The 72,089-nt window shown below is 33.3% G+C and overlaps 3 protein-coding genes and 1 long non-coding RNA gene across 4 annotated transcripts; all 4 read left to right on the top strand.

Annotated features, from left to right (window-relative positions):
• Positions 1–18,379: 18,379 nt before the first annotated feature.
• On the top strand, positions 18,380–23,323 carry LOC114386310 (polygalacturonase-like). Its single transcript, XM_028346276.1, has 9 exons — positions 18,380–18,693; positions 18,793–18,918; positions 19,026–19,193; positions 19,589–19,609; positions 19,940–20,147; positions 20,235–20,316; positions 20,554–20,662; positions 22,362–22,478; positions 22,862–23,323. The coding sequence occupies exons 1-9, from the start codon at positions 18,439–18,441 to the stop codon at positions 23,093–23,095; spliced, it is 1,320 nt and encodes a 439-aa protein (XP_028202077.1). The 5' UTR covers positions 18,380–18,438; the 3' UTR covers positions 23,096–23,323.
• An 18,483-nt stretch (positions 23,324–41,806) lies between these two features.
• On the top strand, positions 41,807–42,858 carry LOC114386605. The gene is made up of 2 exons (XR_003661122.1): positions 41,807–42,059; positions 42,141–42,858. It is a non-coding gene; the product is annotated as an uncharacterized LOC114386605 (long non-coding RNA).
• Positions 42,859–53,728: 10,870 nt separating this feature from the next.
• Positions 53,729–55,476, top strand: LOC114388745 (xylulose 5-phosphate/phosphate translocator, chloroplastic-like). The gene has a single exon (XM_028349400.1). The coding sequence runs from the start codon at positions 53,951–53,953 to the stop codon at positions 55,205–55,207; it is 1,257 nt and encodes a 418-aa protein (XP_028205201.1). The 5' UTR covers positions 53,729–53,950; the 3' UTR covers positions 55,208–55,476.
• A 1,552-nt stretch (positions 55,477–57,028) lies between these two features.
• LOC114386285 (thaumatin-like protein 1) lies at positions 57,029–62,503 on the top strand (the record flags this gene model as incomplete). The annotated part of the gene is made up of 2 exons (XM_028346241.1): positions 57,029–57,063; positions 61,948–62,503. Coding segments are annotated over exons 1-2 (591 nt in total), but the record flags the coding sequence as incomplete, so codon positions are not given.
• Positions 62,504–72,089: the final 9,586 nt, after the last annotated feature.

The following is a 72,089-nucleotide window of genomic DNA, read 5'->3' as shown; positions in this document are numbered from 1 at the left end:
AAACTCCACTAAGTATTTCTTAAGTCTTATTATTAGCACAACTTTACACAGAAGTTTCATATTGAACTACTCTTTAAATTATTGTTTTGTTAATCACTAGACGACAATCCATAACTCTTTTGTGAAAACCTAAGTTCTGTCACTAGAGGACAGTTCTTTGAGAACACGTTTTGATTGTAAAATCACTTCCATTGCAAAAAGATTTCTAAGTTTATCTAACATACTATTCAACCTCCCTTCTAGTGTGATTTATTGTATTTCAGTTAGCATTAGAGCTTGACCTCTTGGGTTGAGTATTCTAACTAATACAGAGGAAGATCTTGATAAACAAAATATATGAAAGAAGGGTACTCCACCAACAAGCCTCCATTATTAAGCGGAAAAAAGTATGACTACTAGAAGGAACATATGATAGTTCATTTTGAGTCTATTCATATTGACCTCTAGGATGTGGTGGAGAATAGAAACTACATTCCACTCAATGAACAACTAAATGAAGTGCCCAAATGCTCATGGATAGATGCTTAAAAGCAAAGATTCCTTATAAACTCCAAAGCCCGTAATGCTTTGTTATGTGTCATCTCAAAAAAGGAGTATACCAGAGTCCATAACTTCAGAAGTGAAAAACAGATGTGGGACACATTAGTCATAACATATGAATGGTCAAAATAAGTAAAACGTAACAAGCTTAGCTTGTTAACATGTAATATGAACTGTTGACTATGGGGAAGATAAGAACATACAAGGTATGTTTGGATGCTTCCAAACCATACTAAACAAATTGCGATCTCTTAGTAGAACTTATGATAACATTGACAAAATGTTGAGAAGTATATCTAGAAAATGGAGATCGTAGGTCACAGCTCTGAGAGCAGCAAAAAATCTTGATTCAATGTCCATAGAAGAATTGGTTGGAACATTGAAAGTTTATGAACAACAACTACAACAAGATGAGAGAATCAAAAAGGGGAAATCTCTGGCCCTAAGTGCACAAAAGACCAAAAAGTCATCAACATCCAAGGATTTCTCTTCTAGGTCAATGTCCAAGAAAGCCTTCAATGCATATACATCCTCTGACAATGCATCTAATAAACAAGAATTAAATGAAGATGATCAACTAGCCTTCATATCCAAAATGATAAGGAAGATGTGGAGAAAAAGGGCGAATCCAACTGGAAGGGCCCATCCAAGAGTCATTTAGAGATAGAAAGGACAGAGAAAAACTTTATCATCTGTTACGAGTGTAAGAAACTAGGACATTTCAAGTTTGAATGTCCAGACCTAGATAAGACAAATGACAACAAGAACTACTTCAAGACGAAAGACAAGAAGGTGCTTATAAGCACATGGGAAAACCTAGACAACACATTGTATGATGAAGAAATTGAAGAAGAAGAAAACTTCTGCCTGATGGCTGATACAACATTAGAAGAATTTAAGTCAAATTTAAATAAGGAAAAATATCTCGATGTCCTAAAAACTCTAAAAATAACTTACTGTGAACTTCTTTCCAACTCGTCCATTTTATCTAAAGCTTACAAAAAATCGAGGAAGGATTTAAGAAACCTTTCCAAAGATCATATCGAGCTTAAAAAAGCTCATCGAGATATCAGTCTCTCAACTAAACTTGATCAAAATAGTAAAATTTATTATACCTTGAAGGAAAAGGAATCACAAATTCTACTAGAAAATGATAAGGTCTCAAATGAGCATGATACATTGATAAGGAACTTTAAGATCTTAGAAGACAAAATTCAGTCTCTACAAATTTAGCTGAAACAATTAAATGAGTTTCATGATTATCTTAAAGAGGAAAGGTATGACATCTGGAAGGAATGTTAACAAGCACACCGTGATTATGATAACTTGGAGAAACGTAAACCTAACCTATGGGTCAAATGCAAAAATGAAAATAAAACCTTGAAGTTTTTAAATGATAAGCTTGGGAAGAATGATGGTCTCAAGGAACAATCTCAAGATGTAGCAACACTTCATCAAGAGATTGAATCCTTAAGAGAGTTCTTTTCCAAATTTGTTGGAAGCACTAAAAATCTTGACAAACTATTAAGATACAGTAGATGCCCTTCTGATAGATCTGGACATGGATATGAGGGAAATGTTTATATTTATGATAAGGAAACTACTATATGTTATTTATGTGAAAAATCGGACACATAACATCCAAGTGCTGAAATTCACCTAAGACTGGGTTGTCCACTGCTTTCAAAAACTAACAAAATGGGACCCAAAAAGATTTAGGTACCTGGCGATAAAATAATTCCTATTGTAAATATCTTCAACCAAAAACAAGGATACACTAGTCATGGGATCTGGACAATGGCTGCTTACGTCACATGACTGGAGAAAAGTGTATCTTCCAATGTCTGACCCCTATGCATGGTGGAACAATCGCTTTTGGTAGAAATAAAAAGGTAAAATAATAGAAGTAGGTAAGATGATCATGTCTCGATTGTTAGCAATACAAAGACAAAAAATTGAGACCTATGTCTCGGGCTTTGACAAGTTTCCAAGTCGAGACCCATGTTTTCGTTGTATGGAAAATTGTTAGCAATTAAAAACAAAAATTGTTAGCAATAAAAACAAAAAGTATGGAAACAATAATAATGCAGGAGCTGGTATTTATAGCGTGGGATAAGAGCTTCAGATCCTTGACTGTAGGAGCTATTACAGTGGTGTAACAACTCTTGTAGATAATTCCTAGTAGATAATAGCTAGTAGATAAATCATAACTTATAGATAATAGCTAGTAGATAATTCATCACTTATAGATAAATAAGTACCTGTAACTTGATAAACGAATCATAACATTATCATTAAGATTTAAATATATAGATATTTGTTAATAACCTGTCGGTCTAATGGCCTGGTTGCTAAGGGTGTTACATCCTCATTCCTATGCTAGAGCTGACAGGGAGGGTTGACGTGCATATTCTAGTGCCGCATCACTTGCCACGTTAATTTTGTGAACCTCGGGCAGTACATAAACTCCTCAAGCTTTGAGTCCTGCTTGATGGCAAAAGAGGTTTGTTCAGTGTCGAGGGTGATGGCCCTAACAAGTTCGAGGGTAGCAAGTTTGTCAAGCCCCCCAGCCTAGACAAGTGTTGTCCAGGTTGCTTTGTTTGGGGTGCTCATGCTTGTTGTTCTGTAGGTAAAATTAGGTGTGTCATATAAGAGGTTCCTATATTTGACAACTCTACCTTTTATGACCATTAAAGGGCACATTAAAGAGAGGCGTTTCTTTTTTCTTCATAGTAGGCGTGTCTTGTACACACACGTTGCTTTTACACATGTGTTACTCTGTGAGTAAGCACATCTTTGAGACACGTTATGTGGGTTGGTCGGATCGCATTAGGGCACGGATTCTTAAGGCATCATTTCAACTCCTGCCAGTTACTGAGGGGTCACATCCTCACTTAAATGGGGTGTACGTTAGGTTTTGATCATCGTTATTCTTGAGATTTTGTTCATCTTCTGTAATCTCTCTACATTTTGTACGTGGCTCTTGCGATTTCCTTCTCTTCTTTGATTGTCTTCCTCACTTCAAGGTAGATCCTGCTTTCATCATGTCTTTTGTTTTTGATTCCTCTATGGGTATGGGTGGAAGTGATTTTAGGGGTTCTATTCAGTAACCCCTTGTGGATCATGAAGTTATTCCAATCGGCGACTTCTGTTCGAAGGAGATACACTATGAAACTTTTGACGACGATTCCTCTTCCTCCGAGAGGTTGGTGGACCCACGTCATGTCGGCTGGGGTACCTCTCATCCTCGTATGAGGGTAAAACCTTATGGTGCTCCTTTAGACAAAGAGCATGTCCTTGTTACCACGATCCTTCCTTGTTACCAAGGACGAGGTGCTTAGATGCTGTAGAGACTTGTTAAAAAAGAGGAATGCTTTGGCAAGTAGGGTGGAAAGCATTGTTGTAGAGAAGGAAGAGCTTGTTGCGATGGTGGCTGAGTCTGCTAAGGTGATTGCTGACCTCCAGGCCCAGTTGAAGGAGTCAAAGTCCAAGCTGGAGAAGTCTAAGCTCAAGGCATTGAAAGAAAGAGAGACCAGTAAAGAGCTTGAAGAAGAGTTGCTGGCGTTCAAGAAGGAAGCAATGGAGCAACATGAGAAGGGATTTTATAAGGCCATCATGTAGGTCGGGTTCTTCACCAAAGGTCTTGACTTAGTCTTTTTGATCCATTTAAGGACGTGAAAGACCATGAACTGCTTGATGAGGAAGAAATAGCTACCACCGAGGAAGGCGTTGGCGAGGAGCAAGATGTTGGGGCCAACGTTTAGGTCACCCTTTCTTTATTTTTTCTTTATTGGATTTTGGGTCGTAATGGCTTTGTAACCTTAACAATATTTCTTCTTGTTATAATGCACTTGCTTTACTTTTCTGTTGGAGATTTTCCTTGTCTTGCATGTTGTTGCACCTTGTTTATACAATGCTTTGTTGCGTGTGGTAGTGAGGATAGGCCGTCTATGAGGTCTTGGCGGAATCAAGAGTGAGTCCTTAACGGGTTTGTAGAAAACTCAATGGTAGGCAATCATCTTGGGTTTGATTTCAACCTAGTTGAAGGTCTTGCTAACTAGTCTAGTGGTATCTCTTTTTTCCTTGTGGAACCTCTTATCGGAGGACAAATGCTTTAATCTGGACCTTTGGTTTTGCTTGTTGTAGTTCCAAATGAGTAAGCTTACCAAGGGCACTTGGGGTTTTTTAAGAGTGCTTACTAAAAGCGGACCTTGGGTTTCTTATGTTCCTGCAAAGATAAAATTTAATAATACAGAAGCTCACTAGGGGTGAATCTTTCATACCTTAGGTTCCCATGAAGATGAAACTTGACAACAAAGAGACTCACCAAGGGTAGACCTTGGGTTCGACGAACCTTTGGAGATTTGTTTAGGCTTACGAAGGCCAGACCTTGGGTTTGACAAACCTTTGGAGATTCGTCGAGGCCCACCAAGGGTAGACCTTGGGTTTCACAAGTCTTTGGAAATTCATCGAGGCTCACCAAGGACGGACCTTGGGTTTGAAAAGCCTTTGGAGATTCGTCGAGGCTTACCAAGGGTGGACCTTGGGTTTGACAAGCCTTTGGAGATTCGTCGAGGCTCATCAAGGGGAAAACCTTGGGTTTTACAAGCCTTTGGAGATTCGTCTAGGGACGTGCCGTCATTGGTGTAGAGATTAGCCAAGGTGAGGAATGTGTCAAGATTTGTAGTTCCATCGTAGAGCTCTAGGTTGAGAGGTTTCCAACCTAGAGGCAACTCGACCTCCATGATACGGTTGACAAAAGGGTGTTGACGAGTTATTCGCCCTTCATGGTGGTGTATGTGCGAGAGGTTGGGATTGTCTTGGGTGTTTATGGTTTATCGGGGGTGTGATTCCCCTTGATTACATTCATGAATTGTGTGGGCAGAGTGTTCATCGCCCTGGAGGTGTCTCACACGAGCCTCTAATTGGTCATGGTCAGCCTTCAACTTTCTGAGTTCCTCCTCATGGCATTGCTCCATCTCTGCAATACGTGTTTGGAGTTGTTGGAGAGTGTCGTTGTTTGTCATGGTTGTTGGGAGAGGGTTGGAGCTTCCTAGGGGTGGCTCATGTATGAGGTTAGACTATGTGCTAACCATTAGTGAAAAGAGGCCACAGTGAAAGTTTTACCGTGACCCCACGGTGGGTGCCAAATGTACTTACCAAAATCTGGAGTTGACTGACGTCAGAAGAGACATAACCTGGATGGGCTCTACGATTTCACACGTCGGACTATATGTAACTTTTGTTAGGTGAACATGAGGGGGGGACCTGCAAAATAAAGGATTCCGACACTCAAGTAAGTACGTGAGTGAGTTGAGAATGGAATGAAAAGGGTGAGATAAAATCTGATATTTATAGCGTAGGATAGGAGTTGTTACAGTGGTGTTGTAACTCTTGTAAATAATTCCTAGCTTGTAGATAATAACTAGTATATAGATAAATCGTAACTATAGATAATAACTAGTAGATAATTCATAGTTAGTAGGTAATTCATCATTTACAAATAAATAAGAGTACCTATAACTTGTTGGTCTAATGACCTGGCTGCTAAAGGTATTGCGTTCGCACTCTTGTGCCAGAGTTGACAAGGAGGTCTGGCGTGCATATTCTAGTACCACATCACTTGTCATGTTATTTTCGTAGACCCCAGACAGTACAATAACCAATTGAAACCCTAAACCAAGATCTACATCTCAGTCATGGAAGAAACTATTCAAGTTTTTAAACAAATAAAAGTTTAGATCCTTGTCTCAGTTGCGGGTCAATTATCAAGGAAAGGAACCAAGTCCTATGTCCCGACTTTATGAAAAGCTCCGGCCTCTATGAAATTAGAACCAAAATCTAAGACTAGGTTTCGAAATATGTCTCAAATTTTGGTGGAACATCAACGAAAAAAATGAAGACTTATGTTTCGACCTCATGACAATTTGGTGTTGATGGATTGAAGACTTGAACTGACACTTATGTCTCGATCTTATATGACATTGTCAAAAAATCAATTGAAAACCACGACCTATATCCCAATATTTTAACCACCTCTTGAATCCACACGTTAAATTGGGAACTTAGTCTATGAATAAAATACTTACATGTTCGAGACCTCACTCCTCAGACTCATTCTCAAGTCTAAAGAAAAATTTATTGGTGATACTAGCTTAATATAAAGATCATTCAAATAGAAAAGAAAACATTTCATTACGAAAAGGTCAAAGTCATTACATAAGATGCAGCTCACAGTCAATTCAAAACAGTAGTAGAAGCATTAAAATAGAACAAAAAACGAAGCCCTAATCACCAAACAACTTAAGAAGCATCATACACTTCATCATCACCAATAACTTGATCTTCTTCTCGATCTCCCTCACTTGTTTCTTTTCACACCACCGCACCGGTCATAGTTGGAGTAGAAGGCACTTGGGATCGTTCGACTTCAGCTCCTACGACCTGAACGAGGATGGTAGCAGCAACAAGGGTATCATAGCCCTTAATCTCAGCAAAGGGCTTAAGTTCCCCATTATAAACATCTTTATCAATATCAAGCTGAAAAGTCTTAGAAAAGCCAAAAAATGTATGTAACTTGTCGAATGGCCTTCTCAAAGCCCTTAATATGTTGCTTGGCAACACACCTTATCCAAAGCAACAAGTGGGCGCAGAATCTTCGACCTCCTTCACTTTTCTCTCCCAGCTAAGTTTTTATCTTCAAGGGCTTTCACCCTATGATGGGCCAGGCTACAAGTTTCTGAAGAAACTGCTACAGCTGAAAAAGGTAGTGGCAGACATGCAATTAGTTTGCATCTAAGTTGAAGGACTACATCGAGAACCAATGTAAGAGCTTAAAAAGCTTTAAATTTCTTAGCCTAATAGAATCAAGCAAGGTGCAATCATTATTATATTATTAGGCTTAATTATATTTTTGATTGGTGAAATTTTTTTGCAATTGTTTCCTAAAATTTTTTGCCTTCCTGGTCACTCCCTACAATTTAAATTTTTTATATCTACTCCCTACTTATGGTTCCATCAAATGGTTGTTGATGTCTCTCTTAAAATAAAATATTCACGTGTGAAAAAAATTAGATTTTTTTAACATTTTAAATCAGTTATATTTATAATCAATATAAAAAAGGTTAATTTTTCAAAGTAAGGAGGGTGACTAAAGGAATTTTTACATCAATTGTAATAATGATTTTTACATTGATTATAAATATGACTGGTTTAAAAAGTTGAAAAACCTAATGCATTTTACATCAACATACACATTGGTAGGTGATGTGTGTCTTTAATGGACACACATGTCAACAACCATTTGACACAATCTAATGAAAGGGAATTGAGAGAAAAAAATTTAAATTATAGGGAACTACCAGGGACAAAAAAAATTTAGGAAACAATAAAAAAATTTGGGTATTTTTCAGGGATTAAAAATATATTTATTAAGCCTTATTGTTATTATTATATGTTGGTGTTCGGCATGTATCGTTATATTTGGTGGAAAGCACATCTTTTTAGTTTTTTTTTTCATCATGTAAACATAACTGCAGATTTGAGTAAGTTATTATGGGGATGGACTTGCAGCTGGAAGTTTGAACAACTGAGGATGATTCTGAATGGTTGCACATAGCAATGGAACAGGATCACAAGTTGGTTTGAGTGAATCCATAACATTATTCACATCAAAGAAAGGGTTGCTCTACTGCATGGTATATAATTTTATTAGATGCTAAACTAAAAAATTGTATATGTAGTAGATGATTATGTCATAAACTGAAGGCCTTAGAATAGAAAGCAGTGTGAGGTTTAATTTCCACTCAACACATAAATTTTTATCTTGATATATTTCCATTCTACCCGAATGAATTTGTGCACCATTTTTACTCATCTCTTAATTTTAAATACATTGTTTTTTCTCCAAAGTTTCTCATATATTTGTTACTTTGAGTTTAACGTTTAAAGTTTATACTTCATTTTTCAGCTCACAATCTAGCTAAATTTATTAACACCAAGTTATATTTATTCCCCTTTTAATCTATATATGTACTTGGTTTTCATTTGTTAAAAAAGTTGTTGTAAATTAAAAAAAATGGCCAGTGGCCACTCACATAGGAGGATTATCGAATTATATTTACTAGACGTGCATCAACTATCTTTTTTAAAAAAAAAAATCAATCTCATTGTATTGCTTCCTACATTGATTCCTCTGTAGTCTTTCTTGAGCATGCAGCTGTATGAAAATGCAAATATCAACAAGGATTAATTTAGATTGCAAGGGTTATGATAATTGCCCAACTGAACAATTTTATTTTAATTCAGTTAGGTCGTGATTTGTGACGCTATGTATGTGGTGTTTTTTACCATGTCCTTTGAGTTACATCAAAATTAAAAGGGGTGGGTTTTGTACGTTATTTGTGAGGTAAAAGAGAATTTGACAATTAGAATTCTACTTTAATAAAAGAAACTGGATAGTTATTTTGTGATAAAGAGTGTATGTTAAATTGTAATTTTTTAATTGATATATATTGGAAAATATATATACTTGTACGAGTTAGAAGGTTACACTTAATTGCATGAATATAGGAAATTTCATTTCTAATTTGATAGAATAAAAATAAATTTAATTGGATATTATTTTAAATATTTTAGTCAGTATAATTTGGGAAGTAAAATAAGAGGACAAATTGTACAACATTTTCTGGAGTATTCTATGTGTTCAGAGTTAAAAGGAATGTTGAAGGAACGAGTTTAGAGCCTTTTACAGTTTACACGTGACTTATTTACTTTTTTCGGATCCTACTCAACATAAAATGCAAGTTTGTTATATTTTTAACTGATTTTTCAATTTGAGTACTTCATCGATTTTTTCATTAAATAATTGTTACACGTGTTATTTTATTTTAATTTTTTTATTCTTTATTGTGAGGTTTTAATTATTTTTTAGATTATTTATTCATACAGTTAAAAAGTATTAATTTAATTTAATTTTTCTTTTTAATTTTCACGACATGAAATTAAAATGATGTAAATAAATTAATGATATAGTAAAACAAATTTTTATTTTATAAAATTTATATTTTTTATTTAAATATAATTAGGATTTAATTTGTTTAAAATAATAGTAAAACCATGATTGATGCACCTATTTTTCGAAATTGACAGGAGATGTATTTTGCATAATACATTATACTTAATTTGGTCATATGGATAACTTTTATATATATATATATATATATATATATATATATAAGTATATTTATATTGTATATAGAAATATCTCCATGAATCATAGGTGCATAACAAAATGCTTATCTCTTAAGTAAATATATCTATAAAGTTATCTTTTATAGGTCATTTTTTCTATCGGTATGTTTCTGATTTTTAAAAGGTTTGTTTATAATGATAAATCGATATTTATCATACTTGAATTTGACTATAAATTATCATATAAAAATATGTGATTACTCTAATAATTCTGTACTCGTACGGGTCATCCAATTAGTTCTATCAAAAGAGAAAAAGAGAATTAAGAAGTAAGAAGTAAGAGAAACACAAACAAAGACGTTATTCTTTCACAATATTGTACGTCACGAAGCATATTCAACTTGCTGTGGGTGGATAGGTGCCAATTCCACATTTGTCAAATGAAAAATATTGATCGAGTATTACATGTGTCGCCTAACGCACCATAAATAGAAACTTATTGTAATCACTTTTCACAACTTTTTCTTCAACACTTTACCGTATCGTAATAAGATTACCAAATATATGTTGTGCTCAATACGTTTCGTATATGTTCTGTTCTTTAAAGCCTGTCACGGTTTCGACTATAAAAGAACAAAACAATCATGCTTAGCCAAACATATTTTAAAACAATAACTAAAAATAAATAAATAGTTGTAACCAATAAGGTAACATACGCAAAACAAAAACAAGAGGCATTTTTTACGCATGATTTTTTCTAGATCATATTATTCGTTCAACTGTAGCAGTACTAGATTTAGCAAAAATATTTGAGAGAAAAAAAAATGTTAATTTATTTCTTTCAATTTAGAGCCACGTGTACATTAATTCTGACCGATAATTCTCAAACTTTTTCTACCCAAAAATAAAAGATAAAATAACTCTCAAACAACTCAAACATGAAAGTTTAAGTTAAATTAGAACTGCCCTCCCAGCTTATATACCTGTTCAATAATGGTAGTGTGATTCTTCTGTTGAACAGGTTATAGTGTGATTTTTTGTGTTTGAGGTATAGTTATAGTGTTTCTTTTATGTGTATCAATCGAAGATAAAAATCATAAAATTTATAATACTAATACATATTACTCAATCAACTTAAATTGTTATGAAAGCTCGTTGGATGGCGTTCTTCTAAACTTTTTTCTATTATAGAGTGAATAAAAATAATACAAATTCATTCCACATTAATAAAAATTAATATTTAACATTGTTTTACCAAAAGAAAATGATAAGATATTAAATGAAATAATTTTGTTTTACAATTCAATAAATAGTGATAAACTGTGCCTTTTGTATTTTGGATATTTTAAGAATAAATTATTTCATATGAAATTTTACAGACGGTTTATTTCTTCTTCTTTTTTTTAGAATTGAATTGCTAGACTCTTATTAAAATTTCTCAATGTTTATAAAAGAGAAATAAACATAATAGTTTACATAAATTTCATTATGTGAAATTCTCATACATGTATTAGACTAGAACAATGAATGTAGCTCAGTTAATAGATCAAAGTGGATGAACTATTATAAATCCTCAGTACCTATTTTTTATTCATACAGATAAAAAATAAATTCATTAGGATTTGTTTGACCGAACTTAATTTTAGTTTAAAAGTTGCTTTTAAATGTTTAAGTTTAAAATAAGAACTTAAAAAATAAGTAAAAATTGTTTGTCTACTTTCATTCATTAAGATTAAAAGTTCCTTTCGAACAAAATATTGAATGGTAATTTTTTTAAAAAAAGACGTGATTTTATTTAAAACTAATTATCTCATCCAATGCAAAACATATTTATAAAATAAAAATAATATTGTGAAAAAATTGTATAAAATTATTTTAAAGATAATAAAGTATTACATAAAAGTATTTAAAAATTATTTTTTGAAATATTAAAAATTTCCCTGATTAACTAGTAATTATTGTGTTTCTTTTTTTTTTTAGTTTAGTCTATTTTAGGTAATTCATTAGTTATATTTTCTTTTCCTAATTTAGGATAATCACTTAATGTAATTCTCCTTTATAAGAAGGAGGAATTCATGTATAGTCGATAATAATATTCTATATTTTCTACTTGGTATTAGAGTTCAATCTATGTAATATTACAATTTTTATAAAATAAATTAAAAATGATTTTATTTAAAAGTAAATAGAACTTTAGGAAAATAATGAGATTTTTATAATTAAATAAATAAGAAGAAATAGTTTTATTAATTAATATAATGGTTTTAAGATAAATAAAATACATATATGTTCTTAGGAAATAAAAAAGAAATTTTATTTATTCATTTGATAGAGAGTAAAATAATTTTTTTTATGAAATAATAAAATAGAATAAATAATAGGCTGAGAATACCTAGTTATAAATAGAGACATATTAACTTAGTTTTATATTTATTCTCTACATTCTCTCTTCCTTTCAACTTCATTTTTTTTTATCTTCTTCCAAAATTCTCTCTTTTTTTTGCATACGCTCAAACTTTTCCTAATAAAACTACACTCCTGAACTTGTCAACCGTTGGATCATTGTAAAGTTTGAACACAAGGCTCAAAATTCATTTTCGCACATCTCCACTATTGGGCTTTGCGAAATATTGTTTGTGGTGAGAGAAATACTCCTCGCATGTAGCTTTCTTTTTCCCGCATACACCCAAACTTGTCTCAGCAAAACTGTGATCTTGGACTCACTAACCGTTAGATCATTGTGAAATTGAAAATCCGGTTAGAAACTCATTTATGTACATCTCCACCATTGGGATTTTCTAAACAATGCTTGTGGTGAGAGAAATGTCCCTCTCATAGAGACAATGAAATGGAGACTCCTATCCTTCTCATTCTCTCTAATGCTTGGTAACCCCAGCAAAGCAATTAGAGGAAAAACTTGAAAAATCTTAGGGAACCTCTAGAAATGTTGCTAGCACTACCAGACTACACATGTGAGCTCGCTTAGAGATAAGAAATGAGTTTATCACAATTGATGTTAGAATGAATATGTGTAAATGAATATGTGTAAGGATCCTTAAAGGATCAAATTTAGATTTATTTTAGGATGTTTACTGTATTGTGATTCTTTCTTTATGATTTTAATTACGAGATTTTTTTGTTTGACAGGCCAATTGATGCTATGGTGCGAATTGATTGATAAAATTGAGTGTTCTTTGTGTTTTCCTATTTTTGACCTATGATTTTGATTCCTTTGATTTTGATATGATTATGTGAAGTTTTTTTAGAGGTTTAATCATATGAACATAACATATTAATATTATTATTGTGTGACATGTATATAATGCATGAGGTGTGATAACGTGTTGTCTTGGGATTATGGAAGTGTGATGAACTATGTGTAGTTAAGTATGTGTTAAATTGTGAGATCACACATGTGTATTAAGATGTTTTGTGCATTGAGTTGTGAACTATGAACCGTACAATTACACGACTATAAGATCTTTTAAAGGCAACGAGTTAATGTGCAACGAGTATTATGATGGGATCCACTATGGGAACTTGACGAGTTTAATAACTTTGAGACGCGAAGAGTTAAAATTATTTTGAAAACAATTGAGGAGTCGTGTGTTTTGTACAGTTTATAAATAAAGTCTGAGTACTAAAATGCTTTCTGGGTTGGACCTGAGTCAGGAGGGAGAGACCCTGACGAAAATGCCACAATCAAAAAAGGAGTTTCATATTTATGCTTGAAAGTATCATAAAAGGACCAAAAATCAATCCATCATTTTCTGCATCAAGCCAACCATAAATCCTAGAAGATGGCCCAATAGAAATACCTTAAGAACTTTCAGGTAACATTGAAATTCCCACTTCTAATACTGATTTCCAACAGCCCTTAGAAAAGGAACTAGAGCCTGCACCCCAAAACCAGCACAAACCATCCCATTTCGAAATATATTTCCTACCAAAACCTTTCACACTATCACTAAGCCTTCACCTCTAAAATTACAAATTTGTTTGAGCCTAGAAACATTGAGGAAGCACTAGATGATCCCAACTAGAAATTAGTAGTCTTAAAGGATTTGGGTGCACTTAAGAAGAATGGTATTTGGGAGATTGTAAACCTGCCACATGATAATAATAAAAAAAACAAGTTGGGTGTAAGTGGATTTTTACCATTAAGTGCAACACGGATGGAAGTGTAGAAAGGTATAATGCAAGATTGGTAGCAAAGGGATTTACCCAGACATATCGAGTAGATTATCGGGATACTTTTGCTCCGGTTGCTAAACTTAACTCTATACGGATTCTTCTATCCATTGCTTCCAATCTCAATTGGCCTTTACATCAATTGGGTATAAAAAAAAATGTTTTTTTGAATGGGGAACTTGAGGAAGAAGTGTTTATGAGTCTTCTCCCAAAATTTGAGGAAGAACTTGAAAGAATAAGGTGTGTAGATTAAAGAAGTCACTATATGGGCAAAAGCAATCTCCAAGAGCATGGTTTGAGCGGTTTGGAACTATGGTAAAAGGACTTGGTTATACCCAAAGTCAAACTGATCACACACTGTTCTTAGTCGGAGAAGCAAGAAACAAAGTGTTGTAGCAAGAAGCAGTGCAGAAGTTGAGTTTAGAGCTAGTGGCTCATGGTGTTGTGGGTGGAAAAAATTCTACAAGAATTTAAGGTTTTCAATTCCTCACCAATAAAGTTGTACGATGATAACAAGTTTGTAATATCTATTGCACACACACCCCAATCCTGGATGATAGGACCATGCATGTAGAAGTTGGCAAACACTTTATCAAAGAGAAAATAGAAAGGTGACATATCTATATTACTTATGTTTCCAATGCAGATCAATCAGCGGACATCTTGATGAAAGGATTACCCAAGAAAATCTTCAACAACATAACTAACAAGTTGTCCATGAAAGATATCTTCAAGCCAACTTGAGAGGGAAATGTTGACAGGGTGTCAAAAGAGGATAAAATCTCTATTTGTTTCCCTGTTTAACTAGTAATTATTGCGGTCCTTTTTTTTGTTTAGCCTATTTTAGGTCATTCCTTATTGTTATATTTTCTTTCTCTAAATTAGAATTTAGTTTTCATATTTTAAGAAATCTATCTAATGTAATTCTTCTTTATAAAAAGGAGGAATCCTTGTATAGTTGATAATGAGTAATATTTCGTATTTTTTATATAAAGATTTCATGAAATCCAAAGGATTGACGTGTAAAGTCCTAATATGTTTAAATGTGAGAGAATCATTTATCTAATGGGATAATTTATGTTTGGTTTTCTTGGTGTAAAATTCTTTTAGACTAATGATAACCACAAACTATAAACTAGAATAGTGTCTCACCCAATAAATAAAGAAAATCTGTTGATACCTTAAAAAACAAAAAAAGTATTCCTTTCGGATCCATTAGGGTAACTTTTAAAATTATAAGTACCGAACGTCCAAATCAAAGTGGAAAAAAAATTCTAAAAGTATTAAAGATGGAAATTTTAATATAAAAAATTCTAAAGGTAATTAAATTTGATATTTCATAGATTTTTTTAACATAAACAAAAGTCTTAAAAAAATTAATACTTTCATAATTTTGAAAATATAAATAGTATGAAGTAATGGTGTAATAAGAGATATATTAGGTTTCATAAGAAGAAAAGAGATATATTAGGTCGGGCTCAAACTTATAATTAGGGATGGGTAAATGGGCCCAAGTCCATGAACTAGCCCGCGGTCCGGGCGGGTTACAGACCAATTTTTTTAAATGGTCCATGGTTATGTCATATTTTTGCGCCCACCCCGCTTAACCCGCGGACTATGCGGGTTTGGCCCGCGGGGTCCGCGGGTTGCCCGCAGCCCGCATTAGGTTTGATTTTCTTTTTTTCACTTTAAACTTTTCTTTTAAAATAACAGATAAAGAAATATAATATATTAGATAAGATAAAGATTTAAAGATAAAAATGAAAGATTTAAATTAAAAGATGATACAGATAAAAAATGATAAGATAAAAAAATAAAAGATAACAGAAAATAAAAGATTAAGATAAGAAAAGATAAGTGATAACATGCTAAAAATCTTCCTTTTTGATATTTTCTCGATCTTTTTTTTCTTTATTTAGCAGTTATGATTGTAACAGGCTAAGAACACTTTTTCTCCTCACGGTTTTTCTCCACCACGCAGTCACGCACGCGCGTAAGTCTTACGACTTTTTCCCTTATAAGGAAAACAAAACACGACTCACACTCACACAGTCACGCAACACACCACAACGGCACAGCCTCGGTCCACCACCGCGCTACCATACAAAGTACATCTCTTCTCTTTCTAGAATTTGTTTTCATCCTATTTTTGTTTGGGTTAATTCATTGTTGTTGTACTCTTAAATGTGGAGATGGAGAAGACTCAAACTATTTCAAATATGGAATCATTTGTTGTTGAACATGTTTAAATTTCATATTTTAGATTTATTGTTTGGATTTTCTTTTGTTAAGACAATATTTATTTTATTGATATAATTGACTAATTATTGAGATTTTATTTACATTTGTATTGAACTTAATTTGATTATATTGTATTTTTATTAAAATTAAAATTCTTTTAAAATTAGGTCCACGGACCGGCTTGTTTGACCCGCAGGACGGGGGCGGACCAATTTATTTGATCCGTATAAGAAGCAGGGCTGATTGGCCCGGTCCACTGCCAATGCGGACGGGCCTTACACGGGGTGGGTCGGTCCGCTTACCCACTCCAACTTATAACTTATAACATAGGAGTTGATTTGAATTCTTATTCTTAGAAGGGAAATAATTGCTATACATATTTCCTCGCTTATGCAGGCACATACATGTCTGTGTTTCTTTGTTAAATATGTCTGATAAACCTTTATATTTAATAAAAATCATACCTTTTTTTCTTTTTGGTTAAAAGATATTTAGGTTTATTTAATAATTTTAATTAATTTTAAAATTCCAATTAACATTTATTATAGTGAGTTTTACAACTCATCACTAAAATAATATTATATTAATTAAACCAATTTTATTTTTTTAAAATAGAACTTTGAATATTTATTTTTCATTAAATATTTTCAATTTCTTGTATTTTATTTGTATTTTTAACATGTACACAATGCAGAATATTTTTTTAAAGACAAAATAGGGAAACTTGCAGTTAGAAAGCTATTGACATTAGTATATTTAAATTCCCGGATTAGGAAATTCAAAAAAGAAAAAAAAAATCGGATTAGGGTCTTTTTTTTAGTTCGACTCAGGAAATAGTTTGAATTCACCCTTCTTGAGTTCCAATCTCGGATTAGAGTCTTTTAATTTCTTGTGTTTTATTTTTAATTATTTATATCTGTACAATGTAAAAAATATTTGTTAGTATATTTAAATTCTTGGATTAAATAATCTACGGGCTGAGTTAACATAGTCATATAAGATTTTATTATTTATTATGTTTACACCTAAAATAATAAAAAAGTTTGTGTTCGATTTTTTTTGGACCAATGTCAACTATCTATGATACAAGACAACAAAAATCTAAGATTACGCAGTCCAAAAAATATAATAAAAAATCTTGGATTATGGTCTCTCTCTCTCTTTTTTTCCAGTTCCACTCAATAAATAGTTTGAACTCACCCTTCTTGAGTTGCTATCTTTTTTGTCTCAGTACTTGAGTTCCTATTTAATATTTGATATCATTTCCAAAATATTTTTTTCATATCATCATCCAATAGTATATTGATAAATGATTAAAATATCAAATTTTATAATACTTGTAATAGTTTAAACTAAACTTTATGTCACTTATATTTTTGTTTTCGGTTATATAGCCAGAGGCATAAGATTTTAAAAACATTACTATATCATATTTTATTTTTTAAGCTTAGAAAGTGATAAAAAAAATTCGTTACAAATAAAAGTGATAATTTTTTAAAATATAAAAAGGAAAGCAAGTACAATAAGAGATTTGGAATTTTTTTTGTCAAAAAAACAGAGATCTGGAATTTATAATATGAATGTTGTTGAATACTGAATAGGAAAAAAATACTAAACAAATCTCTTGAATTTATTTATTATTTTCTTAATCTCCACCATTTTTTGGTCAATTTTCGATCTGAATAAATGAATGACTGAATTGGATGTTATCCAATTTGACCCTTTTTCTTTTGTTTTGTGGGAAAAAAAAAAAAACAAGAAAAAAATCAGATTTTCCGGGGGAGCAAGCAGGGTATCCTGTACATCTTTTTTTTTTTCTTACCATATTATAGATGCGGAATATTCAATAACTTACTAATTTTTTCGTATTTGACAACAATAAATTTAATATTGCTTGCTAATCTGGTCTTAGCAGCCAATCTGAACATACTTGATGAATAGCAATGTGCAGCACAAAATGTTTGATTGTTGGTAAACAAGCATAAAGCACCCGAAAAATAACTAACTAAGATTTGATTTTTCTTTAAGAAAAATGCATTCAATCCAAATTCTGGTAACACCCCAGTATTGGTTTCGTCTCAGTCTCTAGCATCCTCTAAGGACACATTGCTTCTATCTTACAATAAATTTTTCTCTCTCTAGAAAATCAGTTCTAACTTCCCTATAAATACATAACTCTTCCTTTGGCATTTACCACATATCTTTCTACCATCCTTACAACTTTTTCTCCCTTTCATTCAGTTTGTTTTATTGCCGGCCGTAAAGTGAAAACATATGAGAATGTCTCCACAAAGTGTAGCTCTTCCATTTTTCATCACCATGTTTGTCTCATTTGGGGTTTGTTTTGGCTCTTTCCTAGAGGACACATATCATCTTACTAATTATCAACGTTACTCCATGAAGCCAAATAATGAACATTTTGGTATCATGACAAGGGCTTATGGATCTACCCCATCTACAAGATCTCAAAGAAGGATTAATATTGATGACTATGGAGCCAAAGCTAGTGATGGAAGAGATGACACTGAGGTAATTAACGTACAGTTTAACATGATTATTAATGATATTTAATTCTATTCAGTTATAATTTATAAATCTCTCACTTAATTTTCCTTTTCTTTTTGTTAGGCATTTGAGAAGGCATGGGATGAGGCATGTTCTACAGGGGGAATTCTTGTAGTTCCTGAAGAAAAGATATATCACTTAAAGCCAATAACTTTTTCAGGACCTTGCCTAACCAATACTGCCTTCAGGGTGAGATCAACATTTTCAACCAATGACTAGTTAGAAATTGGTTAGAAATTAGTCAGAGATTAGCTGATTTTATTTTACCCACAATTTGCTTTCATCATGTTAATTAGGTCTATGGAACAATCAAAGCATGGCCTAAAATGTCAACATACCAAAATGATAGACTACACTGGATTAAGTTTGAAAATGTCACAAATCTCAGAGTTGATGGGGGTGGCACTATCAATGGCAATGGGAGAAAATGGTGGGAAAACTCTTGCAAAAGGAATGAAAACCTTGTAAGTTATTCAATTTGACTCTAATTGACTCAAATTCCTGCTCCATTCACATTGTCGTTTACATTATTTTTTATAACCACCACAATTATAGGTTTTAGCTCTCCAATGCTATAAACTTTCGTCAATTGAGCCTAGATTGTCCCAAATAATTCATCTTGTACTATTGTCAACCGAGTCACATTCATTAGATTTATATTCTCATATAAATCAATGAATATTAGATATTTGGATAACCATTTATTATTATTATTCAATTCAGAAGTTTGAATTTTAATGAACCAATATTTAATTATTCTATATCTATATTTTTGTTCTCATTTTTTTTTATTCCAACTTTTTGTTTTTGTGATTTTCGATACTGACCATGATTTCTTTACTCTCCTTTTGTTTCACAGCCATGCAAACCTGCGCCAACTGTAAGTTAATTTTCTTCTTCATAACATGATGTTTCATTGTAGTACAATAACAATCTTACACGTTGATGCACAGTGCTCTATTTTTATTTATGAAGCACCGACACTGACACGGACATCGGACATCGGACACGACACGGACACAGACACGTGAACACCTGTCAAATACATCAAATTCAACCCGGACACAAGCGTCGGTATCGTGTCGGTGTCGGTGTCAGTGTCGTGTCGACACCGGACACGACAAGAGACTGAGGTGTCCCTACTTCATAGAATTTTCTATACTGACTATTTTTTTTCTTTAATTTCTGGAAAAAAAAAATTGTTGCATAGGCTGTGACTTTCTATCAATGCAACAACTTGAGAGTGACAAACCTGAGGTTCAAAAATGCACAGCAAATGCATATAAGGTTTCAAAAATGCAACAATGTTACAGCTTCGAATTTGATCGTGAGAGCACCGGGGAACAGCCCCAACACTGATGGAATTCACGTCACAGAGACACGAAATATTCTCATAAGCAATAGTATCATTGGGACAGGTGAAAACCAAAAACAACACAAAATTAGAAAAAAATCACTTGAATTTTAAATTTTCTAATTTGCTTTTCTCACTGTTTTTAATGAAGGTGATGACTGTATTTCCATAGTAAGTGGGTCCCAAAATGTACGAGCCATAGATGTCAAGTGTGGACCAGGGCATGGAATCAGGTTTGTAATTATACCGCAAACATGTTAAAATAAAAAAATTAGATTGGCACAAGTAAAATAAAAAGTATGTTGGTGAATAGGTAAAGCGTATATGCAACGACAAATGTCATATAATTATATATTGTTATGAATGTTAAGTTTGATGTTTTTTTATAATAGTTACATTAACATTATATTAATATAGAAATTAAATTTAGTCAATTTTACATTGATTGTTGATGTTTTATTATGTTGCAGCATTGGAAGTTTAGGAGCTGGTGACTCTAAAGCTCAAGTGTCCAACGTGTTAGTGAACAGAGCCACCTTTACAGGAACGACTAATGGAGTTAGAATAAAGACTTGGCAGGTAATTAATTGTGTTTGACTTTGCTTCTAAACAGCACAATTGGTGTTACTAAGTTCTATTAATTTTGAAGTTACAAAGTTCAAACAAGACCTTCAAGAAAAAATTGATAAATCTTGACGTCAATTAAGAGCTAATGAGTAATGATCACACATTGCCAAATTTTAGGCTCAATAAGACTAGTGCGTTAGGAAGTTGACCAATGTTATTGGTAATTGGATACATGGAGCAATAGTGCACCCAAGGTTTGCAAATTCCATTACTTTTTTTTTCTAACCACCTTAATTATGACATTTAGGTTTTTTGGTGGAATTCAAGATATTCTCATTAGTTTTCGATTATAAAGCCGATCATATATGAAATTAATCTTTTGATTTAAAATTTAGTCACAAATTTAAATTTTTTCTCACAAACTCAATATATGTTAACAATTGAGTTACATCCATTTCATAAATTCCACCACTTAGTTAGCTTACTTTTCTGCTACCAGGGGATGTTTCATGTTTTTCTTTTTTTTTTTATGGTTGGTTATTATCAGCTCTAAGTTCTAACTGACCAAACATTGACCTGCAATATTTTCAACTAACTGGGTTCGGCAACTTTATACAGTCCACCAATTCCTAACCTTCTTCCCACAAGTCAACAGCTTTTTATTTGAAAATTTTTGTACTTCAACTTTCTTATATCCTTCCTCTTAACTAATTCCAACCAACCGTTTTTTTTTTTTTTTCATTTGTGTTTTGTGGAATGGGATGACAATTACTGTGGGAAAGTTCTTTATGGTCTATAATGCCAGAAAAGAGAAACATTTTATATGGTGTAATGCTTAAATTAAAGCATTGAATATAATTTATGATTTTATGCTTCATATAAGCGGTTCTTTCTTACATTGATGGTGCGTAAGGTTATTTTGCATGACGGTTTTATATAATTTCATTGAATTCTTCATCCTTATATGGTTTAAAAGTTTTTTTTTTTCAATTTATATATCATTCCTCACTTTTTTCTAAAAGGCTAAAGTATAATTTTTATTAACAATCAATAACTTGAGTAAAACCACAAAAGTGGCCTACCAAGCAAACAATTTTATAGTTAATACATCAAAATCTCATATTCTTGGTAAACAATTTGACCAGAGCATATAACACCATTCTCTGAACCAATTAATGACCCTTTTGCTGATCAAATTCGTGAAAATATCTGCATAAATATCACAGAATCCTTCCGAGGAATATGACGAACTGCATATATATAGCCATCAATTGCATTCCATATCCAAATAAATAGTTCCTTACTTTGTTTTGAGGAGGAAAATCACTCCTTGTTAACGGGTGATTAACGTTATACTATAAGGACTTTCTTGAAAACTTATTGTAGTATATGGATTTATTGACCAATTGTGATCTGTCAAATAGATCATCAGTTTATCTTAAATTTCAAATAGCTCCATCTAGTTTAACAGAATTTTAATAATCACTGGCTAATGAGGAAGGACAAATTAAAAAATAGTAAATTAAAAATATCAAATTATATTGACTTATATATAAAAAAAATTAAAGGGACTTTCAAAGTAATATAACAAAACAATTGAGAGATTCTTCATAATATACAACAAAATAATAATTAGTTACAATGAAAAATGTTTTTCTTTTAATTTAATTTTGGTGTCTTACATATTTTTCTTTCTATCACAACACTGCAGGGAGGTTCTGGCTATGCGAAAAATGTAAAATTTGTGAATATAACAATGCGAAATGTGACGAATCCCATAATTGTTGATCAAAACTACTGTGACCAGGACAAGCCATGCCATGAGAAGGTGACTTCTAAAGCTCTCAATCTACAAAGATAGAAATTGTTTATATTGTTATAAGGCACAAACACTTTTTTATTTCTTACAATTTAAACTTTTTTTTATTTTTATCCTTGAAAAAAATTAGTTTTAATCCTTGCAAATTATATTTATTTTATTTTTTTATTCTTAAAATGGTTCAGATAATACTTTTAACAATGAAAAAAATACTAATTATTTTAAGGACAAAAAATAAAATTAACATAATTTGACAAAAATAAAAAAAAATTATAAGGAGGAAAAATAAAAAAGATGTTAAATTTTAAGAACTAAAAAGTATTTAAATCGGATTATAATTTATAGTACTGAATAAAATTGTCGTGATGACAACCATTTTGGTCAAATGTCAGGACTCAGCAGTGAAATTGAGCAACATTGTATACCAAAACATCAGAGGAACAAGTGCTTCAGAAGTGGCAATCAAGTTTGACTGCAGCAAAACTGTTCCATGCAAAGGAATATACTTGCAAGATGTGATTTTAACACCAGAAGACCATGGTGGTGGTGGTAGTAGCACCATTGCTACATGTGAAAATGTTAGATATGTCCATCGGGGAAAGTTTTTTCCTCCATGCTCTACTTGATCAAAAAAGGAAAAAATATATATAAATGTTATTACGATATGTCAGTAGGGTAAAGTTATTAGAATTGTAAATAATAATAATATATACCAAATCAGTTTTTTTTTTTTTTTCGGAACTAGCTAGCTAGGCACAAAGGCATTTACATGGCAGTCCAAAAGTAATTGAAAGCATCATTGTAATATTTAATATTTCGTTTTAGTGAATTTTAAACATTTCGTGTTGCTTTTAGTTCCCATGTTTGCTTTGCAGTTAATGGAGGGCCCGAGGGGGAAAGAAGTAAAATGCTGTGGAAAAGTAGGCATAAAACAGAGATGAAAGCGATGCTCAAAATACAGTAATAATTTTCTTGGGTATTGCCGAAACATAAACCAAATCATAATCACTAAATCAAGGAATTTGTGATGATCTCTGACGAGTTTTTTTGTCAGAACTATAAATTCATTGATGCGCACAAGAAGTGCAAAAAATGAAATTACAAAGTCAGCAAAAACCCCACTTTCCTAAAAGCAAGAATATTTTTTTATTTAGCAAAAAGGGGTTGAGCTGAGACAAAGAAGTTGCAATCATCCCAACTACATTGGCAGTACTACAACAACCCACAAACAGCACCACCCGATTCCATTAAAATAACGAAAAATAGATAAGAGGCCATGGGGGCAGAACCAAACCCAGGCAAACAAAAGGAGGACTAGCTAAATCTGTAACAGGAAAGATCCTGCTTGAAGGAGGACTTGTTGTCTATGAAAACTTTCACTAGTAGGGATCATCATGATTTGGAACAATCGATATGTTTGTGTCTTTTTCGTCAAAATTCTATGGTAGAGGTTTTCTTTTAACCGACTCATAATTTCTTCCATCATGTGTGGCGGTTAAGATTTTCTTGCATGTCTTTTTCGAGCATTGTTTGAAGGACTCTTGCCGGTGAACCCTCTTGCTATGACATATATCACCTCGTGCTTTTGTTGAGGAGAATTTGGCCTTCTCTCTAGAGAATTCAACTTGTGCCTCAACTCGGATCCATCACAATGTACAGTTTGCACATGATTTTCCACTACTCTCTCTGGTGTCCTATGCCAAAACCTTAGAGATTGTTCTCTAGAACATCCTCTTCTTTGGTGCCAATAAGGATTTTTTGACCTTTCGCGTTGCTCATCGTGAGGTGACCGATCATATCAAGGTCTGAAGTTACCTCCCCATCCTTGCACATATCTATCCAATATTCCCTGGGCAAATGAGGATTTTGAAAACATTTTTAAACTAAAAGTAATCATCAGTGTCATGTCTAGTTGCTCAATGATAGCAGCAATATTTTGACTAATCTTTTCCGCCATTTCCAGCCTTCAATGGTTCAAGAACATTAAGACCAACATCAATGCCTCATTCATGATTTCATTCAATATTCTTCCTTGAGACACATCCAAGAAAGTGTACTCGTTGTATTTCGACCTGACTTTGTAAGTCGATTTGTCATCCAACTTAAACAGTTTGTCACTTTTTGCCTGCGTCGTGCCTATTTTTGCATTATGATTTTTGGCCATTTTTAATTTTTCAGTCTCTAGGACATTTTCATACTTGATGTACTTTTTCGCTTTTATCAAGAGCTCCTCCAAGGTTTTAAGTGGTGTTTTTGAAATGGATATGAAGAAAGGAGATCCTTCCCTCACACTGTCCTTAGACAACATCAGTACAACTCCTGGCGGTAGGTTGTCCACAGCTCTTGCTTCTTTATTAAATCATGAGATGTATCCTCTGAGCGGTTCCTCTGGCCTTTCAAATTAGTTTTAGGTTGACCTTTGTCTTTGGACTTTCTTTACTAAAGTTGCAAAGGTAGACCTAAATTTCCCCCTAAAAGCTAGTCATGAATCGATGGATCTCTACGAAAGAGATTGAAACCACTTTAGCATTGTAGATTTTAGCGGCAGCAGGAATGTGCATCACATTATTGAGGTTGGAGCTACTTTGTACGACAATGCCGACTTGAATGCCAACAAGTGATCGTTCGGATCGAACTATCTGTCATACAATTCCATAGCCGAAGGTTGTATAAATTGTTTTGGGATCTAGAGCTCCACTAAGTGTTTTGAAAACGGTATGTTGAAAGGGATAACTTCAACATAATCCACCTCTTCCTCCACATTTGTGGCAATAGTGATTGGAGATTCTCTCTTTCTAGACTTCGATGGAATTTGTGATTTTGATATGCTCAACTCGTTTTTTGTATGTTTTATCTTCACCAACGAGTTTCCTTCATCTTGTACTACCTTCAAATGTTCATTTTGTTCAACATCCTTTTTTGTTCGTTGATCTGCGACCAGTTTTTTGAACGCTATGTTCTCCTCCATCCTTGGAGAGGTTGTGGTTTTTGTCACAGGTGAAGAGTGTGTTACTGCTACTAAAGCTTTTCTGTTTCCCATGCTCATCATAACAAAGATCCACAAACTATTGATCCTTTCATACTAGAGAATCAACATTTCGCACAAACAATGTCATTGTTATGATGTAAGGCACAGAGTGTGATTTGGCTTGTGCAATGTGAAGTAGGTTGAGAGAAAAGGAGAGAACCAGAGAGAGAAGTTAGAGAGAGTTTAGAGAAAGAGATCTTTGACGTCTCGTAGTATTGAGTTATGTTGTGTCTCTTTTTTGTGATTACATAATGTCTAATTATAGTGTTTACCTTCGTAGTGTTATCAGTCACGTGACTTATCATAAGTATTTGAATCAAATATCTTATTCTAAAGGTTACATCAAGCTTGCCCAAAGTCGATTGGCCACTAGGGTGCCTCTTGCTTCAGTTGGTTGCTTGAATTTATACAGATTTATAATCTTTAAGTCGTTTGTGTTAGACCAGTGACTTCAATAACTTAAGAGGGATAGACTTAGAATGCAGAAGAAACAACAATCAATTTAATAATGTTATTTAAACATGCAAGACAAAATTGATTGCAACAAAATAAATGAGATAAGGAAAGAGAGAATGTAAACACAGTTTTATACTGGTTCGGTAAAGTCTGTGCCTACGTTTAGTACTCAAGCAACCCACTTGAGATTTTTCACTCCCTTTGTAAAAATCCGTTTACAAAGTCTAAACCATATAGGGACAACCTATCCCTTGTGTTCAAGAATCCTTGATCCTCATTCCCTTACAATTGAAGTTCATGGAGAAACTCTTAATGGATTTGCAAGTGTTTGCCCAAAAGTTTCTTTTGAGAGAGCATTTGGCAATGAAGTTCTCTTGGAATATCTCTCTCTTACATTTTGTGTCCCAAGTCACTTATTTATAGGCCTTTGATGACCATTCAAAAATCTCTTGAACAGATGTGACTCTCAGGAGTTATTTTCTGAAGAGTTGTGACTTTTGGGAGTTATTTTCTGAATTTTTGAATTCTTGACTTGAATCAAACTTGAGAAGCGCTTATCTTTGGCATCATCAAAATCATGTATACATGCATTCACATTCTCCCCCTTTTTGATGATGACAATCAAGTGATTTCTTTTTGACATCATCAAAACAATGCATGATCCACATTCTCTCCCTTTTTGATGATGACGCTCATTATCCAAGGCTTGATCTTTTTTACATCATCAAAATCTTCATGATTTATAGTTTGTCATGTGTTAGGTTGCATGTCGCATGTTCATAATGTGTAAGGTTTATATTTACCTAGAACAGTTAGTCAATAAAACGTCAGTAATTGACATAGTATATGAGAACATATACTTTCCAAAATTAAAGAGAACAGCAAAAATTGATACATTCTTGATGTACAAAACAAAAACAAAAAGCGTTTTCTTAGTTATTGTTTCAGCACGATAGGAGTGAACCATATGCCTGCGTCCATGAAAAGAAGGGATGAGATTGGTAGAATAAAATGGGGAAGTTGGCGGCAATAATTTTGGTTGAGGCAGAGGCGTTTCTGAAAAGCGATGAAACAAGGTAAGAAGATAGATTGTTTTGGACCTAAGGGAATGGGATTTGCGTGTGCTATTGGGGGTTGAAAATAGAAGTAACATACTAACATATTAGCCGTGACCTACAAAACTTGCCGTAATGTGCTTCTGAAATAGGAAACTAAGCGTATACAGGAATGGGCCTTAGCTTTCTTCCCAGTTTCAATTATCTCTCACAAGAAAGCTACCACGTTTATATCCTTAATTAACCTCAAACTCAACTGAACCATTCATTTGCAATTAATGTTAACTGGTATTGTTGTTGGGGCTTGAAAAATGTTCTATGGCATTTTCTTGTGTTAAAAAAGATTCAAGCAATTTTTGGAGGTCACATCCAATTTTCCATTCTCAAGTTAATAAACTCTATGTACGGTATTAGTTTAGCTTTCATATATAATATAAAAGAATTTTTCATTCTTAAGTTAATAGACTCTAACGCACGTATATTTTATATTTTGATTACTACCTAAACTCAATGTGTCATTCTCTCCTCATTTTTAATTTAAATTAAAAATGTTAATTTATTTATATATATATATTATAATCTAATTGTTTTCATATTTTTTGTTTTTTTATATATTATAATCTGAATTTTCATAAATTAATTAAACTTGTTTTGCAATTGATTCTTAAGTTATCAAACATAATATTATGTAAATTTCAAATATTTTTCATTAAATTAATAATGAATGAAAAGCTGAAAGAAAAATATCTTGTTTTCTACCCTTTAAATAAAGGGATCAATATGTTAAAATGTGAACTTTTAATTTATTGTTGCTCCCTGGATCGTGCTATTTAAGTTTCTCTTGGTCATTATTGTCAAATATGCATATTTTTCTTTATGTTATTTAAAATAAAAAATTCTAAACTAGTGTAATACAAGAAATTTTCTGGAATTTAATCACTAGTTCGTAATTTGATTTATGGGCCTTTTCATCAATATTTGCAAAATTTGGCTTCAAAGGATCTCTCAAGAATGGCTGAGCCAATAAAGGAGCTAGATAATTTGTTGAGTCGAGTTCATTTCATTAGCTTGGTTCTTATATTTTCGTTCTTATTTTTCTAAATAATTTGCTTAACTTTTACTTGCTTTTCAGATAGCTGCTGGTTTGCCTTTAGATTTTGTGCAAATCCTCATTATTTTGAGCTTGATAATGTTAGGTAAGTAGTAATGAGTTTCACTTTAGGCATTTCATGTTGTTTTTCTCCCTTCCATTATATAATGAAGCAATTTTTAAAAGTTCAATTAAAAGAAAACACATCCAAAAATTATGTTTTTATTCTTTTGTTTAAGTCTTCTATACATAAAGGGTTCTCTTAGGATATAAATATAGAAAATAAAGGTTAGGTTAAATATGTTTTTACTCCCTATAAATATAGAAATTTTTAGTTTTATCCTTTAATTTTCTTTTTGGAGAATGATAAAAAGAAATATTAATGAAGTGATAATACTATTTGTATTTTTAATGAAGATAAGTTAGTCAAATGTGTATTGTTATTGATACTATTTTATAATTTTTTTTATCCTTATGAGTGAATAACCTTGAACAATGTATATTTTGAATGAAAGAGAATAGTTGTTATGTCTCATAGGTTATTTGTCAATTTTCAATTTTGAGGTCTTTCTAATATGTTATACCTTACAGTTTGATAATTATCATTTAAATTTGTTTCTAGATTAATATTATGAGAGTGTAACTAATGTGATATTGTAATGAAAATAATATTTTTAAATATTTTAATTTAAAATTAATATATTTTTTATAAATTAATTCTAGTTGGTTTATTGTAAAACAGATAAAATATTTAAAAAATTTACATAAAACAATATCGGTTGGTTTAAAATCGATGTAGAAAGTGTCCTTACAATATTGATTTTGCCAAAAATTGATGTCGTAAATGCACTTTCTACATCAGTTTTTTCAAACCTGATGTAAAAAGCGTTTCAGAATATCCAATTTAACATCGGGTTTTTTAGAACGGATATTGTTATACACCATAAAACATCGGTTTTGATCAAAACTGTTTTACAGTTTTTGCTTTTTTTTTATATATATTTCTTACTATATGACATCAGTTTTGGTAATAAACGATTTCATGTAGTATATGTTAACATCAGTTTTTTTTTTTAAAAATGATTTGATAATGTTAACGTCGATAGTTTCAACATCAGTCAAAAACTGATGCTAAAAGTTGAAAACAACCGATGTTGAAAGCCTATTTTTTAGTAGTGCCAATAACTATAATTCAGTTGAAAATACACTCAAAGTTTGTGAGAAAGAACTTGTGTTTGATCCTCTAAAATACATCCTTGGAGAGGGATCAAAAACTTTAAATATGATTAAATTCCAAACCAAAGATTAGTATCATTGTCAGGTCAAAGGGCTAGAGCTTGTTGGGAACCTCGGGGTCCCACTAAGGAGGCAAAAATCCTAATTAAAGTGATTATAAAAAAAAGTGATCTTTTGTGTACAATTCTTACATCTATGTGGGGTTTGAGACTCACAAATTTAAGATAAGTAATCTATTTAAACAAAAATGCATTGTAGATACTCTTATATGCTTTATTGATTGATCTTGATGAACATATTTTGAGTTTTATATTGAATTAAGCTTAATTACATTTTCCAGCATAAAATAAATTCGATTTTTTATTTTATTTTAGACCTAACTTGAGTTCATGATCAACCAACAAGTTGATTCGAATAAAACTAGATTCAGATTATTTAAGTAAGATTTCAAGTTTAACCCTTGTGCATGAAAAAATATAATTATAAAAAGAAATCTCACTAAAGTGGTTAAATATATTTTTTAACAAAAATTAATCATCAATAAAATTAATAAATACTTTACTTCAATAACAAATAAATAAAAACTAAACTAAAAGTTCAGTTCTAGACACTAATGAATGTGAATTTCACCTTGTAAGAAAGATTAAAGGGAGCTAAAAAGAACTATCATGTAGTCTCCCAAAGCTGGATTGGACAATAGGCTTAGACATTGACCCATATTTAGACTCACGTGCCGAGACTGTTTTGGATATAAAATATATATTTCTCGACTTAATCCAAGTTAAATGAATTAAGTGACCGTTTATTTACGGATAAAAAAAAAATTTAGTCCTGGGATTACATTAGTAAATAAATTAATATCACGATTGTTATGAAATAATAAAATAATTAATTTTGAGTATATTTTATTGTTGTAAAAGACATAATCTTATGTTTAACAAATATTTAATCTCATGTTCAACAAATATTCTTGGAGAGAATAAAAAAAAAATATTTTCATGTGACGAAAGTTTCTTTTCGGGAGTAAAAATTCAGATAAACCCTCCTTGTTATTACACTACCCTCTCAATGCTCCTTCATGTTAAGCAATATAATTTTTTTTCTTTTTCACAAATTTTATTCCTGCATGCTGTGCCAATTTCATTCACCTTATCGCCAATTTAATTCCCTCTCAATGCTCCTTGGTGAGTATCTTTCCATGTTATATGTGGTTGGGGAATTACTGAATTGTTCCTGTCATTGGGAATGTATTTTGGAATTGCCTGTGTTATGCAAAGAGCGGAACATATGTGTACCCTTCCTACATGTTTTTCCAATTTTTGGCATCTCTTGTGCATATCATGTGTTGTTTATAAATAAAAGTTTTTTGCCTAAAATAAGGATATGAACTATCTTCTGTTGGGAGTGGATGAACTTAATATACCCAAATGTTTTGGAAAAAATTGGTACAGGACAAACTCTAGTGGCTTATAGCTCAGGGGATAAATGCCAACAAGTTTGTTTTAACGGGTTGATTTGTGTAGCTATGAAAAGTTTTATTTCTTTGGTGGACGTTATTAAAAAAAGAAAAAAAAATAAGGGGGGTAGTGGTGACCTTATGCGCGTATATGTTTTTTGTAGTAAAGTTGCACTATTTTTTGGTACTTTAACGTGGGTTGTTACGTCCTACTTCAGACACCTTGTAACTTTTTAACAAACTTTAACAAGAAAGATATTTAAGTAATTATAATATATATTTCTAAAAAAATAATATCAACCAAAAATATATTAAAAAATATTTCCACGAACAATATTTTTTTATAAAATATTTAGGAATAACATTCCCATTACAAGAATAATATTCCCGGAATTAAAAAAAAATCATGAAACCCTAAGCATCAAATTAAAGTAGAAAGACATAAGATTAGTTTCGTATAATTAATATTCTTTTATTCTTGCATTCGGTGGAAGTTGTATGGTTGAAAATAAAAAGAACAAAAACACCTCAAACAATATTTCTAAAGCCTTTGTTACACACTTCATTATTATATGACTCTCTTTTTTAATTTTATAATTTTCAATATATTTAAACTAATAAAAAAGAATATATATATATATATATATATATATATATATATATATAAAAGAGTATATTAAAAACTAAAATAAATATATGAAAGAGTATATTAAAAACTAAAAAATGTTACTAACACTTCTCATTTAAAAATAAACTGTCATTGCACGTTTACGTAGCCCTTTCATGCGTCTACAGGGGACTTTCCTTCTCGAGATTTCATTTGAATCAGGAAAATGCACAGATCATCTATTTTATGAACTATTTAATTTTAGGTTTTGGTTATGCACTTCCGCTAAACTTGCCGCGTAACTTGTAAACATGGTAGGTCAAAACACTGATGAGAAATCAGCTTCTTTTATTGTCTTTGTAATCCTACAGAGAAACAATATTTTTTCCTTTCAATCTATTTGCTAGTTCTGTTCAATAAAGTTTGTTAACTAGGTTGTTTGCTTTGTCTTTTTTAGTTGCAATATTGCAATAATTTTAAAATATTTTCCTACTCATTTAATTTACAGGAAAGATTGAGTATATTGAATATAGTACGTGCTCTAAACAATTTCACATCACAAATGACTAACTAGTATAGCAAATTTAGAAGTTTCATTATGAGGTGTTTGAGTTGCAAAGGGCTTTAGTTAAAGGAGTGGAGGATACATACAATTGTCATGAAATCAAACATGCTTGCAGAGATATGCTTTGAACAAAATTTCACACTTTAGAAGTAGGACAGTCAATTCGAGACTAATGTAAGGGTGATGGAGAGCTAGGTTATATCTTCCTTTTACTTACTCTTTTGTGTGTCCTCCCTGGACAGCATTGTCTCCCCCAACCATAGAGGTGCAACAAAAGTTTCAGCAAAAAATTGAGAGCATATGGATTGTGTTGTTTGAGAAGGGGCTCAAGAGTAAACCCCAGGGCACTCATTAATGCCAAATGTTATGAAGTTCAAATTACTTAGCCATTCAATATTCAGAATTTGTACCCCCTTTCTCTCCCCCTCCCATTAATTTGGCATTTAAAGGAAGAACAGGTATACAATTGAATTATTAATTCTAAAAATTCACGGTTTGCATATGAAAAAAAAAAGTATAAGTAAACTATACAGCAAATGTCAAGATGAAATTGACCAGTCTCAACAGCTGAAGACAATGTGCAAGTTTAGCCAGTGAACCTTGTATGTACATGGGATAATGAATTTAAGGATCTTAGCAATCAATGAATATGCAATAGAAGCCACTTATTGACCTCAACAAAATGTAAGTCGACCACTTCCAAGAATCGTAGCCTTTATTCAATTTACACTGGAGTATTCATGCATGTGGCTTTACCAAGGTTAGTTCATAAAAATTTCGGTTTTTCTTATGGATCCTGCCTGCATTGATCATATAAGTCATTTTAGCAACAGCATCCTATTCCAATGTTAGATTATTCTCAAAGTCAAATACTATACAACAATTTACAGAAGTCGATCGCCTAACTCGGGGCAATGTTAGAATAAAAATTTGTCATCGAGAATGAATAAACAAATAAGATCCACAAATTAAGAGTGTTTACTTTCATTTTTTTAGCAGTAATAATATATGCAAATCCTTTTATAATGTACTTTTCTAAAGGTCCTTCATAAACATCTAAGTGAACAGGGAAAATACAATCCAAGTAATTAAGTATGGACACTCAATGGCCCTAGTGACGAGATGTACTATTGATAACCTTACACCAAAAACCATATTAAAGCAGTTAGCCAACAATATCTCGTTTTGGAAGAAAGCAACATGAAGGCATGAAGCTGATTGCAAGGTGCTCCCCAATGTTGCTCCACTTTTCAGCTACTACAAGAAAAATAACCTATGCTTACAGACGCTTTTTTGCTACAGACATAAACTAGTGTAGGTAAATCTCAAAAATACTTTTACCTATAACTGACTAATGTAGGTAAAACTCAACCACTTGTACCAACCATTATTTGGTGTAAGCAAATTCATTAAAACTAAAAAAATACTTCTACCTACAACTATGTTGTGTATGTAAAACTCCAAAAAACTTGTGCCTATGGTTGATTAGTGTAGATAAAACTCAAAAGAATTACTACCTACAAAAGCACAGTGTGGCAAAATTTTAAAAAACTTATACCTACAACTACGTGATGTAGATAAAACTTCACAAAATCTGTGCCTATAATTGGTTGGTGTAGGTATAACCTCAAAAGTCTTATACCTACGATTTTTGGTGTAGGTAAAACTCTTTAAGACTATTTGAATTTGAATACTAGTCTCTTGTTTTTTTTAGTAAATACCCAATCTCAAAAAATAATCATTCAATTTAAATTAACTTTTAGTTAATAATTGTTCAAAATTTTAAAGATAAAATATATTAATTAGTAGTATTAAATTTTAATTTAGATTAACATTATTTTTATGGATTAATTTAGATTATTTGTGTTGCAGCGTAAGAAGACAATCCTAGCGTAATTAATGCTTCCCCCACGCGTACGCCTAAAGCATCTTGCTTTCTGCACTCTCGAATTACTTCCTGCAATTCTCATATTGTATATTATTATTTTGTTTTTTGAAAAGGTATTTTTCTTAGTAAAACTATTTTTTAATTTGAAAGTTGAAATCAGAATTTCAAAACCCTGAACCAGACTCGCTACCCTTTTATCGCAGTCTCGCACCTTTTGTTCTCTGCTCGCCGCCACCTCCGTCTTCTGTTTGCTCACCGTTCCGATTCTGCGTCAGCCTTTCACATACAAGACTCCAAAGATACAACAACATACGTAACTCGCCCTAATTCTTTATCACTTGCTACAATTCCTGATGCAGCAAATTGAATTTTGTTCCTTACTAAGGAAAAATGACTTTATTCATATAGATCACTCTTGTCCTCTGCTAGGGTTCACAATTGTTTGGTATCTTTCTTTGCAAGGGTCTCTCTCTTCCTCATTGCTTTTCACATTCTCTGCCAGGTATCTATCTCTGCAATTTCAACGTTCAACACTTGTTTGATTCAATTCATTGTTCCTAAGTTAGACTTTTATGTCCCTTTAGATTAACATTTGTTTATTTATTTTGGCGAATTCAGGTTTGGAGGAAGTAGTTTAGTGTGAATCAGATTTTGATGCAGAATTGTGTTTAGTGTGATACAAATAGACAATCATACAAGCATCAGGATAATTCGCTCTAAAGAAAAATTGTTTCCTCCCCAGGTTAGTAACTCATGTTCTGGATCTTTCAATTAGAAGAAGAAAATGATTTGTGTGAAGTATAATAATTGCGAATTTGAGTTTGGTGAAGGAAGAAGATATCGTAATTTTGACTTGTGCCATGACTTGGTTAACCCTAGGTTATGATAGTGATAAGTGATACTATTTGTTTGATGTTTTCTTGTTGCTATTTGAAATGTCAAGGAATGAGGAATGATTATGTTGTTAATGTCAATTTGAAAACAATAGTTCATTGTGATAGTCAAAAGGCCTGCCTACGGGGATCAAGTAACAGAGCCTCTCTAGTTGCTTGAGATGCTTCGCGTGACTTTCTTATTGATACTAGTACCTATGAAAAATCCAAAAAGGTTCCGCAATTTACTCACTGTGATATTGGATATGGTAAAGTAGTCAAAAGCTTTAAAAGTGTCTGTTATTGGGACTGTTCTCAGTCGATATTTTAGGGTTTTGTAAATTGAAAATTTTGGTATTTTTTTTTTACCATGGATTGATGCTTGAGTTGTTAATCAATGTGACAGATTAGTTCAAAATATATAGTCCAACACTAGTGTTTTGGTTTTCTACTTTTCCTACTCCTAATGCCTTTTTTGGGTGAAGCATAGCCTGAACTTTCGTGCCTCTTTCTAGGCTTGTTGTTCCCACTAATGTAGCATGTCTTCATAGTTGGGTTATTGTGAATATTCTAAATTTAGCTTGAAAATAATTGCCAGCTTATGCGAATATACTTTATGTGAGGATGATACTAACTTTCCCTTTTCCATAATGCTTGAAATGGTTACCCTTGGGACAGCTACAACTTTAAATCTACAGGCAGTTATGTGCCAGTTTTATATAATTACTGAGTCTTTTTAATATATTTTTAATTACAGGCATTGGCAGAGGAGATCAAGGCAAGATATGATAAAGCAGCTGTCAAAGTTGTTGACCTGGTAAGTTGGATCCAAATGAAATTTTGGTCATTCCTACATTCTGGTCGTCATAGATATGTGGGTCAAACATTTTCTTTGAAATGTTAGATTCCTCACTAAGAGAGCTCTAGAAGACTTTTGGTATCATTGTACAGGAAGTCAGGAACTTCAATATAAAATTTAGGTTTAGCTTAGTGTCTGACTGACGTATATTTAATTTGAACTAAAGATATGAGAGAAGGTTAAGAATTTAAAGAAAGTTAAGAACTAAAGATATTTAATTAGTACTCTCAATTTGGTTCTTCAAAATTACTTGTCATCATGTTAGGTTTTTTTTAATTGTCATTAAATTAATCTTGTTAGGTTTTTTTAATTGTCATTAAATTAATCTTGTTAACATATATATGTTATGCTTGTATTCTTGTGTTTTTTTTTTCATATTTTGTTTCCAGGTATTCAATTAAAATAATTTGTCCTTTTCACTGCTAACATTATTAATTTTATAGTTGCTAACACGGTTTTGATTGACTTATACCTGGATATTTTAGTTATATTAAGCACTAATTTATTATGTCTATCTTATTCTACTTTTTCAGTTTATTTTATCAAATGGATAAGAGTTGGATAGACTACAATTCTCTTAATAAAGAGAAGTATATTAGAGGAGTTTTAAATTTTCTAGATTTTGCATTTGCGAAATCGTCAAAGGATGGAAAAATTTTATGCCCTTGTACCAAATGTGTCAATTGCAAGTGGCGCTCTCGGATGAATGTTTATGAGAACATTATTAGTAATGGGTTTCTAAAAGGATATGTTACTTGGATCTTTCATGGTGAACAAGTTGGCCCATCAAGTTCTTTAGATACATCCCAAGTGGAAGGGGAGTTTGATCATGACATGGATACATTGGTTCATGATGCATTCACAATGCATGCAACTAATGAGAGTAATGACACAGATATAAATATGGAGGATGGAGATTCTAGAGAATTTATGAATGGACCTAGTGTTCAACAATCTGAAAACAATAATAATTCAGATAAGTTCTATCAAATGTTAAGGGAGGCAGAGCAAAGTCTTTATAAAGGTTGTAAGAAGTTTACAAAATTGTCATTCCTTGTACATTTGTATCACTTAAAGTGTCTAAATGGGTGGACTGATAAAAGTTTTTCGATGTTGTTAGAGCTGTTAAGTGATGCATTACCAGAGGAAAATACTTTGCCCAAATCATTTTATGATACAAAGAAGATTATTTCAGGGTTGGGTTTATCTTATGAAAAAATTCATGTTTGTCCCAATGAATGCATATTGTATAGGAAGGATTTGGTTGATGCTGAAATTTGCCCTAAATGCAATTTGTCAAGATGGAAATATAACTCTGATGATGTTGAATGTAGAAAAAAGATACCAGCAAAGATTCTTCGTTGGTTCCCTCTTATACCTAGATTGCAAAGACTTTTTGTATCACCAAAAACAGCTTGTTCTATGATATGGCATGAGGTTGGTTGAACTAAAGATGAACTCCTGAGGCATCCAGCTGATTCATTTGCTTGGAAGGATTTTGATTGTCAGTATCCTGATTTTGCTTGTGATGCTCGTAATGTTCGACTAGGTTTGGCTACTGATGGCTTTAATCCTTTCAAAACTATGGCAATTTCCCATAGCACTTGGCCTGTTATCTTGATTTCGTACAATCTTCCTCCATGGATATGTATGAAGCAACCTAATTTTATACTTTCATTGCTTATTCCTGGTCCAAAAGCTCCAAGTATGAACCTTGATGTTTATATGCAGCCTCTTGTGGAAGAATTAAAGGAATTATGGGAAATTGGGGTAAAAACATTTGATGCATGTAAAAAAAAGTCATTCTAAATGCGTGTTGCAATTATGTGGACTATTAATGATTTTCCTGCTTATGCAAATTTTTCTGGTTGGAGCACTAGAGGCCAATATGCTTGTCCATGTTGTGGTTTTGAGATTGGCTCAAAGTGGTTGCGTTATGATAAAAGTTTTTCTATATGTGTCATTGTCGTTGGTTAGAGCCCGATCATAAGTGGAGATACAATAAAAGAGATTTTGATGGAACCCAGGAGTTTAGAGCTCCACCTTATCTACCTAGTGGAGCTTTTTCTTTGAGACAGATGGAATATCATGGAGTTGGGGATTGGTTACCATGGAAAAAGAGAAGTATTTTGTTCACATTGCCTTATTGGCAATATAGTGTGCTCCGTCATAATCTTGATGTTATGCACATAGAAAAGAATGTGTGTGATAACATTATTGGGATGTTGTTACAATTAGAAGGTAAGTCAAAGGACAATGATAAGGCACGCTATGATCTTGTTGATATGAATATTAGAAGCCAATTACATCCAAAGATGCACCCAAGTAAAGGCAAACAATATTTTCCTAGAGCTTGTTACCAAATGACTTCAAAAGAGAAAGAAACATTTTTGGAAGTTCTCAAAACAATAAAAGCTCCTGATGAATATTTGTCTAATATTTCAAGATGTGTGCAAGTGAAGGAACACAAAATATCCGGTCTCAAAAGTTATGATTGTCATCTTTTAATGCAAGAGTTTTTTCCTATAGTTATGAAAGGTTGTTTGCCAGACAAAGTGAGTTTAGCTATATCCGATCTTTGTTGTTTCTTCAAGGATTTGTGTGGCAAGGTGCTTAATGAGAGTAATTTAGAGCACCTAGAGCATCAAGTAGCTCTAACATTATGCCAATTAGAACAAATTTTTCCTCCATCTTTTTTCACCGTAATGGTACATTTGGTAATCCATTTGACACATGAAGCAAGAGTTGGAGGTCCTGTACATTACCAATGGATGTATCCTATTGAAAGGTATGAATATTTTTTAATCATTTTAAAACATTCTAGAGTTATAAAGTAAAATGATATTATCTTAATTTGTAACCTAAAATTTTCTTTTTAGGTTCCTTTTGACTCTAAAGTCATTTGTTCGTAATCGAGCACATCCAGAAGGATCTATTGCAGAAGGATATTTAGCTCATGAATGCTTGATATTTTGTTCAAGTATCTAGGGTGGAGACTCATTTTAATCAATCTGCTCAAAATGATGACTCATGTTTTGTGGAAAATGTAAGTGTTTTAAATCCTAGAGGTAGACCATTGGGGAGAAAGAAGCAAGTTGGATTCAATGTGAAGAAGAGAAAAAGAGCTTCTCGAATTTCTCTTGATAAGAAAGCATTGGTTCAAGCACATAGATATGTGTTTTTCAATAGCAACAATGTTGACCACTTTCGAAAGTAATACAATTTTTTTCATGTTCATTTAGTTATTGAATATTTGTATAATATCTTTCTATCAATGATAATGCTTACTTTTTCTAACCTTTTTTACATAGAGCCCATACTGATCTTATCAAGAGATAAAATCATCGATTATCTCCATATGAAGTTGACAAAATTCATAGTAAAGAATTTCCAGATTGGTTTCGTGAAAGAGTAAGTTTAGGAAGCATCAATAATATTAAATTTTGCATTCATTTAAAATTGTAACCATTTGAAATAAAATTGTGGTAGGTTGCTCGACTGGAAGAGCAAGATAGCACTCTAGTGACAAATGATATCAAGTGGTTAGCTCGTGGTCCACTAGAAATAGTGAGAAGATATAGCGGGTACATTGTTAATGGAGTTAGATTTCATACAAAGACACGTGAAAGGTGTTTGAAGACTCAAAACAGTGGCATTGTTGTAACTGTTAAGACATTAAGTTATGCCAGTTCAAGAGATAAAAACCCAAAGGAGGGAGAAATCCACTACTATGATGCACTAACAGATATAATTCAATTGGACTATTCTGGAAAATATAAGGCTATACTTTTCAAGTGTGATTGGGTTGATACAAACAGGGGTTGCAAAATTGATAACTTCGGTATGACACTAGTGAATTTCAATTATTTGCAACATATAGGGAATGATATATGTGACGATCCATTTGTTTTTGCATCTCAAGCTAAGAAAGTATTTTATGTGGAGAATAAAACACAAAATGGTTGGCTTGTTGTTGTGCATGCTAAAATCATAGATGTATATGATATGGGTGATGAGAAATCCAATGACACGGATCAAGGGAATGAACAAGTCTTACAAGAGATAAATCATAATGATTTGATCAGACCAGAAGCCGATGATAGTGATGATATCATTGAAGTTACAATACCTATGGAGAACATTTTACCACATGACAAGGATGATAATTATATAGATGATGATGAGAGCGATGCAGACTTCTTTTGATTTGTTTTTATTTGTTCTATTTGAACATTTGGTTATATTTTGAGTATACATGTATTGAACATTTTTTCACATTTATATACTCTTATTCCTTTCTTTAGTTTTTGGTTCTCATTATTCATTACTCTTGTGTTTATTTTTTGTTATGTATAAAAATCACTCACAATATAATGATGTTATCCATTTTTTTATCAAAATTTGTTTCGTTGTTTTCTCAATAGTTTGATTCTTGGTGATTGGAGATTGGTGAAAAAATAACTTACAAGCAATCTAAATTCGCATTTTAGGTAATTACTTTATTCTTCTTTTATTTTTTGGCATGATGTTTAAAAAAATCATAGTCAATAATGTAGTTATATCTAATTTTTATTTTATTTTATTTTTTGGATTAGTTTATTCAACATACTATGGGAAAGCGCAGAAAGTTGAATATCATTCAGAATGATGGTCAATCACAAGCAAAAGAGCAATTAATTGAAAGCTCTACTGAAGTGAACCAAAATAACAACTCTATACTTGAAGAAAATGCACTATTTGAAGGAGGTATAAAGATTTTATTAACTTAATTTCTTTATTTTATATTAAATTATTTATAACACAATTGTTTATTAACTAAATCAACAATCACAAACAGAACAACACATACAAGAAGATAGTCATGTTCAATCTCATACTTCTCTTGAAAGTGCAAGTAAAGTTCAACTAAAGGTATTTATACACATATGCTTTTTTGGGTTAGAATTATATGTACAATTCTGTTTGAGTTGAATATCTTTTAGAATATGATAAGATTAAATTTACTAGTGAGTTTCTTTTTTCCATATAGTTCAAATCTGTGTGTGTGTGTTTGATAAATGTCATATCCATGAATGATTTAGGTAAAAAGAGAACCAGAGGTTATACACATATGCTAGATGTGTGGGACTTGCCAGATGGAGAATTCATACTTGTTGAAGTAGATCATTGGGGCAATCCTATGGGTTGGGAAGGGAAAACTCTATTGAATGCAATTGGGAGCTTGGTAAGGAGACACCAATGTGCTCCTATCAATTTTCTTAGCTGGAAAGACATGCCTAAGGACTATATTACTGACATGGTTGAATTAATTCAGGTCTAGCATAAAACTTTATAAGTGTTGTTTCATCTTGCTTCTTGTAAAATTTTATGTCTTCTAATGTCTAACAAAATGATCTTTTTTGTTTGTTAATGATACTCATAATAGAGTAAGTTTCGATTTGTTCCTGAATTAACTAAAGAAACAAAGAAAATATTGATTGATGACATGAGTCTGAAATGGAGGCAATTTAAATATGAACTTAAATCAAAAGGATATGATGAGAGCAAAACTAAGGAGGAAATGATTGCTCACATCTCAGATCCAAGGGTTGATCCTTCTCAATATCGTGATTTAGTACATTATTGGTGTTCTGAGAAAGGACAGGTATACATGACAATGTCACCAACCTTTTGCTAACATAACAATTATATATTATATGTTTATTTTTATTATTGACTTTTTATATTTGTTGGTTATAGAAAATAAGCAACATCAACAAAAGGAGCCACTCAAAATATGAGGACTTGCATTGCATGGGAACAAATAATCTTCCAAGACAGATTCATGAGATGGTTTGTCTTTTTTATATTTTTTATTATTAAATTGCTTAATACAAATAGGATGATTGATTTTTTTAACTAATGTTAGACTACAAAAGCTAAGAGAGTGCAACCTTCTAGGGCAGAAATTTATATTGACACTCGAACTCGAAAAGATGGAAGCATTGTTATTGAAAAGGATGTTATTGTAATTGTAAGAATTTTAATTTTTATTTCAATACTTTTTCTGTGTTTTGCTCAATTTTCTAATAGAAGGTTATGGGGTGAGGGGGAGTAACTAATGTGGAGATGAGTTTTGTTTAGTGATATTGAAGTATTCAGGATATTGATGTATGATAATAATTTATAAGGTGTATTTATGTAGGATGAACTAAAAAAGAAAATGGTTGAAGCAGAGAGTTCGCAAAATTTACAAAGCACCCAGGATTCTACTAATTGGACAAATGATATATATTCAAAAGTCAAAGGACCTGAAAAAAGAGGACGTGTGCGTTGTCTTGGCAAGCTTCCACATCAAGCAAGTTCATCTCAAAGCTCTTATACAAACAATAGGATTCAAAAGTTGGAGAATTTGCTTGGAAACCTTGTAGTTGTGCTTAAAGTACGATTTGCAGAAGATCCACAAATTAATCAAGTCTTAGAAGCTATAGATCAAGAGGTATGAATTTATAATTCTACTTATTCAATGATTTAACTATGATATGATACTTTACAAAGAAAAAACATTCTTTTAATTTAGGTACCTACAAATGGTTCTACCAGTAAAGATCATCAAACTACAAACAATCTTAACTAGAGGTGAGTTGAAATTTAGATGGTAATGAAGATGCGAGTCGGCGACAAAATGTTATTTCAGGAACATGATTTAGATGGTAATGAAGATGTGAGTCGGCGACAAAATGTTCAAGTGTTTGGTTTTTACTTTGTCTATTTGTCCAACAACTCGAATTAACTCTTTTATACATTTAGAAATTTAGAAACTTGTTACATTTTAGTGATGATTCCCTCCATGTAAAGAGGGTCATGGTGCACCAAAAATATACACTTAGGAAGGACTATGCACATGGTACTAAAAAACAAGGCAAAGTGAATTGGAAAATTTTCTATAGCACTACTAATGCTAGATCATTTCACAATGACAATGGATCAAGGGCTGCAATATGTTAAAAAGCACACAATCTAGTTACAATAATCACAAATTAGGCTAACAAAAATTTAATTGTATGTAGCAGGTTATTGTAACTTTTCAAAGGTCATGTTGCAGCAGATCTCTAACTTTGTGCAGCATAATAATAAGCTCATGTATATTTAATTAAAAATTATAATCAACAAAGAGTGTAATTAGGAACTAGTTTTATTATTATTATGACATTTACCTACAGAAGACCGTAGGTACAAGTAAATTGACTTTTACCTACAGTTAGAGATTATAGGTATAAATTAATATCTTTTACCTACACATTTGAAATAGTAGGTGTTACCTATAATGATAGTTAAATTTGACTGTAGGTAAAAATATATTCGTAGGTAAAGCCTATAGTGACAGACTATTAGTTGTCACTGTATACCCCCTCAAAGTTGACGCAAAAAACGTCTGTAGGACAAAGTCCTTTATATATCTACCTACGGATTTTGGACTTCTAGTGATAGATTTTGACTGTAGGTATAAGTCATTTTCCTTGTAGTGCGCTATGCAATATTACCTAATGAAACTCTTATAAGGAAAGGAGGTCCTTTGGGAGTTCAAACCAGTCTGCCATTGATGAATGAATGAATGAATGAATGAATGAATGGGTGGTTGTTTTTGGTGGAAGGAAATGAAGGAGATCGGCAAGGGACTAGGCTCGAGTGTTAACAGGAAAGTGGGAAATGGAAATGGTTTACATATGCTTCGTCTAACAAACACAAATAAAAATTAAAATAACAAAAAGATAAATAACCACCTTGATTCTTGAATGTATAAACTTAGTTACATATTAGTCCTTAAAAACAACAAAAATTTTAATTCATCAATGTGTAAAAAGTGTGAAGGATAGTTTTATTAGTAAAGGATGTCAAACTTAATAAAAATACTACCTTCAGTCTTTTATATATATATGTGTGTGTGTGTGTGTGTGTGTGTGTGTGTGTGTGTGTGTGTGTGTGTGTGTGTGTGTGTGTGTGTGTGTGTGTGTGTGTGTGTGTGTGTGTGTGTGTGTGTGTGTGTGTGTAAGAGAAACAAAATACAAAATTCAAATATATGATTATTTTATTATTGAATTTTTTTTATACCTAATTAATTGTAAGGTCTATTGATGATTAAACTCATTTTCCCATAAAAGTTTATGTATTTATTGAACTATCAACAAAAAGGAATATACCCATTGGTTAAAAAAGAACCACCTTTTAAATCATTAATTTTATTGAAAATAATCTTGGAATAAAAATAAAGTTTGTGACAAATTAACTAATTTAATCACTTTTAGTGGTCTTTTGTTTTTAGGTTACTTTTATTGGTCTGGATGAATTATGTATTGTTTCTTATATACAAGATTGAAGGTAGTATCTAACATGTAAAATAAGAACAAGAAAAAAACATTTAAAATTCTCTCCCTCTCGTTAGATTTACATATATCTTCTTCCTGTGATCTCTTTGACTGCCTATCAGTACTTGTAATCGATCATGAGGTACAACACATTTTATCTCTCTGACTGGTGATAAACCGCACACTTGAAGTAATTAACACATCCCATGGAACCCACAAATTAGTCATCTCATATGATTTAATTTCTATCTCTATCGTAAATATTGCAACTTTGGGAAATTTTGATTCTACCTTCTCATTCAATTGTTTCAGACCATTCCTTGTTCCAAATTCAAATATTTAATTTCTTTTCCCCAATTCCTTCTCCCATGTTGAGTGGATTAACTATCATAATGCAATTTGTATTTTACCTTTCCTCCCTTCCGTTTCATTGCTCTATTCCTTGATGTGAAACTTTCACTAATCAAATTATCTCTTGTGCAAATTAGATTTCAATGGGTTGAAGATAAGGTGTAACCAATTAATTTCATGCTTTTTAAGTTAATGATTATTGTTTCTTTAAGGTATGAATTTTAGGCAAAGGTGCATGGCAAATGTGTTGATTGATAGCCAACTAGATCATGGGGGAGAAGATAATGTTAAAAATGGGGAGGGAAGAATTGTTTTTTTTAATGTTTGATTTTTATTTAATCTTACTTTACACGCTGGAATTTAAGTGAGGTTCTTCGCATAAAAAACAAATAACATGATTATTGGTTTTGAAACCAAAATTACCAACAATAACTATATTATTCTATCCAAACATTTTTCCAGAGAAACAAGTTGAAGTATGATATGGCTTATTCCTATGATAAAATTCCTTTTGTTGATTTCTTTAAGGTCCTCCACTCCTTTATTGAATATGCTTTGTCTTGGTATTTGATAAACATTAAATTTATCAGATTTTCATATTTATTTTGTAACGTTTGTTTGAAATTTTAGTTAACTTTAGATCTTATTTTGAATCAAATTAGTTCTAAATTTAGTTTTTACTTTTTCCTAGGTAGAATTATATTTTTAGTTATTTTTAATGAATTTTTTTATAGTTTTTCAACAAAAACAGGTCATTATGGCAAGAGCTCGCTCAAGCACTCAGAAGCTCGCTTAAGCACTAGAGTTCTAGAGGCTCAAAATTAGCAGAAAGTTTTGAAATAAGAAATTACGGAAATTGAAGATAAAAGCAAAGAAAATCACAAGCAATATATTTTTCAAGGATAAATCAGTTGAAGAAGATAATTACTTGAATTAATTAGAGATATTATTTGTTTGTAATTTCTTGTGATTATCTACTTAATTAAACCTAGTTACAATTCTATAAATAGGAGGCTAGACATTCATTGCAACGTGCTAGAAGTCTCAAGCAGCTCTTAAATTATATTTTAGACTTTCACCTACTAAACGCTCTCATTATTCCATTAGACACTCTAGGTTTCATTGTATTATTTTTATGAGTGCAATTCCTTCCACCTAGGAGAGGAGAGGATGAACCTTGTTTCACTTTAATTCTATCAATTCAATACTTCATCTTGAGTTCTTTATTTGTTTTCGTACTTAATGTTTTTATTTGATTGATCATCTTATAGATGAATTTTAGAATTGACCTGCACTTTGACGAGCCTTGTTGAAATCCGAACATAAATCAAGTTCTTAATTGGGATTATCTCTAGGGATAGAATAATCTTGGTTAAGCCTCATTAATTCTCAACCATTAATGTTGATTTTTTGTGTCGATATGTCCAAGGGATTGAGTATCAGGCAAGTAGTTTAGAATTTGCGATCATGTGGGAGCTGGGGTAGAATACATTAGTGAATTGAGAATAAGCAAGAGAGATTAGTAGAGAATTATGAAGTTACAGTGGATCGAGCGAATTCCTAGTTCAAACCTAAACATTCATTCATCAAGATCGACGTCACCATCCAAGTCTAGTATTTCTATCTTTACTTAATTATTTTACTGTCATTTAATTTTTATTATAATTTATTTTATGTTATTTATTTCGTGAAAATCACTAAACAAAAATATAAAAACCTAGTTCTTAGTTAAATAATTACATGAAATCTCTCCTTTGCTCCTTTGGAGACGACCTGGACGACAGTTCAATTACTACATCATGATTAGGTTACACTTGGCCTATAAGTTAAATCTAACGTGAAATAAAATCGTAACAGTATCATCATTATAAATTCTATAACAATTGACCAAGGTAGAAAACAAGGTAATCTCCATGTATCCCACAACTTGCTTGACGTCAGGACATAAACTATTCTCAAACTTTGAATATCTGGAATGCCAATCATTAACTCATTGAAATATGGACAAAACTTTGATAGTTCATCAAATTTCATTTCATACTCCCTAACAATCGTATTGCCTTACTTTAGATTTAGAAATTCAATCTCTTTTCGCCTCTTGAGATCTTCTGGAAAATACTTCTATAGAAATCTCTATTTGAAAAATCCTCAAGTAATCTATCTTCATTCAAGCTCCAATTGTTGCTTAGTTATCTTTCGCCACTTATCAACTTCCAATACCTCCAATTTGTTCTGAATAGTGTTGACCAACTTAGGTGTTTAAGATTTATCTTTCTAGAGTTGTATATATGTACATACAGTTGTGCATACAGTGTTGAATCGACATCCCTGGTTTTAATTATGACAAACCATTAACGATGCAAATTGTAAGGATGATGGGTTTTATGTGATTACTAATATTATGCTTAAGTGTTTCAGTGCTAAACTTATTAAGAAGAAAATATGTACATTCATTATAAAGTGCTCACAATGATGATCAAAAAGGTTATCTCAAACTGACTATCAGGAGTAAAGGACTCAGAAGATTCCTTGAAGCCCATATGCATGATGAAGAATGCTTCCCTCTAAGTACTTTTTTTTTTGGCAAAGTACATGACAACAAGACCTTGTATAAAAGATACATCAAAGGCTACAAACAGAGCATCCAACATCAAAATGAAGTTGTATCAAAGTGATATAGATCTTGACTCTGAAGACTAAACTTCATAATGGAGTTCAAAATGCACCTCAAAGAGAACATCATGTCTTCCATATGATGCCGCACCAATAGAGGGCACGGCAAAAGACTGAAGTTGATAGCATTTCACTTTCCATATACTACCACATATTTTAAGGACATATCAAAATATGAATGCTAACCAAGTTGAAAGTTGAAATTTTCCATGAGAAGATCTGATGTGGGACATCAAAATGAAAGACTAAATACATTATGCAGTCTAACCTTGGGCAGAACGCTAATACACCAACAATTGTACCTTCACTTTATCTCTATGAAGCAATCTACTTTTGAGTGCCCTATGTTGTGAAGATGTGTTAAGATTGATGAAGTTGTGTTTCTTTATAAAGCCATATAAGTTGAAATTCATCAACGTGATCTACTTTCATAAGGATCCTTTCTCAGCTAACATTAAAATCATCATTTTGGTCTACCTTCAAAATGCTCATCAGAAAGGTTCCTCAGAATGACTTTGTAATCTGTCTTGAGCTGACAATTGTCACATTTTTTTGCTTCCTTTAGAAGTCTGTTAGTTGAGTGGGCTCAATTTCAATGCTCTTCTTTGGAGCATTAAGAGTTCATCAAAGAGCATCATGAAATTAAGTTAAAGCCTTCCAAGTGAGAGAAACTCAAGCCAAGTTCTCTGTGTGAAAAATTTGTCATTATTGCCTCAACCCTCTCAATAGCGAGTGACCCACTTCTATAAAAGCTTGTAAACTGAAATAGATCTCAAATAAAAGTGTGATATTATAATTTCCTGAGTGGAAACCCTATTGTGAGGAGAAATCAATCTTTGTTCAATTCAAACATAGAAATCCTTGGCCATTGAAAGTCCAGCAAATGGTTGGCAAAGATTGTAGCCAATGGTGTTGTTGGTCTAGCAGAAGCTAGGTGGGAAGTCCATTAGGTTGTTGGCAAGTTGTAGAAATCTCGTGGTTGGCTGGTCCAACAGTGACTGCTGTTGTTAGTGAAATCCCATCTTAAAGGGTGAAGACTGGACGTACATAGCCTAAGTTTGGGGTCAACCAGTACAAAAATCATTGTGCATCATCTTCCTTCTCTCTCTCTCTCTCTCTTTACACTATTTTTATATTGTAAACTATTTACTATTTTTACTCTCACTAAGTTTGAAAACTCCTTTTCAAAATACACTTAAAATTGAAACCTTGTGTTAAAGTTTTTTCAACCAAACAACCTTTTGAAAAAAAGCTCTGAACTATGAAAACTCTTTTTCTAGAATTGCTTGCATTTTCATTTTGAGCTGAGAATAGTTCTTCATTCTGAACATTTTCTTTCTGAAATTATATCATAACACTCTTTATTTTTAAAAGGAATGAAAGTTTTTAAAAACACAATTCAACCCTCTTTCATATGGTATTTTTGTCACTTCAATTGGAATTAGAGCTTAACTCTCAGGGTTAAGAACACTTGACAGTGTGAGAGGAAGATCTTGGAAGAAGTGATGGCTGAATAAGCTCCAACTAAATTCATACTTGAAGGTGCTTCAACCAACAAGTCTCCAAGCTTTCATGGCAAAGACTATTACTATTGGAGAAAAAAAAATGAAGGTATTCCTGTAATCACAAGATGTTTATCTATAGGACATCATAGAGATTGGTCATTACAAACCAAAAAAATGAACTGAGGTTGGACTAGTGATAGACAAACCAAAAGAGAAGTAGACCCTAGATGAGAGTGTCGATTATTAGACGATGGACGATAGAGATAGAGTGGATGAAAACCTTGGTCATTTCGCCTAGTACTCTTGTTTTCTGTGTAGGTCGTCTAATCCTTTGTAATCTGCTGGAGCGTGTAGTCCTGTAGAAGAAAGCATTCAGTGTGATGGTTCATTAGCATAGGTTATGTTGTAACCATTTTTTGTTAGACAATTAGTTGTTGTCTCCTTTTATAAGGAGCTTTGTATTCTTGGTTCAAAGAGCCTGAAGTTGCAAACACTAGTTTGCCACCAAGAACAAAACATGGGTCTAATATGCAAGAAAGTTATGCAAGATCTTCAAATGATACTATGAAAGATATGTAAAGAACAAAATATATGTGTTCTGATGAGTTTAGAACAAGCTCATAATGGATGCCTCAACTATGCTTTCAAATGAGAAGCTTTAGAAGATTTGAAAAAATCTCATATTAATGAAGTCAGTGTTTCCCTCTAAAGATATTAATCTTATCATGCGGCAAAGACATCAAGAAGGCCTTACTCAAAGATCTATCAAAGGCTACATTGAGAAAACAACATCAAAATGGTATAATTGAGGACTCTAAGAATGGGAACATCAAAATGATACTCTGATTACGGACCAAAATCAAGACAAGAGAGATTTTGAGATAACTACATCAGAATAAAATTGCATCAAAGTCTACATCAGAATGATGAAGATCTTTACTATGAAGACTAAACTTCAAAATGAAATTCAGAATGGTTCAGATTACAACTCAAAAACAACATTAGTTCTTCCATATGTTGCCACACATACAAAGGGAACATCAGAAGACTAAGGATGAAAGCATTTCACTTTTCATATACTACCACACACACTGAGGGCATATCAGAAAGTGAATACTAACTGCATTAGAATATGCACAAGTGGAAAACTGAGAATGTCCTTAAGGAGATCTGGTGTGCAACATCAGAATGAAGACTAAAGAGACTTTGTGAAGTTTAAACCAAAGACAGAACACTAACATAACAACAACAACCTTCACATGTTACCTATGTTGAAGAATGCTACTTTAGAATGATCTGTGTTGTGATGAAGTGTTTGGATTAATGAAGCTAATTTATCTAAATTGTCATATCATGTTATCTTCATCAAAAGGAACCTACATCAAAATAGGTCCTTCCTCATAACATTAGAATATATTTTTGAGAGACTATAAGAAAACTACTTAGAAATTGATCATCAGAATGGAAACATCAACATGGATTGATAAGAAAGGAGCTAACAACTATAAAGATAAAAGCAATCAGTCTAATTGAAAAAGAAGTCACCCTAATGAGTGTCATAAAGTTTTAAAATCCCCTCAAACACATTCTCCTTGTATGTAATTTGTATGTATCCCAAATTAATCGTGTGGGTTAAGTTTGGATGTGAGAGAAGTGATAGGGAGAACCCATGAAAGGTAGGTAGTTTAGAGAAAACCTCTAAGATGACAACCTGAAGAAGCTAGAGTAAAATAATACTTGGATAGCCTAGAGAGGTGAAAGAAATACTTGTATTGTCTCTCCCATGACTAAGTGTGTGTCGTGATTGAGTGGGTTTTGCTTTTCAAAAATGAGGAGAATCGTTCTGTGTGTTAACCCCACCTGAAGAGGTGAAGAATACTTGGATTGTCTCTCCCATGGTGTTGTGAGACGGGCTATCTCCAAGCCAAGACCAAGTGTAAGGTTACGGTGAGGGAGATGTCGTGAAGTCCAACAAGTGGTTGGTAGTTGTAAAAATCCAACATGTTGTTGATTGTGTTAAAGGAAATCTCATTAGTTTGGGTGAGGATTAGACGTAGTCCAAGGTTGGGGTGAACTAGTATAAAAATCCATGTGTTGAATCCTCTTTTTCCCTTCCTTTTTACATTAACTTATTTGTTGTCATATAGCACATAGAGAGTTCAACTTTCTAAGTGGTTAATCATAACACTCATTATTGAATGTTTGATAAGATTATGAGAAACTAATGTCAATGTGCATTTTCTCATGTTCAGAAGATCATTACATAGATAAATGTATGTCTTAGTTGTTATCAAAACACAAATTATCCAACAAGTGGTTGATTGTGTTAATGGAAATCTCATTAGTTTGGGTGAGGACTAGACGTAGTCCAAGGTTGGGGTGAACTAGTATAAAAATCCATGTGTTGAATCCTCTTTTTCCCTTCATTTTTACATTAACTTATTTGTTGTCATATATATTGCATTTGCATTAGAACGTTTTGAGCATCAAAATGATAGATATCATAATGCATAAATAAGAAAGTTTTCATAACAAGCTTATTTGTTTTGTAAAATGACATATATGAACTAAATCATGTGTGTGATAACAAGATATGTTTTAAACCAATTCTATTATATGCATCAAAGTATGAAAGCTTTCATAAAACATGAAAACGGTTTTGTTTATGAAAAATTAGAAACAACATTTTGAACAATGTCATTTTGAGTATTACAGTCAGCACAACAACTTTCTGAGTGTTGAATCATCATTACATAATTTGTGTTTTCATAACAACTAAGACATACATTTATCTATGTAATGATCTTCTGAACATGAGAAAATGCACATTGACATTAGTTTCTCATAATCTTATCAAACATTCAATAATGAGTGTTATGATTAACCACTTAGAAAGTTGAACTCTCTATGTGCTTGAACCTTTATGTCAAGACTTTTTGAACACCAAGGTAATCTTGAACAAAAGTTTATAAAGGTTAAATTTTCAAGAAACATTGACAAAATCACAATTCAATCCTCCTTCTTGTGACATTATAGTCACATCACCATGGTGGAATTGAAGTTTGATTATGTTCATCACATTTATGTAAGCATTCAAGAGATGCACTAAAAACATGACTCCCTCAACTATGGACTTCCAAGAATTCAAGATGAAGATCCAATGAAGTCCTGCCATATATTGGGTTTTGACGAAGACAACAACAAGTTAAAGCACTCTTAACAAGTCAAGCCAAAGCCAAAAATAAAAGAAAGAATCAATGAAGTCAAGGTTCAAGACCAAGATTGAAGAGCTAGAGTCTGTGTCTTGTGTATGTCTTGTAAATTCTTCAAGTATCATTAAGACTAGCATCAACAATCCATCTAGGGTTTTAATAATCAATCTACTTAACATAAGCCGTTCAATGTTTTTTTCTATATACTTAAGTGTTCACTTAATTGAAAGCATCCATCTAGTCTGTATAAAAATTATTATTTTTATATCATAAATGTTTTTTAAGAATCTAGTATACTCTATATTGCTTATATTCTTGGACGAAGTGTTTTCTATGAGATAAAACTTTAAAATTCTTCTTTTGTAAATGACTAAGTGTTGCAACAACTTTTCGAATGTTGTGTTGCATTTATTATGAAACAAGTGTAGCTAGCTTTGATATTGGCTTCGATCTTTGTTCATAATAAAGAGAAAAGCAAATAAGCTTATCAGAATAAGTAGCAAAGTTTCTAAAGAAAAGGGGGAAATGCAAAATGTGCCTTACGAATGTCAAGAAAAAGAAACAACTTTTTGGTATAATCTTCCATTGTTGTTGGAGGTGTTAAACTTTCTTTTCCTAAACTTTGCGTGATGTTATGTCCCATTTAAGCATGCTAGAGCAAAAAGAGGCTTATTTCACAATGAAGATATTCTCAAGCTTCTATAAGACTCAAGAGCCACGAAGAACGAAGTTACACACTATACATTCTAAGACATTCTCGTTCTTTGGCCAACTACATAAAAGCTCTCCAACTTTCATATTCTTTGTAAAAATGAAATTATTGTATCTCTGCTTAACTTGTAAAAGCTCACTTTGTAAGCTATCCTTTCAAAGACTTATCTTTGTGAAAGCCTAGAGAAGCTTAGTAAAAAGGAATACTTGAGTTAAGTTATCTTGGGTTAACATAACTTTGTTGTCCAGCCTAAAGAAACTTAGAGAATACTTGTATTTGAAAGCATTTTTCTTAGTGGAAATGTTTCAGGAGGAAGAGATTGGATGTAGCTCTTAGTTAATAGCGAACCAGTATAAATCGTTGTGTTCTCTTTCTATAGCTTGTGCTTTTTATCCTTTGTGTTGTTGTTGGACAACTCATTGTGAAGTGCTAGTATACTGGAGAAAACTTGTTTTGAAAAGTTTTAAAAAAATCATAATACAAAATTCAACCCCCTTCTTGTGTGTTTCTTTGTTTATTTCATGTGGCACCAGTGTACACATTTAAAAGGTCTTGAACATGTACACCGAATAATTAGGCATAATGCACAACAAGATTATTGGCATAATATGATGGACCACAACTATGCCCCAATCTAGAGATGCAAAGAGATATCTATGGTCGACCAAAATCCAATCACATATATACTAAAATGGACCTCATGAGAAAGGGTCAACCAAATAGATGTGGTGTGTGTCACAATGAAGGTCATTCAAAGAATAAATGTCCTACAAATACTAGAAGTTCAAAGCAACCAAAACATTTTTTTTCTCTTGTTATAATCTATGTATTCTTTATTAAAATAAATTACAATGAATTTGTTCTTTATTTGTTTTTTTCTCCACCAATGTTAGTTATTTGTGTTAATTAAGTATAACAGTATAATTAACACAAACAAATAATGAACACATTTATTAAATTCATTGATTTAATAATTATTTTTTATTGTTGTAATTTATTTAATATTTATTTAAATTAATTGTTATAAATAATTTAATTATATTTGTATTTTTTTTATTAAGACTTAGCTTAATTAACACATAAAATTAACAAATTAACTAAACAAATAATTATTTAAGTCATTTTAACATTTAAATTAATTTTTTTTAAAAATGAAAATTTAACTTGAAAAGAAGGGTTGGCCAACCCCAACTAATCAATGAGGAAAAAAAAAGTAAATGGATAAATAATTTTTTGGAGAAGGAGATAATCTGGGATTTGTTTATTTTTTTTAAGGTTTTTTAATATAAAAAATCACTGAACTCATTTTAGGGACAAAATTTGTACCTTTGGGCTTCGTCTGTACTAGGTTTCGTGGAATGGCTTGTTTACAACTCACACACACAGTTCCTCTTGTGTGCTCTCAAAAGGACTTGAATTCAATCCCTTTGAGTTGGAAGCCTCTTAAAGCCTTTAAATCTGTCTTTTAGTTCCCTTTTCAGAGTCTGTCTCAATTCCCCTTCCCATTATCTCAGTTGTCTGTGCCTGAGAGCAAGAACAGCCACAGAAACTGAGAAGAAAAGAAAAAAAGAATGCTATCTTCAAATGTTGTTCCATCATCATCCCCTGTCACTTTCTCCAAACCCAATCACCATTTTTTCATCAATGCATCTCCCAATCCCAAACCAAATCTTCTCAGGTTTCAGGCCCAACACAGAGCCACTCCTCTCAAAAGTTCCAAACTTTCTTTTATGCCAACGTCTCAGATCCAACATTCAATCGCAAAGTTAGGCTCTTTCAGCAGATTCCTCTCACACCCTTTTGAGCTCTCATCAAAACCCAGATACCAAATCGTTAAGGCTGCATCAGAAGCCAATCCTGAAGGAGAAAATGTAGCCCCCACTGAACCTAATTCTAAAAATCTCAAACTTGGTCTTGTGTTTGGGCTATGGTACTTCCAAAACATTGTGTTCAACATTTACAACAAAAAAGTGTTGAACATATTCCCTTTCCCATGGCTTCTTGCATCTTTTCAGCTCTTTGTTGGGTCCATTTGGATGCTGGTGCTTTGGTCCTTGAAGCTCCAACCTTGTCCAAAAATCTCAAAACCCTTCATCATTGCTCTCCTTGGACCTGCTTTGTTCCACACAATAGGCCACATATCAGCCTGTGTTTCATTCTCCAAGGTTGCTGTTTCCTTTACACATGTCATCAAATCTGCAGAACCAGTTTTCTCTGTCATGTTTTCTTCAGTCCTTGGAGATAAGTACCCCATTCAGGTTTGGCTTTCAATTCTGCCCATTGTGCTTGGTTGTTCTTTAGCTGCTGTTACTGAGGTTTCTTTCAATGTACAAGGATTGTGGTGTGCCCTTATTAGCAATGTTGGTTTTGTGTTGAGGAACATCTACTCTAAAAGAAGTCTACAGAATTTCAAGGAAGTTGATGGCTTGAACTTGTATGGATGGATTACCATACTTTCATTGCTTTATCTGTTTCCAGTGGCTATTTTTGTAGAAGGGTCTCAGTGGATCCCAGGGTATTACAAGGCAATTGAAGCTATTGGCAAAGCATCCACATTTTATACTTGGGTGTTGGTGTCTGGGGTGTTCTACCATCTTTATAACCAATCATCTTACCAAGCACTTGATGAAATTAGCCCATTGACTTTCTCTGTGGGGAACACAATGAAAAGAGTGGTGGTGATTGTGTCTTCGGTTTTGGTGTTCAGGAATCCGGTTCGGCCTCTTAATGGCCTTGGATCTGCCATTGCAATTCTTGGGACTTTCCTGTATTCTCAGGCAACATCCAAAAAGAAAGCAATGAAAATTGAAGGTGAAAAGAGTAGTTAGAGAAAAAGAAGGAAAAAAGAAGCATTACACAGAAAAAATTGTTTGATTATTTGAGTGCTACTCTTAGCCTTGTTAGAATTAGACATTAAATAAGATCTTCCATTTTGGTTTCTTTTGAACTATTGCTATGGTTTTTCTATTGATATTTTAAAGCGCCTTTTCTGTATTTGGGTTTTTTTATGAGTATAATTCCTTCTTGCTTGATTTATGTTAAATAGATCGGGAGGATATAAGAAATTGATTGCAATATGATGGTAAATTTCAATGTTTCTTTACTACTTCAGGTATCCTATAGGATTCACCTGTTGGCTGAAAGTGTAGTGACTGAATGTTGTGTCTGTCTTATCCAATTTTATTTCCATTTTCATGTTGTTCATTCATGCTTGCTATCGTAATTACAGGTGATATTCTTCAACTATCATTTTGCTTAGGACTTGTTATTACCTAGTACTACAAATCATCAAGCCTATTTCTCATTTGGTGACTGCATAGCATAAGTGTAAGAATGTTTTTCCAAATACTGCTTTTTGTTCCCATGGCTTTCAAAGAATCTGTTTTTTTTTTTCAGATTCAATAAGCCTATTTCTCATTTGGTGACTGCATAGCATAAGTGTAAGAATGTTTTTCCAAATACTGCTTTTTGTTCCCATGGCTTTCAAGAATCTGTTTTTTTTTTTTTCAGATTCAATTATTGATCATCAAAGTGAATTGACAATTTAACATTCTAAAAGCTTTTGTAGAATGCTTGCTAGTACAAGCTATGAAGCATGGACACCTCTCTTGTTCAAAGTGTTGTTGTGTTGAACACATTTTTGACACCTATACACCCTGACACTTGTTCGACACTTTTTATTAAGTGTCTAATTTGAAAATTATTTTTTATTGGCTTAAATACATAAGTTGTCACATTTACACGACTCATACTTGAAAAAACATAAAAGGTTGGTTTAAAAAAATGAATATACCATCAATTTAGATATTTTGTTATATGTTAATCATATTTCATTTCATTAGAGTTTCTTTATTTGTGTGTCTCTGGTAGAGTTTGTGCTTCATAGAGTACAAGCCCACTTTTATTTATGTTTTGCTCAGCTGTATACTATTGTCATGGAATTTTTAAGTTGCTTTTGGGTTTTAACCAGTCAAACATTTCATACTAAATAATTGGTCTGTCTGAGGCTTTTCATGTACTTGAGTGGTATTAGCTGTTCTTTCTTGATTTTAGGCTTCCTTGAATCTAAAGCTTAGTAGAGCATATCATGAATTTGACATGCTAATGAAGATTATTATGTTTTAGTGTAGCAGCCTGCCCTGCATCATCAAATAAAATTATCAATGGATCGAAGTGACACTGACGCATCATTTCTCACTAATTAGACAAAATGATGTACCTTAGTTAATGTAGACTCACCCTTAGGTTTTCTTTGAGTGGATGAGTTTGGACAGAGAGGGGAGGGGTATTTTTTCATTTTAGGTAAAAATTTCCATAATTGACAATTTGTTAAAGTTACAAAATGATAGATTATCTTGTAACCATCCAATCACGCTTCAGTACATTTTTATAAAATTTTATATCTTAATTAATTTTGAATTGAAAAATTACCCGTGATAATTCCTTTCCACCCAACCCAAATATACCCCTTCGACGGTATCTAATCAAACAGATTGATTTTGTGTCAAAGCATGAAGAGAAATCCAGCTAATAGGATAGTCAGAAACTTCTGTTTTTATATCTTCATCGACTGTTCCAAACTTTTGCTACATTAATGCAAAATCAGTCACCCGGTATGCGTTAATTAGTGAACTTCCAAACATAAGAAGATGGGTGAGCAACTATCAGCCTCCACAGATAACAGGTTAGCTACTGCTTATGAACTAGTCCAGGAAACTGTGTCAAAAGCCCTTGCCACATCAACCTGTCCCCATATCATAACTAAGAAAGAAATATAGGTCCCATTTTACATAAATTTGTCGACAAATAGAAGAAGAAAATTAAAATCAAAATGAATCAAACTTTTTTCCATGAAGTTAAATTTTTTTTGTAGACATCAACTTTTGAAGAAGTTTGATAGGAGAGCTTTTATGAAAGTTGAAGTTTATAAGTTGATTTTTTTTTTAAATATGTTTTTTGTTCTTGTAAAATTGACAAAGTTTTGATTTTATCCCTCCAAATTTTTTTATTAGTTTTTTGTCTTCATAAAATTATAATATGTTCCTTTTTGGTCTGAAACTATGTTTGGATGAATATAAACTTATGTGGTGTTATTTTTATTTTAAATTTTAAAATGTGATTTTCAAGGATTAAAAATTATCACAAATTGCATAATTTTTTTATAAAAACAATAGAAAATTAGAATACAGTTTCTAGTGGTTAAAAACTCCCACAAATTGTAGGAAAAAAATATGCAGGAATCATATTCATAAAACCACCACACCTCAAACACCATAATTGCCCTTCCCCTCCTCCAAATTAGATTCACCATAACCACTACACCTCCAAATCATATTCACCATAACCACCTCCAAATCCCTAACCCCCAAATAGATTAAATTGAAATTTTTCAAAAACCCTTTCACTCAGAAGACTAAAATCCCAAACCCATAACAAATTCAATGTCCATGGCAGCATGAATAAGAGGAAAACCTACAACATTGAATCCTTCCCTTCCTTTAGGTCTGCCTCCAAACCAATCAAACTCACCCCTAATCGGAGCAAGACATCCCTCCTCTGCCATAACCCGCCCAAGACCAACCCATCGCAAGCACACACTCTTCTCCCTTCCCTACCACCACCGCACGAAACTGTGAAACGATATCGTCATAGGGGACTTGCAGAAGCACTATATCTACTATCTTTATGGTGAGAAGGCTCTCAAATTAGGCTAGTTCATTTTGCCAATGTAGTCCTCGCCTTTCACCGTTGCTAGAGGTTTAAGTATGTTTTTCATACCTATAACATATTAGGGGTGTAAATAGTCTGGGCTGAGTTAAGTTTTGTTTATTTTTCAACTCAATCCCATTAAACTTAATTGAGTAGGATTGGATTGAGTTTATCTTTTTTATTTTATCAATCCAATCCAACTTTAATGGGATTTGATTGGGTTGGTTATCGGGTTGGACGATTAAAAAACTATTACTTCTTTAAGTCTTGGAAAAAAATAAAAAAATTCCTCAAACTCAAAAATCATAAGGATATTTTTGTTTGACAAAATAGTAAGAATATTTTTAAAAAATTAATATTCATAAAATATTGTACTATTCATATGATACACAAAAAAATATAAATCATATATATATATATATATATATATATATATATATATATATATCCACAATATCATTCATAAAATAATATATTACCTTAAAATAAACAAAAAAAAGTCCAAAACAATATATTACCTTAAGATAAACAATGAAGTGTGTGTAGTTTAAGATTTTTATATGAGTAATTTAATTATATGCAAATTAAGTTGGATTTTGATTGGGTCCAAAACTCCCTATGATGCCCAACGACTCCCACAACCCAACACCACAGCTCAACATCTGAATCCTACAACCCAAAAATAATTTAAAATGGTTTTTAAAATTGAAAAAAAAGAAGTTAAATAATGTGGAAAATAGAAAAATACAACTAAACAAACCCAACATGATGTGGATGAAGTCTCTTTAAATGCACTCACAATCCTCTAGTTTTAAAATGAACATTAACCTTCCTTCTTTTTTTATCCGCCAATATTAATTATTAATTTATTAGTTTTTGTTAGTGGGAGAGATTCAAACCCACAACATCTCTCTCCACCCTTCTCCCTTCAATCACCAAGTCACTCTTATAACTCCAACATTAACTTCCCTTATTTGTATCTCTAAGTGACACACACAATCTTTGTAACACAACATCATTTATGCACTTTCAATAGAAGTCAAAACACTTAGGGCATGTTTAGCGGCAATTCCTTCATAGGTTTCTTAGCCCAAGATACCATTCCTTAACTTTCACACACATTGGAGCTTGTTGACTTGGCAAGATGCATTTCTTAAAATTAAGATGGACATCTTATATAAGCAATCCAACTTCAAGATTTCTTAAAAATAAAAACTAATTTTTCAGCCCAAATTTACTTCAAGGAGATGCATTTTGAAATAGGCACTATTTAAGTGAAATAAAGAATTAAAAAAATACAAGTTGCTTAATATTTTAACCAATGAAACAAATTTATATGTAAATATCTTAAATGTAATGTGATATAGTAGCACTACTAGAAAATAGACTTTCTACATCGGTTATCGGCACCTTTTTACATCGATTATCACGCGTCATTGTAACCCGGTATCGTTGAAACACAACGACGGTTGAGGGACCGATGTTGAAATCTGACATTCTACATCGGTTTTCAGGACAACCGATGTAGATTTTTTAACATCGGTCGTTCAAATAACTGATGTAGAATGTCAAATTTCAACATCGGTCATTCTAATAACCGATGTAGAATGTGTAGAATTCTACATCAGTTTTGGCCTGAACCGATGTAGAAAGCTAGACATATCTTTTAACTCTTCATGGTGTTTTGCCAAATTCTTTTTAGTGTTTTTATATGACAGCAGAGTAGTAGACACACAAAATTGTTGTCAACGAGTGTACTCCATAATATTTCACAATAAGGCCAAACAGACAAGCCTTCATGTGACAGCAAATGCACAAATGTGAAAGAAGTGAAATTTTGTTATAATTAGTAAGCAACTCAAAGCAGTAAAAAAATCAATTCAAAAAAAATTATTTCTTTCTATGGTTTCTACAAGTTGGATTTTCTCTATATATCTCTGTCTCTTTGGTTTCTACAAGCTTCATAATCTCCAATGTGATGTATTTTGCTGGGTAGAATCAAAGAACTTGCCTAATAGAGGGTTAGTCCATAAAGATATTAAACTTAGCAATTATCCAAAGTCCAAAAATTAAAAAATCCCGATCAATAATAAATTTTATACATGATAATATTAAATATAACAAAATTAAAGACTAAAATATTTAAGAGGTTAAAAAAAAGATATTTAAGAGGAAAATGAAATGAAACATATCATTAATTAAAGATGCAAAGAAAAATATTAAAAGGTTAAAAAAAAGATAGTATCTGTACATCCTATATTTTTGTTGACTAGTGTATGTCGGTAGCAAAATAGTATTAGCTGTATTTTACATTGTTTATTAGCGTTACTAATTAAAAGCAAATGGATTAAAATACCAAATAGGAAGCAAAGTAAACCATAACACTAATCTATGGGCTATATAACAGTTGATTAAAAAATTGTGATATAACAGTGACTTTAGGATTATTATAGACAATTAAAAAATACTAAGGAATTTGCATGCAATTGCTCTCACTTAATCAAAATGCATGCTAAAGTAACTTTGGTGTGTGTGAAGAAGAGATTATTAGATAATCTCAAATCATTACATATCTAACTCTATGAAAAAATTTAAAATACTTAATTATATGTTACATGGAGATTAGTCGAAACATGATGCTTCCAAACAATATAATAATAATAATTTATCAGATAAGGGGGTTGAGTAGATATAAGTTCTAACCTCCATTGAGCCAAATGACCAAAGGTTTGGTGAGAGGATTTAGGGCAACTTCAGTGAGCCAGTAAAGGAGAGCTCTACCAACAACCTTGTTAACAGTAACATAGCCAGAAATCTGTGTACAAAACAAACATAAAAACATTAGATGTTAGCTTAGTTAATTATTATATATATTGTTAGTTTATAATAAAAGAAAGAGAATAAAAGAAGTTATATGAACCTTTGTTGGGTTTGCGAGGCTATTCTCATCTAATGCATTCTTAGATGTGAGCACTGTCTTTGTTGCCTTAGTTGCATTTGAGCTCTCAAATCTATTAAGACCAAAATATAGAAAGGCATAGTAATTTAATTGCCCCTATAATTCCTTTTTTTTATTTTTCTTTGATTGGTATTTTTTTTCTTCTAATCATAGTTGTTAGACTAGCTCTCAAATAAGTAGTGATTAAATAAAACCTTTTGTAAGTCAGATTCTAAGAATTTAATCCCATGCCATTGTAGGTAAAGTTTGTCTAAGATCATTTTCTGCTTCCACAGCAACCAGCAACCAATCATAGTTGGGCATCTAGCACCTTAAGAAAACAAATATAAATAACTAAAGCAAAGAGTATGAATCACCTTTATTTTTAAGTAAGTTTTTTTATCTTGGAGATTTTTCCAAAGAATTGCAGATGCATCAACTGAATCAGGGTCAGGCGTTTGAAGTTGTGATTTTAAAAATGTTGCTCCATTTGACTCTCTAAACATAAACTGCACCCTATAGTTGGGAGTTCCATAAACCTGATTGGAAAAATCTTTTTATTTCTCTTTCAACAAAACGAGTTTTATTTCTCTTTCAACAAAACCTGCACTTGATTTTAAAAACAAATTCTCCATGCCTAGAGATCATCAAAATGAGTTTTATTTCTCTTTCAAAAAAGAGAATTAAATTCCTATCTACATACTTATGAAAGTCAACCATTTAAGATCTTATTGGTTAAACATAAATCTCATAAGAAGTGTTTAACATATTTTGATTTTTTATAATAATAATTATTTAAGCACAACCTTCATTCATCTCAATTTTGGATGATTCATCTTCAAACACAACAGCAATAATTACAGGAGTATCAATTAATATAAATTAAGCTACAATTAACCTGTTTCTTTCTAATCCAATAAGGAATCCAGCTTCGGACATAGCTCCCAAAAGGACACTTTCAGCGAAAGGGAGGTTGGTTCTCCAAACCGGCGCCTCCACCACAATCGCCGCACCCGCGTCTTGGGGTGGCCATTTCTGGGGCAGAACACTCTGCTCCGAAGACTCCACCGGCAAATTCTCCTGTGTCACCGGCGACTGCGGCTCCGACAAGCTCAAGTGCTCCGGAAACGGCGCTGCGCCGCCTGCCACCCTCGCCGAGTTCACCCTCGACGGAGCCGGAGGCCTCAACTTCTTCGACGTGAGTTTAGTCGACGGCTACAACGTGCCGATGCTGGTGGTGCCGCAGGGTGGCTCTGGCGAGAAGTGCACCGCGACGGGGTGCATGGAAGATCTGAACGACGCGTGTCCTTCGGAGCTTAAAGTGATGGGAATGGATGGGAGAGAGGGTGTGGTGGTGGGCAAGAGCACCTGCGAGGCGTTCAACTCGCCGCAGTATTGCTGCAGCGGCGCGTACGGCACGCCCGACACGTGCAAGCCATCGGCTTACTCAGCGATATTCAAGAGTGTGACACCCTCTACCCCGACATATATATAAATAAACAAAATATATAAAAATATTGGTAACCAAATTCACACGGGTAAAAGGTTCACATTCACTTCACTATTATCAATTAAAACTTATTAAAACATATTCGGCTCAAAATAAGGCCGTCAAAATTTACATAGATATTTTATTAAATCAGTGAAATAAAATAAAATAGACTAACATCATGCAACTAATATAAAAACTTATGTCCCACTGTCACATTCTATCATAGCGTTGTGTCTCGACGTCCTTCAGCATAATGTTCCTTAAAGCAATTCACCTAGTCATCTGCTCCCCCAAACACAAAGTTCAAGATCATCACAGGATCCAAACACAAACAACACACAGGGAGTGAGTTATCACATTCCTAATTAATAGAGAAACAAGACAGCTAGATATACATATCATATAAACCAAATAAAAATTACTTACACGTAATTCCACCACTTTGTCATTCAAAGTTCACTTTTCATCCATCAATCACACTTTTCAATCATCAATCACATTACACAAGAATCACACACTCTGATCAAGACATAATAACACATCAATTTCATAATAAACAATTAGCAAGCGCATGGAACAATTATGCTAAGACTCAAGCCTATATGCAATGTGGTACCATGTCAGTGAAAAACCTCGTCGGGCGCCTAGGAGTACATGACAAGACAAACCACACACTAGCAAGTCAAGTCACTCTCACTAGGTAATATCATAGGGAGACCAGTCAGGGTCACAGTGTTTTGCGAGAATGCTCCAACCATATGTGATCAACATAGGCTTAAAGGAGCACTCAAACCGTGTAACCCCCAAGGCCTACACTCCGAAGAGTCCGTCAGGGCCTCTCCCTCCTGATTCAGGTCCAACCCAGAAAATATTTTAGCACACATACTCTATCTATGAATTGTACAAAACACACGACTCCTCAATTGTTCTCAAAATAATTTTAACTTGTCGCCCTTTAAGGGTCTTATCATTAACTCGTTGCCCTTAAAGGGACTTAACATTAACTCGTCGCCTCAAAAGGGACTTAGCATCAACTCGTCGCCCTAAAAGGGACTTAGCATCAACTCGTCACCCTTGAAGGGACTTATGATCGTGTGATTGTACAATTCATAGTTCACAACTCAATGCACACAACACATCAAAGCACATATATATCTCAATCATATACATACTCAATTTATCACATACACTTAATCCCAATCACAACGGTACAATCTCAATTTAACATGTTATCACACATCATGAATCATATACATTTTACCTATGAACTATGCAATACACACATTTACTCAATTGTTTTCAAAATCATTTTAACTCGTCGGGTTTCCACAGTGGATCCCATCACAATACTCGTCGCCCTTAAAGGGTCTTACAATTGTGTGATTGCACAGTTCATAATTCACAACTCAATACATACATCTGATCTCAATACACATGTATTTCATCATCCGTCACATGTTCAATTTATCACATACACACAGTTTGAATCTTCATTTCATAACCTAAACATAACAATTTATACAAAAGATTTTATCACAACATGGGGTGTAAAACCTCAGAAATAGTTTCTCACAATTGTATCAAAATCAATTAATCAAAATCATGGGTTAAACACAAAGACATCAAGAGCACTCAAGTTTATCAATCAATTCTCATCAGGACATCAATTGGTACATAGAACACAATAATATTGTATTTATAATCATAAACGAAAAATTATAATTCAATAAACATCCCAAAATAAACCCAAATTTAGTTCTCTAAGGATCCCTACACATGTTCATTCTAACCCCCAATTGCGATAAACTCATCCCTTACCTCTAAGCGGACTCACGTGTCTTCTGATAACGATAGCGGCATCTCTAGCGGTTCCCTCAGATTCCTCCAGTTTTTCCTCCAACTGCTCCGATAGAATTCTCGAACGCCAGAGAGACGGAGAAGAGATTGAAGCCTTCACTTGTACTGTCTTCATGCGATTCCTTTTTCTCCCACCACGAATATCATCTCGCAAAACAACATATCCAAATTTCATGAAAATCCAACGGTTAACGAAACCGGGATCGTAGTTTTACCGAGATAGTTTTGGGTTTCTGCGGGAAAATAAAAGGCTACAATGCGAAGGGTTTTCCTCTAAGCTCAGACATGATTTTGCAATTCCCAATGGTGAGAATGCTCGAAATTGGGTTGCGAACTTGGTACTCAAATTTCACGACGATCCAACGGTGAATGAGTCCGAGATCATTGTTTTTCTGAGACAGGTTTTGTGGACTGCGGGAAAAAGAAAGGGTTTTGAAAGGAGAAGGGGGAAAACGAAAATGAGAGGCAGAGGAGGCTGATGAGTCAATCTGAAAAACCTAGCATGTTGTTATTTATAGCTAGGGGCATTTACGACCTATTATTTACTCTATTTATTTATTTTTATTATTTTTACTAAAAAACTTTTAAAATTTATTTATGAAAAAAATGGGATGTTACAAAGAGCGCTTGCCCACGCGCTAATAGCTGTGCGTACGACGACAAGACCAGCACCTTCACTTGCGCTTCCGCGGATTATACCATAACCTTTTGCCCTTCCCCTACCACCAGGTCTGTTTCTCCTTCTCCCCACTTCAAACAACACTTTTAAATAAACCATGAATAAATATTGGGTTTTTTTTTCTTTTTTTTGGTTTTGTTATTCTGAGCTAGAATTCTTGGTTTTGAAAATTTTGGTGAACATGCGAGCGAAAGGGAGGTGTCTCTCTCGAAACCTGTTGGGAAGAGGAAGAATTTTTTTACAAAAGAATGCATTGAGAAGAGAAAGAGGCGGAGAATAGGAAGAGAAAGAGGCAACTGATAGAGAGAAGAGAAAGAGAAAGAGGAAAGAAGAAAGAAGGGCGCGTTGCATGATGCGATGGAGAGAGAAAGTCACATAGCAAGAAAATTAAAGCTAACAGCTGTCTAATAAATGAGAGAGAGAAAGCAAAAAAAGTGCAAAGATATAAGGGATTATGACGGTTTTTTAAATAACCGTTTTTAAATTCATAATTTTAAGACGGTTTTTAAAAACCATTTTTGTTATTAATAAAATTATTACAATATTATCCTCAGATTTTTTTTAAAACGGTTTTTATCAACCGTGGTAGTTTACACGTCCTAGTAAATGGTTTTTTTAGTAGTGTAGGTACCACTTAAATTATATTAATATAGCATAAGATACCTAAAGTAGATTTCTTTAAGTTAAGATCACTGGAGATGCTAATAATGGTTTAGGGGACAGTTCTGCTGTCTCCTTAATCTTAAATTCTAACTTGCACTGTCTCCTCAATCTTAAATGCTAACTCTTTAGCAAATAATTTAACTCGGTGATGGTTGAATCATAACGTGTAGCATCAAGAGTGGCCACGCCCTCCAATAGAAGCTTTGGATATCTTCACGTGGGATTCTATTTCTCTTTTTTAATATTTTTTTCTTCGCTCTTACTTTACCAAAAACAAAAAGAACATATAGTAGGTTTTAGCATTCAACTTATCGTGTTGGTTATTTAACCACCAGTGAAACTAATTTCCATAACCATATCAAACTAAATTGGAGTATTTGAAAATAACATACCAACTTCAGGGAGCAATTTCAGAAACGGGTTAAGAATATTTTTTATAGAATTGAAGAACGGTGATGAACGATTTCAAAAAGAGAGTATTCTAGAAACAAAAAAACGATAGTGGGCGATATCAGAAACTGAACGGGTTGCAGTTTTTTCCATCTCTCACGTTTAATTAACAGTGTTAACCATCGACATTCATATATGATTGTATGGTTCAAATTTACGATTCTGATTTTGCACTAGTTGTTCCCTATATATCTGTGTGCGCGCACCTGCGGTTACAACCAACTAAGCATGAAATATTAAAAAGAATTAGATTATCAACTAAAACTTCGAGTTTGGTGATGGTATGTCACCATTTGTAATTATCAGGTATGTCACCATTTGTAATTATCAGCTAGAGCCTGTAGTGGTTGGACTTGATGTACACCTCCATTCTGTCTTTTTAGTATGGATAGTTCTCTCTTGTAAAGTCCGATGGCCTTGTGAGGGATGCTCCTTTCATAATGAATTGATTGTTGTTGTTATCTAGACATTGTTTGGTGTTGAGAGGCTCAACTTTGATACCAAAATATAAAGACAAATATTTCAAGAAGAGATAGTTGAATTGTGATTTTTGAAATTTTTAAATCCTTTTTGCAATCAAACAAAGTTCTAGTCTGAAAGAAAAAACTTTGTAAAATAAATAGTAGATTTTTAACAATACAATTAGACAATGAAAAAAGATTTTGCCAACTAAAAGAAGTTTTCAAAAGTAAAAGCAAATTTAAACCCTAGGTTGGTTAAATTAGAAAGAAATCAAATAAGGATCAAACATAGAAAGTTATACTAGTTCGTCTCTACCACTAAGACTACGTTCAGTTCTTGACAAAATACCAAGTTCCACTAACTTCACAAATTAAAAGTATTATGTCACGACCACTTTTGGCTCTACAAATTAAACTCTACCCCAAGCTTGATAACACCTAATATTCTTTGTCTATACCAAGCCACTATTGGCTCTAAACAAATCATAAGAGATTTGTTGATTGTGTTTGCACAATAACTAAATCTATGATCGTCTTAAAGACAGATTTACAATCACCACTTAGTCTTTTCTCTCAATATGTTCAAGGTATTTTGAGAGCTTTTTTTAACTTTACAAGAATATACATAATTCTTTTTACAAAAAGAATAATAAATGTTTTCGCACAAGAGTTATTTTTATCTTCAAAGCTTTTGGTATATATATAGACCCCATCTTCAAGTGTCTATTATCTCACAACGGGTAAATTTTTTCACTTGTTCTTCGTCTGATTAATATGGTCATTGGAGCATTTATTGCTTGCATTAAATTTATGTTCTTTCTTCATGCAAAGAGTGCACTCTTTGTCGTTAGTGTATTGAACACTACTGTCATACCCTAATTTCGTCCGGGGACCTTTGCTTGATGACATGCGACCTTTCTTTGGTCCTTGTGAGGTGCTTGGCATCCATCATTGGGAAATTTGTGAAATTCCAGGACATGCCGAAAAACCAAAAAAAATATATTGATGCACAATCCGTAAGTTTCCGTGACACACCGGAAATCAAATGGAAGCATCGTTGCATAATTAAGTGAGGTTCCGTAACATTCCGTAAGTCAAAAGGGGGATGATTATGTAATCCGCAAGGTTCCGTAACATTACGGAAAGAAAACAAGTATCGTTACGAGATTCGTAAGTTTCCGTAACTTTACGAAAAAAGAATCACCAAAAAAGGTAAGGGGGTGAACTTATCAAGATAGGGGTGTAAATAGCAATTCAAATCTAGGCCCTTCTAGAACATTTTGGAAGTTGGGTTGCTTAAGGAGGAAGCAACTGGGCGGCAAGCTCCTCCACGTTTTTGAAAAATGGTTTTCGGGGCTTCTGCGGCTTCCGTAATACTTCCGTAAAATTTCCGAAAACCTTGGGTAAGCATATTCCACTTAACATTGGTGAAAGGGAAGAGAAAAAAGATGAAAATCAAATTCGAGAACAGTTCCGTAAGGCTTCCGTAACTTTTCCGTAAAATACGAAAAGGGGGGTGAACTTAGTAATTCGGGTGCGCTTAGAAATCTTCTTCATTAAGTCTTTGGGCGGCAAGCACCTCCTTTTTTTTCTATAAATAGGGGAGGGGGGAGCTGTTTCAAAATGTTCAGCCCCTTTGGCACTTCTCTCTTTTTCGAATTTGCTTGGAAAAATCGTTTCCGTGAAGAAAATCTAAGCCGAGGCGCTTCCGAAACGCTTCCGTAAGCGATTCTGTGGAAATTCTTCATCGTTCTTCACCGTTCTTCATCCGTTCTTCGTTCGTTCTTCGTTCTTCAACGGGTAAGTTTTCGAATTCGAGACTTTCAATTCATTTCTTGTTTTGTCTACTTTCACTTTAATTTCGTTTACTTTCAGTTTTCTTTTCTTCCATTTTTAACGTGCTTTAACCATTTATTTAAGCCGTTTTCTCGTCTAATAAATGATAAAATGAATTTCAACCGATCATTTGTGTTGTAATCTCGTTTAATCATTGTTAAAACGAAATCTAACCGATCGTTCACGCTATAACCTCGGTTAAACTAAAAAAAGTAAAATAATAATAAAATAATCAAAATATCTTGAAAAATAATAATAAAATAATCAAAATATCTTTGAATAAAATAATAAAAAAAATCAATCAGACGTTTTTCTTTGGAAGTTTCCTTGAATGAATTGATTAATAAACCAAAGTGAAACTAAGACTAAAATCAACTCACAAATCAAGTTTTTTTCCGAAAAATCACTAAAAACCGTTTTAAGGTCCAGCGCCTTAAACGGTCCTCTTTGCTTTTATCGGTTAACATGGACTGTTCAAAAGCATAAAATCAACATGTGACTTTACCGCTTTTGCAAGAACTACGTAGGTCTGATTTCCTCATCGCAATTGAGGATACGTAGGAGCAAAAGCCCCGCTTTTGTCGACCACCCCAAGAGATCGTTAATGGTCCAAATGCCTTAACGTTTCTCTCCTTTCAAAAACAAGAGATCGTTAATGGTCCAACGCCTTAACGTTTCTCCCCTTTCAAAATCAAAAGACCGTTTAATGGTTCAACACCTTAAATGACCTTTTGTTCAATAAAAACATATTTTGCAAAAAAGACAAAAACAACTTAACCAAACACTTTGTTCCGAAAGAACTACGTAGGTCTGATTTCCTCATCGCAATTGAGGAATACGTAGGAGCAAAGGGAAACACCCTTGTCGACCACAAAAAGGAAAAAATATAAAAAGGGTATAAAGGATATAAGAACATAAAAAGGGAACATAAAAAATCAAAGTCATGTTTGCACATTCGATTAAAGGCTGCCGTCCCTTGGGACGGACGTGTGGGGTGCTAATACCTTCCCCGTTCGTAAATACAACTCCCGAACCTTTCAACTTAAAAGTTCGTAGATCGCGTCTTTTCCGGTTTTTCCGACGTTTTCCTCGAATAAACGTTGGTGGCGACTCCGCGCGTATTCCTTTCGTGGAACACGCATCCCGTGAGTCACGCGTCGCCCTCCCGCCGAAGGGTAGGTTGCGACAGTTGGCGACTCCACTGGGGACTATTTTTAGAGAGTTAGGCCATTTAATATTGTGCAAATTTTGCCATGACTTACTCCTTTGTTGGCTTCCCCTTATTATGTTCTTGTATATATAACTCTTTGATGCTTTTAGTGCATTTTTTTTGTATGCATGAGGTAAATATTTATTCATTTGATGCACACAAACACTAACACTATTTGCACACACGGTGAGTTGAAAAAGGGCCCTATACCCGGGTTCGTGGGAACATAAGGAGTGGAGGTGAATCCGTGATCATGCTAGGTCTCCGACTTGCTTGATTACAGTGAACCCTCATCTAGAGTTTTTCTCTTTGAAAACATATTGTTGCTAGTAGTCCCTACTGCTGCAGTATGTTCTTCGAAGGGGATGATACCTCTAGAAACCATCAAGAGAGATATGACTACCTTGGGGGTTATCACTAAAAGCCTAGTTAGCTCTCTCCCTTATAGGTCCCTTAAATAGGGGCACGGAGCAAACACGCTGCGTGCCATTTTTCACACTGCCATGCATAAGTGTCATATACCCTTTTACTTATATTCACACTGCCTTTCGCATATGCATCGCACATGGGTTCTGTCTTGATCCCCTCTGTAAACAAACCAACGAAGGGTCCGTGTCACCATTTTAAATACATACGTTGGGGCACTTTGCTACCCCTAGACGTTGTATCTAAGAAGGAGACAGTTTCTCGGGCTCCCGTATTCGTAAATTGCATCTGTGTCATATGCATTTCTTCATGCATTCATCCATTCCACCCATGATAGATGTCAGAGTTTTGATTCGCACTAGATTTTATTTCACTTTAGTAAAACATGGGATCAAGTCAAAAGCCTTTGCTTAAAAAGAGGTTCTATCAAGTCAAAATCAAGAGCTTAGAGGTCACCAGTTTACGAAAGTTGGGGCAATTAATGGGTCAACTTCAACGGCAAGCCTTCCGCAAAGCCTATGGTAAGCATTTGGGACCTAGCTAGGGTAGAAGTCTCCATGGAACCAATTGCCTCCCTCGCCCAGTATTATGATCAGCCGTTGAGGTGCTTCATCTTTGGGGACTTCCAGCTATCACCAATGGTGGAAGAATTTGAAGAGATCCTAGGATGTCCTCTAGGGGGAAGGAAACCATACCTCTTCTCAGGGTTCTACCCCTCATTGGCCAGAATTTCTAAAAAAGTCCAAATCTCGGCGCAGGAATTAGACCGCCAAAGGCAAGTCGAAAATGGGGTGGTCGGAATACCGAGAAAATATTTGGAGGTAAAAGCAAGAATCTTGGCAGATAAAGGCGAGTGGACCCCATTCATAGATATTCTCACACTGTTGATTTTCGAGGGAGTCCTCTTTCCAAATGTTGATGGGTTGGTGGACCTGGCAGCGATCGACGTTTTTCTCGCCTATCATGGCAAGGAAAGCCCGGTCGTCGCCATTTTGGCCATGTATGACACGTTCGACCGGGGATGTGAAAAGAGCGGCGCAAGAATTGTTTGTTGTGCACCAACTCTTGGCTAGCATGGAGGGGCGTCTGTTAAATGGTTCCCTCGCTAGAAGGAAGGAAGAATCAGGATTCTATCTTCATGCGAAGGATGTCCCATGAGAGGAGTGCCATCAGACGAAAGCATCACGCCTTTCATCGCACGAGGTTTCAGTGACCACAACGCGAGGGTACTCCAAGGATTTCGCAAGGCATGGGATGCGGCGTGAAGAAAGGACAGAGAGCTTAGGGGAAGCAGTAATGGGATCATCGGCGGCTATCATAAGTGGCTGAGAGTCCGAACACAAGGACTGGATTGGCTCCCAAATCTAAAGACTGTGAGAGACGATGAGGTTAAAGCTTCGGAAGAAAGTGATGAGGTACAAGCCCTAAAGGCAGAGCTTGAAAGAGCCTGGGTAGTCGAAGAGAAGTTCAAGTCCATAGCCATCAAAGTCTGAAAAGAGTATGATGAACTAAGGGATGTCAATATGGCCACCGATGAAGCCTTGGAATGAGAAACCAAGAAGGCCCGAAAGGAAGAACACGACCAAAGCAAAGTTTTGAGGGGCTTTATAGGGCAGCAATAGTGAGCTCAAGCTCCGAAGAGGTGAAAGGAATCATCACGGGTCAAAGGCATGATCTTGAAGGACGAGCTAAAGGTTTGCCTTAGGTCGAAAAGAAATTTGTCCCAACAGTTAAGCGAGACTGAAGGGAATATGTGGGCCATCATCGATAAGTGCAAAGAGAAGCTAAATCTAGCGGCGACTCACGAGCAAAGGCTAGAGGATGAGTACGCCAAGATATCAGCAGAAAGGGAAGCAAGGGAAAGGGTAATTGATTCATTGCACCAAGAGGCAACAATGTGGACGGACCGATTTGCTCTTACTTTGAACAGGAGTCAAGAACTTCCCCCATTGCTAGCCAAGGCCAAAGCAGTGGCGGACACCTACTCCG

This window comes from Glycine soja, chromosome 15, assembly GCF_004193775.1.
Source record: "Glycine soja cultivar W05 chromosome 15, ASM419377v2, whole genome shotgun sequence".
Lineage (NCBI taxonomy): Eukaryota > Viridiplantae > Streptophyta > Magnoliopsida > Fabales > Fabaceae > Glycine > Glycine soja.
This window is presented reverse-complemented; position numbering and strand designations above follow the sequence as displayed.

Bases quoted from the DNA above. Each gene is read 5' to 3' on its own strand.
- LOC114386310 (XM_028346276.1), top strand. From the start codon at position 18,439: ATGAGAATGTCTCCACAAAGTGTAGCTCTTCCATTTTTCATCACCATG. The intron at 18,694-18,792 runs GTAATTAACGTA...TCTTTTTGTTAG, and splicing joins ATGGAAGAGATGACACTGAG to GCATTTGAGAAGGCATGGGA. The intron at 18,919-19,025 runs GTGAGATCAACA...CATGTTAATTAG, and splicing joins TAACCAATACTGCCTTCAGG to GTCTATGGAACAATCAAAGC.
- LOC114388745 (XM_028349400.1), top strand. From the start codon at position 53,951: ATGCTATCTTCAAATGTTGTTCCATCATCATCCCCTGTCACTTTCTCC.